The sequence below is a fragment of the Henckelia pumila genome, chromosome 3, assembly GCF_033568475.1.
Source record: "Henckelia pumila isolate YLH828 chromosome 3, ASM3356847v2, whole genome shotgun sequence".
Classification (NCBI taxonomy): Eukaryota; Viridiplantae; Streptophyta; class Magnoliopsida; order Lamiales; family Gesneriaceae; genus Henckelia; species Henckelia pumila.
Genome location: NC_133122.1, coordinates 149,492,530 through 149,564,618, shown reverse-complemented (window position 1 = coordinate 149,564,618; position 72,089 = coordinate 149,492,530). Strand labels below are relative to the sequence as shown.

The following is a 72,089-nucleotide window of genomic DNA, read 5'->3' as shown; positions in this document are numbered from 1 at the left end:
GCACGCGCCCCTCATGCGACTGGACAAATATTTTGATATTTTTTTTGCACCAAATACCATATGAAATATTAAAAATGCATATTTGACCCCTGTGAAAATAGTTTTTAAATCTATTCAACTCATAATACACAATTTTTATTAAAATCTAATTATAAAATATTTAGCAAACACTTTTCGTTTTATTAATTTTATTTTTAATTTTTAATTTTTAATTTATTATGATTATATAATTATTTTCTAAAAAATATTATTATTTTATCTTTTTACCATTATTTTATTAAACTTTCTTCTTCTTTCCAACTTCTCCATTAAAAATACAGTCATAAACGAGATTTAAATACCTAAAAGTACCAAAATATTAAATCAAAATGATAATTTCATGCATATCACTTTTTAATTTAGGATTATAGATTTTTGAACCAAAATCTAAATTTTTTAAAATGCATTGTAGAATTTGCATTAAATAATAATACACAATATTTATTAAGCTAGATTAATTATAAAATATTTTTCAAACATTTTTAATTTAATTTAATTTATTTTTATTTTTATTTTAAATTTTAAATTAATTTATTTTTAAAAAAATTATTACTTTATCTCGTTATTATTATTTATCAAATCAGTTCGTGTTTTCAAATTCTCCATTAAACAAGATTCATAAATAAGGATTTAAATATCTAAAAATACCAAAATATTGAACCAAATGATAAGTTCATGAATGTTACTTTTTCGATTTAGAATTATATAAGAATGTTATTTTTTTTATTATTTATTACAAATTGTGCAATGCATATTCTAGAAAAATTTAAATTTTGGTTCAATAATATATAGTTCTACATCGAAAAAGCAATATGTTTGAACTTATCGGTTTAGTTCAATATTTGGTACTTGAAATTATTTAAATACTTGTTTATGAATGCATGTTTAATGAAAAGTTGGAAATACGAAGTGAGTTTAATAAGATAATGATAACAGGATAAAGTAATAATACTTTTTAGAAAATAATTAATTAATGACAATACATTTAAAATAAAAATTAAAAATTAATAAAATAAAAAATGTTTTCTAAATATTTATAATTGGATTTTATTAAAAATTGTGTATTATGGGTTGAATAGATTTAAAAATTATTTTCACAGGGGTCAAAAATGCATTTTTAATATTTCACAGGGGTATTTAGTGCAAAAAAAATATCAAAATCTTTGCCCAGTCGCATGAGGGGCGCGTGCGCAACAATCACTCATCTGAAGGGGCGAGTGTGCTAATTTTTCAAAAGGTCAGGGTTGAAGATGCTTATTAAAATTTCACATGGGATAAATGTGCATTTTCAATATTTCACAGGGGTGTTTGGTGCAAATAACTCTATTCAGTAGCTGCCACACGAATTGTGTGTAATGTTATATATAAATATTATGTTTGTGTGTATATAATATAAATTTATTTTTCTTAAGTATTTGATTTTAAAAAAAAATTTTGCAAGATGATAATTTTGTGGGGTTTTGTTTTTTTGTTTTTGAAAAAAAAAATTAAAAGTGAGCATACCAAAAAACCACTAAGATGCTCTTACTTTATATAAAATATAGATATATAAATATTTAAGTATGGAATTTGAAATTTATGACATTATTTCTCTAAATAACAAAAATACATATCAAGTTCATAGATTTAAAATCATCAATCCAAACACAATCTAATAGCTGATAACAATATACTTTAAATATTTTAAATCGTACAATTACTTAAATATCAGGTATTGATCTTTCTATTATAGCAGAGACAAATATTGTCATCTAACAAAATCCTTCTTCCAATAATTATACTATTTGCAATCCATGTAAGCTAGCGTGTAACTTTACTTTAAGGATCATGCTACATGTACAAATTGGATTACAAGTTGGTTTACAAATTGCATTTGTAATTACAAAATTATCCTCCATATATTTTTGAATGATTTTTTCCAAATAAAGTGTAGGAATAATTTTGTCAATTCAATTGTATTTTGTAACCCAACTTGTAATCTCATTTGTACATATAACATTTTCATTACTGTAATGCCGATTGAAACAACAAGCTTTAATCGCTTTTTTAAAAAAAAAGTTAGATTTTTTTTACAGCAAATATTATCTTAAGCATTGCATGTTGATATCTCTCCTACCTATACAATTTTTGCACCCAAATAAAAACTTCCTTTGAATTTGTTTTCTTCATCCTCACTTGAGTTTAATTTGAATGTCGATGATCTTTTTAGAGGCTCTTTTAGCGAAGAAATTAATCATGATTAATCTCAAAGGTTTCCCATCTCAAATCCATCGATTCAAACACAAATGCACAAAGCACAATCCTACCTAATATGAAATTACACCCAACTTGTTGATACTTGATATTCCTTTTCTTGAAAACAGACAAAAATACGAAAGGTGTGGTTAGTCTGATATTATAGTTTGTGGATCAGTCGTCACTACTTTTATATTTTCTTTTTATTTTTATTTATTTATTTATTTTTATCTTTGTGCGAGTTTAGAACTTGGAGGATGAATCATTAAAGATGTTTGGGGATATATTATACTCGCCTTGGGTCGGAGTCGGACATTGATTTTGGCTATGCTACACCGGGAGATCTAAACACGGCGCATATACAGCCATTTTGCAACCACTGTTAGATTTGACTCTGATTCTATTTATGCCCCCATTCCGTTTGCTTACATTACACCAAAATATATACAATGCAAACATTCCGAGGATTGACACTTCATTCAACACCAGCGCAGCAACTGCATCTCCGCGAGTTTCTGTTAAACCAAGAAACCAGTTTCATACCACAACTCCTATCCTCTGAGCAACCTGTCCCAAAGGAGTTAACAAGACTATAAATCGAATCATGTTATCAAAGTTTCTAAGACTTTGGCGCAAAAAAAAAGAGCAACAAGCACCACTTTCTTTAAAACATGTTCAAAAACGCTTGCCCAAGACTAGAAACAGAGACATTGGCTGAAAAAAGGATTAAGATATATACCTCTTCAAAGGAGTTAACATCACTTCCCCAAAGCCAAGCATCGCATCCAGCATCTCTAGCACCCCATATGTCGTTTCTACGATCATCACCGACATGCACAGCATCCTCGGGCTGTACACCGAGTAACTCGCAAGCTTTCAAAAATATCGTGGGGTTTGGCTTCTCAGCTGCTACCTGATTTGGATAGGAGTAGGAATTACGTTTATCATATATTAGGAGCTTTAATGTAAAAAAATGCAACCAAAAAACAAAAAAAGGTCACTTCCACTTACTTCAGCTGACACGGCCACAGCATCAAACCAGTGATCACATTTGAGAGCTTTCAATAAAGGCCTCAACCGGGTATCGAAATTAGATACTACAGCCACTTTTACTCCATGTTTTCGAAGAGAATGGAAAACTTTCTCGGCATTTGGATCACACAGGTGCCAAGCCTGTCAAAGAAACAATAACATCAAATTATCATCATGATTTTCCTAAAAGATAATAATATTCCGTTTTGTTTATAGGACAAATTAAGTTAATGAACTTAAAGCAGAAACAACATTTGCAGTTAACCGGGAAACCTTTTCAGTGGTATAATAATCATACAGCTCCTCGAAATACTGCGAATCTGAACAACCCGTTGAATAACTGACTATGTACTGCCAAAATGGTCTCCCATCATCAACATATCTGCAAGCACAAGTAAATGTCTTCAATCTTCATACACTACCAAATCAAAGCAAGCATGCTCATTAAGGGCATCCATCGATGTTATGGTGCACAGAAAGAAATTGGAATCAATGGGCTAAGAAATATTTAAAACTAGCATAAGTAATCTAAACTAAAACCATGCAACAAAAGATAGCAAGATCGTGTGCAAGCCTCACAACATTAAGCGTGGAAATAGAAGCTTGAATGAATAGGAGAACAAAAGACACAGGAAATGAACCGAATGGTGAAAAAGATTCAGTTTGTTCTCAGATATTTAGTTTACACACAGGTGTTAGAAATAAGATTTGGACCTAACTCCCCTCAAAAGCTAGTTCAAGAGGTGAGGGTTGCCCTTGTCTATATTAAGGGCTCCCAGGAATTATATCCTTCCGATGTGGGACAATATTTCAATACACCTCCCACACGCCCAGGAATGAACATCCGTAAACCAGATCATAGCCAGGGAGAGGATAACTGTTCTCGGTTTTCAAATCTTGAAATTCAAGTACAATTTTTCTAAAGTAAAGGTTTATCCCTAACTCTCCACCTAGACCTAACCCAATTCTTGAATCCACCCCGAATTATGATAATAACAAAGCTGCAATATTTAGTTCAAACAAGACAACAGAATTAATCAACACCCTTCTAGGCTGGCCGATGTGTCGCTTACGATAAGGGGAAATTGCAAAATATTGAAACTTCATTACAATTAATGGAGAAGAGAATAGGACCTGAGGCGAGATTTACCCCAAGGCTGACCATAAGCACGCCTATATCTGTTCAGTATCTCAACTTCTGAGTACTCCACTCCATACCTTTCACCAATCTCCCTATAAATCTGGATCGCAACAAGAAATTTCAGTAAAATATGGAACTTAAATCCAAATATGAAATGGAGGCAGCCAAAAGTCCACTCAAAATACCCATCAGAAACTATTTGTAGCATGAATTAGTAGATACGAAGGATTGAACAAAAAATTCGCCCAAAACATCAAAAGCAAATCATGTGCATATATTCGTACAACAGTGCTAAAAGGAATCAAGGAAAGCGGAAGTAGCTTCTTGCCATATAAAGTTGACATTAAAAAAAAATGAAAATCATTTATTGAGTAAAAAAAATTTACCCTTCAACCCCAACAACAATCATGATTCATCACACAATATAGTTGATTTGCTAAAGCATCTCATGCATGTCTCGAACTAAATGAATTATAAATCACATCCCCACCAAAAAAAAAAAAAAAAAAAGAGCACACATGCCACATAAAATTGCGACAAATTAATGAAAAAAAAAGGGAGAAAGAGAGAAAGAAACCTGGGCCATGGGTTGAGCAGGAACAACAAGAGTGCCCACAGCATCAACAAACAAAGCCTTATGCGTCAACCCATTGTAGAGATTCCTCCTATAATCCTCGTACTCCTTAACCAAACCCAGAATCCTCGACCCATTCAACACCTCCGCCGGAGGCGGCAGCGGCCGCAGATCCACCGCAACAGCGGCGGAGGTCGAGAAAGACGACGATCGGGCCTCCCATGGCAGCTGAAAACGCCGCGTTCTAGGGATACTGAAGAGTTTGCTGATCTTGGTTCTTGCTGATGAAGCCATTTTTCCTGGTAATGGAATCGAAGGTGATCCTACATTGAGCTGTGTACCACTCCAAGGAATGGGCTGTATGTATGTATGTATGTATGTATAGCCGAGAATTTTGTTAAAGCAGGGACAGTGAAGGGGATAAATACAAAGATGTTCGTTGACAGGTTAAATTACTTTTTTGCCCCTGATTGATTATCTTTTTATTGCATCGAATCAATTTCACGTAAAAATTGGAGTCAATTTAGAAGGCTGTTATGTAATGTGCGCATTTTTTTTTTACACAATTACTTTCTTTTTGGTTGTTTAATTAATTCAATAAAATATAAAAAAAACAAAACAAAACAAAATTATAATTTGAAATATACATTAATTCAAATATTTGGATTGGCAGATTTGAACTTACCGTGCATTTCAATTAAGTTATTTGAAATCTATTTAGTTAAAATCTATTTTTATTATTTAAATAACTTAAACAAAGAAATTCAAATTCATCTCTCTATTTGTATACCTTTTGTTTGTCAGTCATGGAATTCATCTTTTTGAAATATTAGAGACATTTGAAATTCATTGTGGTTTGTATAATTATAATTTATTATAACTTATTGTGTAAGTAAGTACGAGATGAATTTGAGTTTTTTTTGTGTAAATTGTTTAACAAATAAAATTAATTTGAAATCATGAATTTCAAATTACTCCATCCAAATTCGAAATACAATCATGAGGATTTCAATTCCATAAAAACAAATCCAACGATCTATTTGGGTTATCTACTTGACAATGGATTTCGGATCTCAATTAATTATTTTTTATAAGTAGTTGTAGTTGATTGAAAATTGTAATATGCACTATTAAGTTAATTTGACCATGCATGCATATAGAACAGAGCCCACCAAAAAATAGTGGCTGCGGGTTCACACGTTAAAAAAAAATTAAATATTGATTTTCTAAACTATGTTTCAAATTATTGGTCTATAGACTATATAACCTCTGACTCATGTAAAATGGGGTTCCCTTCGGGGTCAACCCTTTTAAAAAAAAAAATAAACTCTTCTTTTCTTTTCCTTTAAAAAAAAAAAAAAAAATAGTGCTGAGAGAAGTTTTTTAATTTTAATTTTTTATTCTTATCGAAAACGAAAGAGTTGGCACAAATTTGTGATGATGAGGATGGCCAATCAGTATCACGCATTTTGTTCGGTCATTCGTGGCATTTTTTTTGGGTTATGTTAGAGGAGCACTTGTGGCTATTCAAACAATTCAAGGGTCACGGCTGTAACGATTTTTTACTCTAGATTAAAATATATTTATTGAAAAATATTATTTATTTTTTTAAAAAAAAATGTGTATATGTTTGATGAAATCGTAATAAAAATGTCAGGAATTTCTCTTTTTACTATAGAATTTTATCTTATGTTCATATATTCTGCTTTCTTACAATTTTTTTTTTAGAAATTGGTGATACATATTTCAAAATTTATATCCCTTGCTGGTATTGTATAATTCGTATATTTTGGCAGAGTTAAATGATAATTAGTTTTATTAGAAGATAATACAACATATTATTTATGATGCAGTGACACAAACTTTTAACTTTGATTTTGATCTAAGGTGATAACGAAAAAACCCCATCGCAATATAATTAAAAAATAATGATTCCAACACTAATACGACGAGATTAATTTAATATAAATTTATAGATGTCTTTTCTTTGATGAATGTAAAATAAGTCATTATTATTTTAAGGGAGTTCCCAGATCATTGTGATGGTGTTGTTTTTGTAATGAAACTCTTGTTTTCTCAACACAAATTTCATATATAATGCCATCTAATATCATAGTGACATTTTGGCACACATCATAATTCATATGCATACGACAGTTTAAATTTTGTGTAACTAATAATATTATTTAACGAACATTTGAATAAAAAAATTACACAAAATTCACATCTAGAGTAAAATTTATTCCAAATGCGTGTTTGACAAAAAAAAAAAAAAAAAAGCGAAGATAAATTCGAACAAATCTGTAATTGATTCGTCTTTCTAGTGGTCCAAATTGGTCCAATAACTTAGATGTACAAAAGAAGACCACAAGTTTTGTAGAGGGACAAAGTCAAATTAATATATGGAGGAAAGGCTGCCCAAATTTGTGGCATATGTTTTTAGGGGCCCCTTTTTTTAATTACAACCTCGAATTCCCCTTCAACGAATCAAATACACGCATATGTGCAGAAACTTCAAGATAAGCAGGGGTCCCATTTCTTGAAATTCAAATTTTTGCATCCTCAAATAACTCAATTATTGACATTTCACCTATCAAAACGTTACGCTTTGTGTTTTGTTTTGATATTTTTGTACAATAATTCTAAGATTGGGTACTTGTTGATTGCTATGTCTTAAATAGTGGTGGATTTTTGGTATACCGTATTAAAAATATTGGTATGAAAAAAATTCATACCGATACCAATATCGAAATTCCAAAATTTTGGTATGAAAAAAACCCACATTAATATAGATACCGAAAAAAATTCGATATACTAAAAAAATGTATATATATCGAAAAAACTTCGGTACGATATTCCGAAAATTCGGTATTTTGGTTCGGTATCTCAGCCCTAGTCTTAAATAGTTATTTTTTTTTACATAGATTTAAAAAATTATTGGAATAACAAAGTTTAGAAATGAATTTCATATTTTTATCATTATATACTTCATTCAGAAACAGTTGCACATTTTTTAAAGATTGGTTAGCAAGAATATACTAGTAAAAGCAAGAAAAGTGAAACTTAGAAACTGAAGTATATATTTGGGACAATAGACAAAAATAAAAGAATAACTATATAATTAGGATGGAGGTAAAAATTTTATGAAACTTTTTATATTGAAATATTAACTTGTTATAAAGAAGATGGGAAAGACAAATGCTAAAAACCAATATTTTTCAATGTCTTAAAAGAGAAAATATCGAATCACATGTCTTAAGAATGTATCTAATTAATAGATGTAGGGTCCACTAAAAAATCAATGAACCACACTGTATTAACTTCTAGTTTAAGTGAATTCTTAAGACATAATTGGTATGAGAGAATGACGTATGAATGAAATGATCATTCTCATATCATTCTTTATACATATGATTGGTTTGGTATGGTAATGAGAATCACTACAAAAAAAACACCTCTTTTAAAAGCGATTTTTTAAGAGCGGCTCCAAAATCGTTCTTGAAAATTGCATAGTAGGATCGGTTTTGATCAAACTGTTTGTGTTGTCTGGCCCTTTAAGAGCGTTTTTGAAACCGGTACTATGGATTACGTGTAGCATCGGTTTGTACAAAGTGCTCCTATCAACCGTTTTTATTGATATAATATTTAGGAGCACTCTTGATACTGGTCTACTGAATAATTATAGCAACAATTATTTGTAAACGTTGCTATAATTCGCTCCTATTCTGCTAGGCTTTAGGAACAGTTTTGAACCCGCTTCTAATGAGTACTTTTAACAACGATTATTCAGTTGTTGTTGTATACCATTTTTATTGCTTTATTTTGTAGGATCGATTTTTAGATCATTCTTCTAAAATACTTTTAGGTGCGGTTTATACAAATCATTTTTGTAAATTTCTAAAAGTTCAGGCAATAAAATTTATTTGGACTAAATCGTTTCTAAAAGTCCATGTGAATAGTCATTTCATCTATTTTGGATGAGAATGGTTAGGGGTGAGAAAAAATATCGAATTTATCGTACCGAAAAAATACAAAATTTATCGAATTTTTGGTATATCGAAGATTTCGTTACGGTAACTGTATGGAACATTAAATTTTGGTATATACCGGTATACCAAAATACCGAAATAATATAAAAATATTTTAAAATATATAATATTTATAATCAATATATTTTTAAAATTTTTAAAAATATAAGGTTTTTTTCGGTATAAAATTGTATATACCAATACCGTATCGAAATTTCGATATACCGTAAAATTTCGGTATGATCGGTATGCTATTTATATGTACCGAATATTTTAGTATACCGAGAATTTAGGTACGGTATCGATATAATATTTTCTTATACCATAATTTCGGTACAGTATACAATTTTCGATACGATACGGTACGGTATACTACCCCGAGGAATGACCATAAAGAATGGTTATTCCCACCTCTCATGTTTATATGCGGATCTCTTCTATTTTTAGATTATTTAAACCAATATTAACCTATATAATTATGATCATTATTATAATATATCGCTAAAAATATTATTTCAGCAATATTAGGGTTTTTTAATTAATTAATTAATTTTTAAAAATATATAACTATAATTAATATTTTGAATATATTTATATAGTTATTTAGTTTTCAAACTATGATAAATATATTTTTTTGTCTATTTATATATAATTTTTAGATTTTTAAATTTTAAAATATTATTAATTATATTATATTATATAAACGATTTTTCCGGTTCGACCGTCCGATTAAAATGGTCTGACCGATTAGATCGTTTTTTAAAGTAAATCAGTTCGATCACCGATTCAATTATGAAAATATTGACTATAATTATTACATATTTATATTATTTTAATAAATATAGAAATTAATAATAGTTGAAATTATTTTGATAATGATGAAATTGTGACTAGCATCATTGATAATAACTATTGTATCAATAATAATACTAATTGTTGTAAAAAAGTAAAAATTTATGGTAAAAAGTAAAAACTTCAAAACTCAAAATATATCAAACTCTACACTTTATAATATTTTTCTCTCAACTCAATTGTATTTTTATCACAAATGAAGACCTATTTATAGATCCACATTTGAGATTAGTCCAAAAATAAATACATCATCATCTACATCATCACACACTAATTTTCCATATTTTACAACTCAATATTCAACATTCAACATTCAATATTCAACATAATATTAATAATAATAATATTTTTCAACACTCCCCCTTGTGATGATGATCGTGATATAATGACTGTCTTCATTACGTGTTTTATACTGCCTCGTTAAAAACCTTACTAGGAAAAACCCAGTGGGATAAAAACCATAGTAAGAGAAAAAGAGTGCAGCCACGTAAACTCCCCCTCATGTTAACATGAGTGATTCTTCACATATTCCGCAGATTGCGCATCCCAATGTTGTATATATGCTTTCTGAATATCGTCGTGGGAAGTGTCTTTGTGAAGAGATCTGATGAGTTCTCACTTGATTGAATATAACAGATATCAATATCTTTATTCTTCTCAAGTTCTTGAGTGTAGGCAAAAAACTTTGGGGGTATATGTTTTGTTCTGTCACTTTTGATGTATCCTTCTTTCATTTGAGCAATACATGCAGTATTGTCTTCATACAACGTCACAGGCTTCTTGTCTATTGATAATCCACAAGAAGTTTGGATATGTTGTGTCATTGATTTTAGCCAAACACATTCACGGCTTGCTTCATGTAGCGCAATAATCTCAGCGTGATTTGATGAAGTTGTTACGAGTGTTTGTTTCTGTGAACGCCAAGAAATTGCGGTGCCTCCACGAGTAAATACATATCCGGTTTGAGAACGTGCCTTATGTGGATCAGATAAATATCCAGCATCAGCATAACCAATGATACTTTGATTGGTGTCTTTTGAGTACAAAAGTCCCAAATCTGTTGTTCCTCGTAGATAACGAAATATATGTTTAATTCTGTTCCAGTGCCTCTTTATTGGATATGAACTGAATCTTGCCAATAAATTTACAGCAAAAGATATATCAGGTATAGTGCAATTTGCAAGATACATAAGGGCACCAATGGCACTTAGATATGGTACTTCTGGACCAAGAATAACTTCATCATCTCCACATGAACGGAATGGATCCTTTTCTATGTTTAATGATCTTACAACCATTGGAGTACTTAATGGATTTGATTTATCTATATTAAAACGTTTAAGGATCTTTTATGTATAATTTTCCTGGTGAATAAAAATTCCACATTCTTTTTGTTCGATTTGCAAACCCAGACAATACTTGGTTTTTCCAAGATTCTTCATTTCGAATTCTTCCTTCAAGTACATCATAACTTCTTGAATTTTTTTATTCGTTCCAATGATGTTTAAATCATCAACATATACAGCAATAATTACACATCCGGATGTTGTTTTCTCGATGAAACCATAAGGGCATATTGGATCATTTACATATCCCTTTTTCATCAAGTGCTCACTTAGCCGATTATACCACATTCGGCCGGATTGCTTTAACCCATATAGTGATCTTTGCAATTTTACAGAATAAAATTCTCTGGGTTTTGAACTTTGTGCTTCAGACATCTTAAATTCTTCAGGAATTTTCATGTATATATCACTATCAAGTGATCCGTATAAGTAAGCTGTAACAACATCCATAAGACACATTTCCAAATTTTCAGAGACTGCCAAACTAATCAAATATCGAAACGTAATTGCATCCATAACAGGAGAATACATTTCTTCATAATCAATTCCAGGCCTTTGAGAAAAACCTTGTGCAACAAGTCTAGCTTTATATCTGACTATTTCATTTTTCTCATTTCACTTTCGAATAAAAATCCATTTGTATCCAACAGGTTTTACACCTTCAGGTGTGAGGATTATAGGTCCAGAAACATTGCGTTTATTTAGCGAATCCAATTCAACCTGGATGACATCTTTCCATTTTTCCCAATCATGACGAGTTTTACATTCACCAAAGGATTTTGGTTCATGATCCTCGTTTTCATTTATGATGTCACATGCCACATTATAAGAAAATATCTCATCAATATCTTCTATATCTTTTCGGTTCCATATTTTTCCAGTATTAATATAATTGATAGAGATTTCACGATTCTCGTCAGTTTGTGGTTCTGACAGAACATTTTCATCATCTGGTGTTTCTTCTGGAACACCATTTTCTATTTTATGATCATCGTGTTTCTCTATGCCTTTTCTTTTCCGAGGATTTTTATTCTTGGAACCGACTGGCCTTCCACGCTTCAAGCGTTTTATGACATCATGAGTGTCTTCAATTTGTTTCTTTGGAATTTCAATTCGAGCAGGGGCATTTACAGCGTGTATATATGATTTTTTTACTCCTTTTGTGTCTGCAAATGCATCTGGCATTTGATTTGCAATTCTTTGCAAGTGTACAATTTGTTGTACATCTTTCTCACATTGTTTGGTCCTTGGATCCAAATGTAACAATGATGGTACATACCATGTGATTTCTTTTTCGATGTGTTTCTTTTCTCCCCCTAACATTGGGAAGATTTCTTCATTAAAATGACAATCAGCAAAACGTGCTGTAAACACATCGCCTGTTTGAGGCTCAAGATATCGAATGATTGATGGGCTATCATAACCGATATAAATACCGATTTTTCTTTGAGGACCCATTTTTTATCGTTGAGGTGGTGCAATAGGCACATACACCGTACATCCAAAAATTCTCAAATGAGAAATATTTGGTTCTTTACCAAATGCAAGCTGCAATGGGGAGAATTTATGATATGCACTTGGTCTGATGCGAATTAATGCTGCAGCATGTAAAATTGCATGTCCCCATATAGAAATAGGGAGTTTTGTTCTCATAATCATTGGTCTAGCAATCAGTTGTAGACGTTTAATCAATGATTTAGCTAATCCATTCTGTGTATGAACATGAGCAACATGATGTTCAATAGTAATTTCCATTGACATACAATAGTCATTGAAAGTTTGGGAAGTAAATTCTCCAGCATTATCAAGTCTTATTTTCTTGATTGTATAATCGGAAAATTGATTCCGCAATTTTATTATTTGAGCCATTAGTCTTGCAAATGCCACATTTCGAGTTGACAATATGCATACATGTGACCATCTGCTGGAGACATCAATCAATACCATAAAATATCGAAATGGTCCACATGATGGATAAATTGGCCCACAAATATCACCCTGAATACGTTCAAGAAATATGGGTGATTCTGTTTGGATTTTAGCTGGCGATGGTCTTATAATAAGTTTTTCAAGAGAACATGCTTTACATTGAAACTTATTATTCTGAAAGATCTTCTGGTCTTTCAATGGATGACCATGCGTATTTTCAATAATTCTTCGCATCATTATTGAACCAGGATGTCCCAATCGATCATGCCAATTGGTTAATATTGAAGAACTATTAACCAGCATATTTGATTTGATTGGCCTTATATGTGTATAATGCAATCCAGTAGGGAGCATTGATAATTTTTCAACCACATATTTCTTTCCTGATTTATATGTGGTAAGACACATATATTTCTGATTTTCATCAGTTATCGTCTCAGTATCATATCCATGAGAATATATGTCATTAAAACTCAACAAATTTTTTTTCGATTGTGGTGAATATAAAACATCATTTATCAGAAATTTTGTACCATTTGGTAACAAAAATTGTGCTTTACCACAACCTTCAATCAAGTCTACAGGACCTGATATGGTATTCACCATTTCTTTTGTTGGTTTTATTTCCAAGAAATATCTTTTATCTCGCAGAATAGTGTGCGTTGTATGTACCACTATCTGGTATGCAAATTTTCATGATATTATTTCCATGTTTGCTCATAGCATTTTCATATCAAACTTCACAAAAATATAATAAAGAAAAATCAAGGATAATATATATATGCAAAATATATCATGTTTCATAAGAATGCATGAAAAATATAGCATGTTACATTCTAGTCCCACCAATATATTAATCAATGCTCTCGAAATCATTTGAAAAAATCGGCAGCATTGAAATAAGTTGAACCACTTAAATGGTTACTGATTTCAACAAAATTGGTCTCTTTTTCTTTTCCCTTTATCGATACTTTAAAGAGCTTACATAAGTGCTCAGGGGTACATGACCAATTTCTTGGAGTGCCACATTTATAATAAGCACTCTCATATCTTTTTGAATGATTTTTATTTTCACTCATATTTTCATGCTGCCCTTTTGGGTGGTTCGTGACGTTCTTTTGAGATTAGTTATTGAAGTAACTATCTCGATTATTTTCATATCCACGGCCGTAACCACGACCGCGATCATTTTTACATCCACGTTCATGACCACATCCACTTCCTCGACCACGACCAAAATCTTGTTTATGCCTTTGATTTTGGTTTTCATTACGACATTTGCTTCAGAAAATGTCGTTGATCCAGTGGGTCGGGATTGATGATTTCTTATTAACAATTCGTTGTTCTTTTCTAGTGATATCGAGAGCAACTAATTTAAGTTTTGCCAAATTTGACATGATGGTACTAGAAAAACAACAATGCATTTTATTAGTTAATTTCCATTAATATGACAATACAAAATAATGGATAAACGACGAGTACAAGTATGTTTAAAAATAGATAAAATGTGTGCGGTGGAAAATCGTTGGTGAGTACAAGACTCGTGAACATGATGATCATAGCCGTTATGAAAAATAGCCTTATAAATGCCATCATCTTCATCTTCGAAAAATCGAGAAAATATTTTGAGAGAAAGAATAAATTTTGGTGTGATTGAAAATGAGTTTGAGTGAACATATTTATAGGCAAAAAACTAGCCGTTTTGTGACCGTTGGGGGTAAGGAAAAAATTGAGTATGTGTTGAATAAAATTTGTGATAATGATGCAATGCATATAATGATAATCATAATTAAATAATTATGTATATCATATCACATTATTATAAGATTGGTGTCGTAAACAACCTTTTATATAATATTGTGAAATTATACCAATATAGTTAGTATAAAGTCAGGTATAGTATATCATATCACATTATTATAAGATCGGTGTCGTAGACAACCTTTTATATAATAACATGAGATTATACGAATATGGTTAGTATATAAATACACAATAATTTATATCATATCACGTTATTATAAGGTCAGTGCCATAGACAACCTTTTATATAATAACATGAAATTATATATTGATACAGTTAATATATATACATAATAAATATATATCACGTTATTGTTTAAAAACCTTAGAGGCTTTTATACTTGTCGTATCCCTTACCGGGAGTGTAGGATGTCGTCTTAACATCCTCCCAGGATTTATAACAAGTTTTGAAAAAAACTATTTTTTTCATAACATGATATTATATATTAATATATACACAATAAAAATATATAAACAGTAAAATAAAAATTCTTACTTGTTGAATATTTTTGACTTCTTCTTGTATTTTGGAGCGTCGGAAAATATAGAGAACCTTCGAGCGATCGTGCTGATAACGTGTTGTGAAAAAGTAAAAATTTGTGGTAAAAAGTAAAAACTCCAAAACTCAAAATATATCAAACTCTACACTTTATAATATTTTTTTCTCAACTCAATTGTATTTTTATCACAAATGAAGACCTATTTATAGATCCACATTTGAGATTAGTCCAAAAATAAATACATCATCATCTACATCATCACACACTAATTTTTCACATTTTACAACTCAATATTCAACATTCAACATTCAATATTCAACATAATATTAATAATAATAATATTTTTCAACACTAATAATATTATTATTATTATTAAAAATATTGTTATAATTGTTATTATTATAATAAAACAATAATTATGATAAAATATAAATTTAGATTAGTTTAAACTATATAATAATAATTTTATAATTAGTACATTATCATCATCATTAATAATAATAATAATTATTATTAATAAGTATATAAATAACTATTATTTTGATATATGTAGTTAAAATATAATTATATTATTAAAAATAATTTACATTCAATTTATTTTTCATTTTTATTGATACCAATAGTTGGAATGAAATACATATATCAATCATTTCATTCACAATCTTATTTAATTCCAAAGTTTATTTCATTCCTATCTTATTCTTTTTCAACTTAACAATTCTGGTCTTAGAGTCCGTCATGAAAATCCTAGCCATAAATCTGCCCTTGATCAATCTAGTGCAAAAAGCTTATAAATGAGAGGTTATAATAAATAAAAACATAAATTGATGCATAGTAATGGTTACGTTCCAACTTCCAACAGTATTTTTCACCCTCCTTGAATGTAAATTAAATCCCCAATAAAGCCATTTTTTCCAATATTGAAAAATACATTTAAATATCAACAAACTTTCTCACCACTCAAATTTATATTATATTATATTATATTTAATACATTTTTTTATATCCTAAAAAGAAAACATTTATTTGTTTGTTTATTTTTTTTTAAACATCACTAAAAAACTTCATATTGATCTGTAGAAGCCCTCAACGTCTTTTCTTTAACAACAAAAGCCCTTGTCACCGATCCTATCCACAAGTTCCCACGTTCTTCCTCAACTTCACTTACAAATTTCCATTTGCTTCCCATCGTTCCATCAAGTACCTCCATCACATTCCCATTTTCATCCAACCTAATTCCCATTCCCGGGCTCCTTATAAACCGAGCCAGGCGCACGTGTAATTTTGTCAAATCCACGGAAAAATCGACTAGGAGGTTTCCAATCCAAGGATTTGATATAACAAAATCCAAGAATTTAGTTCTTCGTGAATTGATTCCGACCCAAAATCCGCCTTTCTTGTTCCTTTTGATGTTATCCGGGAATCCGGAGAACTGAGTCAAGACTTCAAGAATACCGGATTTTTGCGTTTTTAGCCAAAGCTTGAATAATTTACAAGTAGTCGTCTCTACGAAGAGTAGGAAATCTCCGTTTTTGCTCAATGCAACTCCATTTGGAAACATGAGATTGCTCAAAAGGACGGTCGTTTCCTTGGTTTTGGGATCAAATTTCATCAATCTCCCCGACTTGTCACCACTTAAAAGCACGGGAATATGGTCCCTATAGATGTGGTGTGCGGAAAATTAAGTTTACATTAATACATATTTTAAAAAGTAATAAAAATAATTATATGGAATGAATCCTACACTATTTCATGCTACAAATACACAAAACTCTTGTACTACGATCTTATGAATCAATTTTGTGTGACAGATCTTTTATTCGATCCGATTTATAAAAGTATTACTTTTCAATATAAATATGGGTCGGAACTCGCATCTCTCTTATAGTTACTCAAAAATATATATAAATATGAGATAAAATAATTGAAGATTAAAATTGGATCTCATCGAATTATATTTGTATAGATTAAATATTTATGATATTTTGTTCCCATCTTACCTTCGTGGAAAACGTGTGCTGCTGTCTGTAAAATACACAAGCCCATTACTCTGATCAATGTCCAATGAATTTGTGAACCCAAAATCTACTCCATCCACTTGTTTTGCAATTGGGGTGCCAAGCCCACCATTTGGGCCCACTTCAATTAGGCCCATATAAGCATCGGCTATGTAGAGATGGCCTGTTTGTTCGTTGAACCGAAGGCCCAATGGCCTCCCACAAATATGCTCCATCAGCGAGTGATCCTTTGGCCCTTCGCATCCATATCTATTAATTATTGTGGACATTTTATAAACTAGGTTTAATCTAAATAAAATAAAATAAAACAATTAAATTATGCATAGGGGTTGAAAAGATCATATATTAGAATTTATGAGGCAAAATTGGTGTATTGTTTAGTTATCGTCAGACAACAAGATGCACATATCATATGTTAACTCGTCCGATTTTTAACATGGGGATAATAATATACGCATATCATATATTAACTCGTCGGATTTTTAATATAGGGATGATTAATCAATAGATTATAATAAATAATATTATTAGAAATATAGTATATAGTTCTACAAACAGTGGCCGATAGTTATAAAATTTTAGATATAAATTACTATGTATGTAAAATTAAATGAAATTTAAGTTTATTTTTTAAAAATAATTTCCAAGCTGTGATCTTGTCCGATCTTGTCCTGATTATCATATTGTAAATTGTTGAAAGAACTTTAGAATGTGGCCCTAACCTCATTCACAAGAATAGACGTGAGATGGGCCAAATTGGGAGGGTAATGAAAAGGAGTTCCTAAAAATATCTTTCTGTTTTTTGTTTTGCCAAAAAATTAAAATAATATATATATATTATGTTGTAACTTTTAACACATTTTAATAATGGATTTTTGCCATTCGACTTCCAACAAGAAACCAAATGCTAAATCTTAATTAGTGACATATATATCACAACTAGAACTTTGAAAATCCCAATCACCTCATAATTGTTAAGAGAATTAATAAAGTTCCTATCCTTTATTAATGCAACAATTCCCATACATACATATATATTATAAATGATAGCAGGTCTCCTATGAGTCGGCTATGACACGGTCATATCTGTGAGCCGAATCAACTTAGCTCATTTTCACAATGAAAAATAATAGTTTTGACATAAAAGTAATATTTTTTCATTGGTGAGATGGAACATTTTCACAAAATTGACTATAAGATTGTCTTGTTTTTTATTATTATTATTATTATAATTATTATTATAATAGTTATTATTATATGCCTATCTAATTTCGTTTTCATGCAGCTAGCTTTTTCAATAAGAAAGATCTGTTTTTCTGATATGCTAGCTGATTTCTCTGCACCAAATAGTTTCGAAGTTAACTCATAATGCTTGTACAAATTTTGAATTTATCATATATACTGGTGATTGCATCTTTATTTCTTTCACCATATTATAATTTATAACACATGAAATCCTTACAAAAAAAACTGAATTCGATATATAAATGGATTCGATCGAGCTAGAATGCCCACTTCTCCTAGCTCCTTAACGTTGTTAATTTGTTTTTTCTATCACAAGACATACAATGGACTGCTGCTCTCCACTATCTATGTTTTGTTTTTCACGCTCATACCATTTTCTAACTATAATTATGAAAATGTATCAAACATGTAGATTAATTCTATATATATGCCTCTTGTCTTGACTCATCCGAAAGCACATTGCATACGCCAATGAATCAATCAACTTGCACGTATATATATATATATATATATATATACTAAATCTTCAAGAAATGCAAAACTCATGACCATACAACACGTACAACACGTATGGGACATTAACATATCATGATCACATAATAATATTACATTAATTACTCATACCTGTCGGGAGAAGTCACCGCGAAATCCACCCATCGGCTTTCGTTTGCTTGCCACCGGATGATCCTCCCGTCCGACACGCCGGTGTAGGGGCCGCTGCCGTCGGCGTCGAACGCGAAGCTCTCCGGCCCGACGGCTCCGCCGGGTAGCCCTATCAGCTCGTAATCCGGAACAAATCCATCAATATTATATCCCGGCGACACAGTATTCTTGATCAGTGAACTTTTGCTCCAAATCTTAACATTGTCGAATGTCACTAAAAGGGTTGCTACGAAAACAATCCCCGTTGCAATTGAATGGAGCTTTAAGCTGGTCATTGGACGTTTGGTTAAATAACTTGGTGGGATTCTGGCCATGGTATCATATATATATATATATATTGACTTGAATCTTGAAATATTGTGAGCTAAAGCCTAATAAGTTGGCAAGGCTAGCTAAAGTATGGGGGCTCTTTAAAACGTACGTCGTGTCCCTAGGTTGGCCTAACATCTCTCTTGAAAATGTGGCGCACACAATTAATTTGTACGTAATTATGTAGGGTTACGAGTGAGTAAGCCTCAACATCCAAGAGCAGCTGATTTATTATATTAAATTAAATATATATTGTTAAAATATCTCAATTTAATGGATATCATATTGAAATCCACACATTTGAGAAAAGTACATCTTTTTTTTAAAAAAAAAAAGTTCTGCTATTAGTAAAATATTATTGGAAATGCCTACTGTACGTCACCGGAAATTGCTGATGTAGGCCGGCCATAGCTGAGATGTCCGATGTGATATTAGTATTAACGTGAAAAAATACTAAAAAGAGGAAATTAGAAAGTGTAAATTAAATGACAAGATCATGTCGATAAATCGAAAATGAAAAATGTGTAAGTTATTGGATCAATAATTTAATTTATCCCATTAGATTAATTCCTTGACTTGTCATTTGCTCGAATTTTTATATTCTTGGGAAAGTGAGGGGCCGGAGGAAGGATGATTGCAATTCGGACACATAGCGTCACTTGGATGGAATTGGTAAGAGATATTTTTGAAGAGATATTCTCTGTATGTGGCTTGTTTTCTAACTGGGAAAAGAACAATGCGCTCGCATACAAATTACAAAATGTCCAAACAAATAAATATGAGTGGTGTAATTTTATGGTATGGGCCAAGTTATTTCGAAAAATAAATTAAATTGCCTGAAATTGTTGTAGCCCTATAATTGTCTTGAGAATAGAGGTGCTGAAATTTTGAGGCTACCATATATTGTTTAAATTATAGGCGTCTCATACATTAAAGATTTCTTATAATTTCGATTTAAAAATGTTTCCTCCTAACGTAGTTTCCTCAAATCAGCAATAAGTGAGTTTCAAAATATTTTATTCACAATAAATAAATAATATAAAAACTCAATAGTGAAGCGTGTGGCCACCTTTTTAAATAGAAATTGTAGCACATCAAATGTGCGGTTTTACCAAAAGTTACGACTTACAACTGATAATAACGATACAACTCAATAGTGAAGCATGTCCCCACCTTTTTAAATAGAAATTGTAGCACCGAATGTTACAGTTTTACCAAAAATTACATCTTACAACTAACAGTAACGATATAACTCAAATAATTTAAATTGTATAACAGTCCAAAGATCTTCAACTCAGAATTGCATTCCTTGCAATCCATGAGAATCGAACCCGTGACACTGACTCTAATACCACTTTGTGACCAAGTGTTTACCGCTTTACGAAGAACTATAGCCGATGAGATTGATGCAACTCAAATCTTTAAGCATACGCCCCAATGGAAATTTCAACCTACATATTCATGTCAATTACACACATTTCATTTGATCCAACTGAACCAAATCCATGAACGTGAGTACATCTCTTTCACAAGGTATAGATCCCAATGTATGGCATAAGCACAGAACCGATCCATAACTTACCATTCTTCTCCTCTACTTCACTGATAAACTTCAATGTCTCCCCTTTAGTGTCTTCTAAAATGCACAGAACGTCTCCTTCGTTACTTAACTTTACTGCAACAGCGTGAGGCTTGCCTCCAACTAACAAGTAGTGTAATTGCTTGAACGTGAGGGGGAGTTTCAGAAGCGTATTTCCGAACCACGAATAAGAAATTGCCCATTTAGAAAGAAGTCCAGTTTTTGAGTGGAGAGCAACCCAAAACTCACCCATCGAGTTTCTTCTTACATTGTCTGGAAAACCTGGGAGTTCCGCAAAAGTTTCATGTTTTCCGGCATCAGGGCCATGAAGCCAGAATCTCAGTATTCTGCATGTTGTTGTTTCAGCTACTAAGAGGAAAGAACGGTCTTTACTCAGGGCCACGCCATTGGCAAAAGCAAGGCCTCGAAGTAAAACTGTGACTTCTTTGCTTGATATATTGTACTTCATCAGCTTGCCGGTCTTGTCTTGGGTCAAGATTGATGGTATGAATTGCCTTACATGAAACACAAAAGGCTTGTTAAATTCCTTCGAATACCATGAGTTAGGGCAGATCCAATAAAATTGGGCCTGCTGGAACCATCCTGAAGGCGATCCCTATCTATATGCATCGAAAACCAAGTGGAAAAAAAAGAAAAAATTCGCATGAACCATATGAACTCCCCCTTTTCTGCCCTCATTAGAAAACAGACTAATAGGACGACATGGCATTTATTCCTATTAATTTTCAAAACAACACTTGTACGATTTTGGATCGAGAAAGACTACCCTAGTCATTATCCAATGTCAATCCATATCACTACTTCAGGCCGTCTAATCATAATCTCGTGTTACAAAAGAAAAGGGTCATTTCTTAAACATATTATAAGCAAATAATTTAGAGTTTTATAACCAAATACCTTCTGTAGAATACCGTGCTAGTATCTGTAAAGTAAATCACATCTTGATCCTCATCAATATCCATGTCATTGGTGAAGCGTAAAGGCTGGCCCTCTACTTCTGTTACTAGCGGCGAAGCCATTCCTCCATTTGGCCCAACCACTTGGAGTCCCAAGTAAGCATCTGCAATATAAAGATCTCCAGTTTTTGCATGAAACCGCAGTCCCAATGGTCTGCCACAGATGTTCTCCATTGCTGGATTGAATGGTTGAGAACATTTCTCCCTTCAGTACAGGCAAAGAGATCTGCTTTTCAGATGAAATTTACTAATAGAAATACAGAAATACATTTCAGCATAAAATACTTGTGTCGCTCCGGATAATAAAAACCCAAATTCGGAATTGCCATCGTCTAAACAATCTTCTACATGTTACCAATGCAATAATAAACAGTATGAGGGTTTCAATATTCTGGAACAGAGACCCTAATCAACTGAGTTTTGATCAGTAAAACACAGAGGATCAATCATGATATTTAGAAAACCGCACTATGACATCTCCATATTATTCAAACATAAGCTTCACAAAAAAGTTCAACCCAAAAGACAAATATAATAGTTTCTAACATTTGAGAAGTTGACATCAACGACATAATATATATGCCTTCCTTACACTTTTGTATTTGACAGATGCACTTAATAGCCTGTAATGTGAGCATGTTCCACACTATTGACATTTGACACTAAGAAGACAAGGCTAGCCTCAACATTCAAGATCGGATTGATGCAACCTAAACATTGTGGTTCTGATAAAAAAGCCATGAAGGATGAATCTTGTTTTTCAGGGTCAGCACATCAATGTGTCTCCATATTGTTCGAATTTAGGGTTCACGTGAGAGTTTGATCTGAACAACTACTCTACTAGATTTAAGAACTTGCAAAGTTTGAGTAGTATAATAGAATTATTTATGGAGCCAATGTGCATGTTTAATATTATCTGCCTTACCAGGAGCCAATACCCATGGCCACCGTGAGTTTGCCACCTATTTCTATACTAAGCACATACTTCAAGCAACCACATTCCTAAACATATTCGATATACGTGAATCTTTCTAAAATAGTTTTGACTGCTGCACCAACTCTTAGTAAAAGCATCAGTAGCGAGATAGCTCAACTCAGGAGATTAATTTAATATTTATGATGTCACAAAACATCCAAACCTTAAGTATCAATTCAATCATTGATCATGGAACAATGACGGACTCATAACATATCTAAACCAAGCGGCACTTTTTCCACCTAGAGAAACATCAAAGATCGAGAAAGGCCAATTAGTCCTACATTCTACAACCAAATGCAAAAACAATGCTCCCACTAGCCCAAGGATAGGCAAAAACCTGGTTCTTGTCAGCTCAAATGAGACTGAAATTATGGTAAAAAATAGCTAATGCACTTACTATATCTCAAATGGCAATGCAGAAATGCAAGTTAGAATCTTTCTTCTTACATAAATTCCAAAAGTAGTAATGAAACAGGATAACAAGCGCCAAATTGTAGCCCAATTCATAATGGAATGAAATAAAGTCGAGGTTGAGTAAGTTTTCTCCAACGCCAAAAGTTTGAAGCATATATAGGATCTACGCGGATTTCGGTGGCCGTTATGGGATGAGCACTAGCTATCTTATGCAATAACCGAAGAATAGTTAAGGCGTTTACAAGTGCCACAATCATACAGTACTAACAACTGAGACTAGAATGGAGCATAAGATAAAATTCAATCGGGTTTCACTTTCTCTCTAACCAAATTTCCTCCGCCAATCGTCCGACTTTAGGTCGTGCATTTTTGCTCACAAACGTAGAAACGAAAGCTATCTACACAAAAACCCAGTTAAAAAAACACGCATAAACACATAGTAGAGGTGGCGGGGAGTGTTTTAATTACCTTTTAGATGAGGTAGTAGCGAATTCAACCCAATCTCCGCCGTCCCACCTGAGAATTCGGCCATCGGCAACGCCAGTGTAAGGGCCTCCGCCGCTGGAATCAAAGACCAAGCTCTCCGGCCCCACTGCTCCGGCGAAGTGGATCCTATCCGCCTGGCTGAGGACGTCGTGCGACCCCCGAATTGGCAGCGGCGTGAACAAGCCGGTGTTGGCGAAGGTAATCGCCACCGCGAGCAGTGGCAACGCTACAGCAATTAGGATGAGCTTCGAGTTCATGGGTTTTGGTTAATTGAAATTATACTGATCGAATTTCCCACAAATTTGAATGAAACGGGTCCTAGAAATGCCCGACAGGGGACTGTGCTTTTGTATACTTTCGATGAAATAGGCGCCGATAATAACAAGTACAGTACTAATCATGTTTTGTAACATTAGCTTCAAACTCTGTATACATATTTTGGGTAACAATATTAGTTTCCGCTCCGAATATAGACGATTCGATCGACCATTTCAAGATCATAGATCCGTAATAGCATCCTCCTCCTCATCTTGATTATGGTAGGTTATTTGCTAAAATTCGAACCCAAGAAGAGTTTAATTTCAAAACCATCCTTTTATCGCACATTATCCTTGATGAATGGTTTTGAGATTAAATTATGTGTCACCGGTACACATTTTTCAGATATATTGATTACACCAGGTAACTTGCTAAAAAACGAACCAAATAAATCCTCTAAAACATGAATACATGAATGAATGGTTTAATATTACCAGTTATAGTTGTTGATTAAACATGTTTTAGACTTCATGACTCCAAATGAATCCGAACTTTTGAATACTACCCAATTTCAACCGAAATTTTCGTCTAACATTTAGGATATCGACAATGTTAAGACATATCTCATATCGATTGGATAGAATTTTTGAAAATTTAATATATGATCTTGGACAATTCTCTTTTTAAGCTAACTTTTGAGTTGAGTTAGGTCAAGACAGAAAATTAAAACAAAGAATAAAACAAGAGGAGCCAAAAGATTTTATGGGTGACCAAAAGATTTGGATGGGTTGTATATTTTCAGCAATGTCCATCCAAGGAGTATTGGATGAATAATATGTGACCATGTGTTCATTAAATGATTTCACATTCATTAAATAAAAGTATCATTTAAATCGTGTTTTAACGTGTTTCACGACATCTCAACCACTGATTTAACTTATGTATAATCAAATATTTTATGCACACTTAGAACAATATTAATTAAAAACACCATCTCTTAATCTCGTCCAAAAAAAAGACCACCTCCGTTACGGAATAATCTAGTTGGCCAACAATGTCTGAATTCTATTTTTTTAATTAGTAATTAATTATATTTTTAGTGCGTTGTTAGCCCCTCATTTTATCTGCTATGTATGTATTATTTGGTAGAAATCATCCCACACTATATATATTATCAATACAAGTTTAAACGTGAGTTAAAATTTAGATATGTTGGGAACTTGGGAAGCAACGATGGTTATTAACGGTATAGTGGTCGAAACATAATACTTGTGTTGTTTTTATGGTTTAAAATTAATTTATTAGTTGCAATATTATCATCAATTATAATTTTACAGTTTTGAAGTGTTCCAATTATGTACAAAAATGAAAAATTAGTCCCTAAACTCTAATTACCACACCCAGATAAACAAAAGATGAAATAAATTTATTTTTATGAATGAGATAATTGCCAACGAAGGAGACCAATATATACCTTCATAGTTACATAGATTAAAAACAAAACAAAACAAAGTAAAGTTATTTTGACTGAGAGTCTGGAAGTATGTGCTTATTAAGGGTTATTTATCATATAAGTCAAAGGCTCATTAACTTATGCGGGGTTAAATCGAGGGATGTGTACGAGCGACAATATTATTATTATTATTATTATTATTAGTAGTAGTAGTAGTAGTAGTAGTAGTATTAATATTATTATTTTGATTATGGATATGTAACTGTTACATATCTTTTGGTGTGTTGTATGTGCGGAGAGTCTGGGTAAACTCTTGGATCCATATGATAACCTGCAAATTACGCTAGTCAAGTAAATCGCACTGAAAAGAGCTTATGCAACAGACTCGTCATAAGAAATGTGGTTATGAAGGATCGAGCTCATGATCATAGACCAACCGTTCACCTACTCCACTTCTTCAGATGTCTCGAGGGTACGTGTTAGGTGTTAATTATGGGGCAATTTGCTCAAAAATCCCCAAATGCAAACATATTTTGCTTTGGGGTCCTTTGTAACACCCGGTATTTTTAATTACATAAATCCGCCTGCATAATTAGGATAATTAATTATTTAAATTTATGATTTATGGGTTAAATAATTATGTGAATTATTTATGCATGATTTAATTTATTTTTAAGCATTTAACCCATAATTAGTGATTTTTATGATTTTTTTTAGTATTTTTATTGTTTAATCGCGTAGACGGGACCGTGGACGGACGAGATGACAACTTTCCACCCAAATTATTTTATGAGCCTTTTTGGAGCCTTAAAATATTATTTTGAGTTTTATTATCTCAAAATTTTAAGTATTTAATTTTATTTAATTTTAGGGGTCATTTTTATCCAAAATTAGTCAAAATATTGACTTTTTAGTATTTTTAAAATTTCCCTACTCTAATATTTCGGGATTTAATTTTCCCATCAGATTACTTTTGTTATTAAGGATTTTTTTAAATAAGTGTTTTATGGTATAATATAATCCTAATTAAGTTATTATCCTAATTAAATTCTAATTAACCTAAAAAGCTAAACCTAAACTATCAAACCCTACGCCTCTCCTCCTCCATCAGCCGACACCCACCCCAACCATTCATCATCTTCTCCAATCGGTCTTCAGCCCTAAAACACCATAGGAGGTCGGTTTTCAAGGTTCCAAGCAAGCCGAAGTCGTCCCGTCGTCCCGGAGTCCTTCCTACGCGTGTCAAATCCATACTTACGGTGAAAGGCATGATTTTCTTCTTGTTTTTAACATCATATCAGTATATATTATGTAGGTTAAGGTAGGCATGGAAATTCTTTTAGAAACTTTTCAGAAAATCGTTTGAAGTTTGTTGTTGGTGCATTGCCTTCGAATTTCATAGCATGTTCACGTCTTCTTCCTATCCATGCATGGTTCGGCTGATGGCTAGGTCTCCGGGAGTGTGGGAACGTGGTCTGGGCTCGAGTGGCTCGAGTGGTTCGAGCCAAACGAGCCCAGGTGGTCACCTTGTTCAGCAAAGGGTTCGGCCGAGTAGCAGTTAGGGTTTTGGGTTTGAGGGGCTTCGGTTCGATGTAGGGTAAGCATGGGGTTGGGACCTTGGTATGGTTCGAACCGGCAGGACCCTGGGGAGGTCCTGCCGGCGGGGCTCCGGCCACGGCGGCCGGAGCTGGGCTGCAGCAGGCCGGGAAGGCCTGCTGCACAAGCCCTTCGGCGGCCGAGAAAGGTAAGCTAGGCTAGGGTTTCGGGTTAGGGTTTCTAGTGGGTTCCGGGTCGGGTCTTGGGTCCGGGTCGGGTCTAAAATAATATGGGTTAAGTTAAGTGGGTCCGGGTCCGGGTTATTTTAATTGGGCTCGGGTATTTTTATTTTTAAGTTTTTAAGTTAATTAGGAATTAAATGGGCTAATTAAATTCTCAAAAATTTAATTAGTATCATTTAATTTATTTAGGGTCCATTAAATTATTTTGGGTTATTTTATTTATTTTTGGGCTTTTAATAATTTTTATTTAAATTTCTAAGTTGGCCAGAAATTTTTATGGGCTTGGGAGCCCATGAAAGTTATTGGGCCTGTTATTGGGCTATTGTGCCCATTGGGCCAGGGACAGTGTTATTGGGCCTAAATTAGTCTTATTGGGCTTGATTTGATTTATGGGCCAAGTCTTAAGTTAATGGGCTTGAGTGTAGGGCCATCAGTCCAGAACCATCCATGAGAAAATTGCATGTGTCCTGATTATATATTTAATTATTTTTATGCATTTAAGTTATTTTAATATTTATATGTTAGTAAGAAAATTAAATTAAATATATGAAGGACACACAATTTATTTAAGTACATGCATTCATGAAATCAATTTTTACGCTATGATTTAATTTCTATGGTTGAGCAAATAAAATATTTTAGGTGGAAATTGAAGTAGTGTGGCCATTTATGTATGGGCAGTTTCTGCCATTTATGTATGGGCAGTTTTCTGCCATTTATGTATGGGTGGTTCGCCACCAGCCTCGTACGATGGTTTCTTAGACTGATCAGTCGCACTATGGGTCACACTTACGGATAGGACCACTCGATGTTCAGAAAATAAATGCTCAACAACTTATGTATGTATGATATTATGTATGTTATGTATGTTTATTTATGTAATTTACGTTATGTAATTTTTAAGCATGCTCATTCATGTATATGTATGTATTAGTATTAAATTGATTTAAATTATTTTAAACCCTTGTTAGTATGCATGTTGGGCCTCTAGGCTCACTACACTGATATGGTGCAGGTGAGTACGTAGAGGAGCAGGTTACTCCTACCGGTGGTGAGGATGTATGAGCAGTGCTGCAGTAGCCCCGTGACCGTGACAGCCTCTGAGTCACCGTACATGATGTCATATGATACATTTGGAATATTTTTAAGGGTTGATGTTTTTGGATATTTTATTAAATATTTTTAGTGCATGCACATTTTTATTTATTTTATTTATGCAGTATATTTTTAATTCTAGGGTTGACTCAGATGTTTAATTATTTCAAAGAATGCATTTTATTTAAGTATTTAAATTGTTTATTTATTTAGTCGTGTATTTATTTTAATTATTTTATTCTGTGCATATATGTATGGGCATATATGTACATATTTTATTTAGTAGTATAAAAAAAAAAAAAATTTCCGCATATTTATTTATTAGAGAGTTAGGGTCGTTTCAGTTGGTATCAGAGCGCGGTCCTTGGAGGGGTCACTACTGCTATGCAAGCTCAGAAATCCACGCTACCGGTCTGTAAGTTTTAATGTTTATAGTATGATTTAATTTCTAGAATTTAAAGTTAGCCTTAATTTTAAACACTTAGTTATGCATGGCGATTTACGTAAATAAATATGTGGTGGTGCAGAATGCCTCCCAGACAAGTGAACCGACGTGGGAGACCTCCACCTCCACCGCCACCTCAGCAGCACCCCATGACAGCACTGGAGCAGGCCAGTGCCACGATGATGGCGGGTATTACTGCCTTGCTGGAGCAGCAGGCTGCCCGTCCCAGACTGTCCCACGAGGAGGACGTCGCAGAGAGGTTCCAGAAGAAGGGGCCTAAGGAGTTTTTGGGGACCACCGATCCGTTGGTGGCTGAGGGATGGATTCGCTCTCTTGAGTCCATCTTCGACTATATGGGGATCACAGACGCCGACAGGGTGAGCTGTGCTACATACATGATGCGAGGCGATGCAGCCCTATGGTGGGAGGGTGCAGTTCGAGGAGTCCATCTACCTACACTGACGTGGGCTGAGTTCAGGCGTATCTTCTACGCCAAGTATTTCACTGAGGACGTGCGCAGTCGCATGATCCGAGAGTTCATGAGTCTCCGTCAGGGGGACAGAGCTGTGGTTGAGTATGTGAGCCAGTATGAGAGGAGCTGTCATTTTGTGCCCATGATTGCTGATAGTCCGCAGGAGAAGCTGCGACAGTTTGTTGAGGGCCTGAGGGCTGAGATTAGACATGACGTACGTATGGCAGACTTCTTTACCTATGAGTCTGCAGTCAGCAGGGCCTTGCGTTCCGAGGAGGGACGGAGGGAGATACAGAGAGAGCAGCAAGGTAAGAGGCAGTTTGTGCAGACAGGGTATCAGCGACCATCTTCGCAGCCACCTGCGAAGAAGCAGTCTACAGGGCCATCTAAGGGCCCGAATCAGCAGAGGCCTCAGGGGAAGCCACAGCAGCAGACTAGGGGCGGGGCCCCTACTCCAGGGAGATATCCAGTGTGTCCGAAGTGCCAGAAGATGCATTCCGGGCAGTGTCTATTGGGAGCAGGAGTCTGCTATCGCTGAAAGGAGCCAGGGCATCAGATTGCCAACTGCCCGCAGAGGCAGAATGTCAGTGGGCGAGTATATGTGATGCAGGCAGAGGAGGCAGACCCAGATACCTCCTTGATCACCGGTATACCTAACCCCTAGAACTTTTTCAATACTTTGCTTTTGTTTAATTGCAATCATATCTGAATGCATGTTTCATGAGTTTAATTATCAGCATGCTAGACTAGGAATTTTGTTTCTTTGTGATTAGAATTAAGGATTTTAGTGTTTTAACCTTGGGAGCATAGTGGTGTGAATTGTTGGGAATCTTCTGCGTGCAGGGAGAATTCTAGTTGGAAGCAACTCCACGTTTGCGTTGCTAGATTCAGGAGCCACGCATTCGTTTATCTCCCGAGATTTTATCAGACGGATAGGCATTTCACCGGAGGTTGTAGACAGTGGTTACGATGTTACCATGCCATCCGGACAGATTATCACTACCACTAGTGTCATCAGGGATCTGGCATTGGAGTTGCAGGGACACTCCATTCGAGCAGATCTAGTGGTTCTTCCATTGACTGGGTTTGACTTGATTTTGGGTATGGACTGGCTATCAGTTAATGGAGCTTCGATTGATTTCCGACGTAGGACAGTATCAGTGAAGCCAGCAGGAGGTGAGATGTTTACTTTCTTTGCATCTCAGTCTAGCAGTATTCCTCAGATGATATCACTTGTCCGTGCGAGGAAACTGTTGCGCAGTGGATGTCAGGGTTTTCTGGCTAGTGTGGTCACTACCTCAGATGTTTCTAGCAGATCGTTATCAGATATAGAGGTGGTACGTGACTATCCAGATGTTTTTCCTGACGATGTTGCAGGAGTTCCACCAGTGAGGGAGGTGGAGTTCAGTATTGAGTTGTTGCCGGATACTGTGCCTATCTCTAAGGCACCGTATCGACTTGCTCCTACAGAGATGAGAGAGTTGAAGGAGCAGATTCAGGAGCTGTTGGAGAAGGGCTTTGTTCGTCCTAGCTTTTCTCCATGGGGAGCTCCAGTGTTGTTTGTGAAGAAGAAGGACGGCAGCATGAGATTGTGCATTGACTACCGAGAGCTCAACAGAGTCACAGTGAAGAATAAGTATCCACTACCGAGGATAGAGGATTTATTCGATCAGTTGCAGGGAGCTTCGGTATTCTCCAAGATCGATCTGCGATCTGGTTACCATCAGCTGAGAGTCAGAGATTCAGACGTGTCTAAGACTGCCTTTAGGACACGGTATGGGCACTATGAGTTTTTGGTGATGCCCTTTGGGTTGACCAATGCTCCAGCAGTTTTTATGGATCTCATGCATCGTGTTTTCCAGCCGTATCTAGATCAGTTTGTCATTGTATTCATTGATGACATATTGATCTACTCGAGGAGCATTGAGGAGCATACACAGCACTTGCATACAGCCTTGCAGACTTTGAGAGAGCATCGACTGTTTGCAAAGTTCAGTAAGTGTGAGTTTTGGTTGGAGCAGGTGGCGTTTCTAGGCCACATTATTTCTAGAGATAGGATTGCAGTGGATCAGTCCAAGGTGCAGGCAGTGAGGGATTGGGGGATTCCAAAGAATGCTTCGGAGATTCGTAGCTTCTTGGGTTTAGCAGGATACTATAGGAAGTTCATCAAGGGTTTTTCCTCTATTGCAGTACCCTTGACTTCCTTAACCAAGAAGAACGCGAAGTATAGTTGGAGTCCAGATTGTCAGAGGAGCTTTGATCAGCTGAAGGATGCACTTACTTCAGCACCTGTGTTAGCTATGACAGTGCCACATGAGGAGTTAGTGGTGTACACCGACGCGTCCAAACTTGGGTTGGGCGCAGTACTTATGCAGTGTGGCAGAGTTATCGCATATGCGTCGCGACAGTTGAAGATTCATGAGCAGAACTATCCGACGCATGATTTGGAGCTTGCAGCAGTGGTATTCGCGTTGAAAATCTGGAGGCACTATCTTTACGGCGAGAAGTGCAAGATTTTCACCGACCACAAGAGCCTCAAGTACTTCTTCACCCAGAAGGAGTTGAACATGAGGCAGCGCAGATGGCTTGAGCTTGTTAAGGATTATGATTGTGACATTAGCTACCATCCGGGTAAGGCTAATGTAGTGGCAGATGCTTTGAGTCGAAAGTCGTCAGTGGTATCATGTTTGACTGTACAGTTACCACTACAGACCGAGATTCAGAGATTTGGTTTGGAGTGCTATCCGAGTGGCCATGCACCGAGTTTGTCAGTGTTGACGGTGCAGCCAGTGTTGAGAGATCGGATTAGAGAGGGACAGTCCACTGATGAGGAGCTACAGCGATGGAGACAGAGAGATGAGGCCAGAGGTAATCTCTTGTATACACTGGAGGATGGCATCGTTCAGTACCGTGGGAGGATGTGGGTACCGAACGTTGGTCAGTTGAGAGCCGAGATTCTAGCAGAGGCTCATGCATCTCCGTACTCCATTCACCCCGGAAGTACGAAGATGTACCGAGACTTACAGTTATTGTATTGGTGGCCCGGGATGAAGAGTGACATCGGGAGAGTGGTGTCAGAGTGCTTGACTTGTCAGCAGGTCAAAGCAGAGCATCAGCGTCCAGCAGGACTTCTTAGACCTCTCCCTATTCCGGAATGAAAGTGGGAGAATATTACGATGGACTTTGTGGTTGGCTTACCGAGGAGTACCAGAGGGTGTACAGCGATTTGGGTGATTGTGGATAGACTCACCAAGTCAGCTCATTTCTTGCCGGTAAGAACTACTTACACTTTGACACAGTATGCAGAGCTTTACGTCAGAGAGATTGTTAGACTGCATGGCATACCAGTGTCTATCGTGTCAGACAGGGATCCGAGGTTCACCTCAGCGTTTTGAAAGAGTCTGCACACAGCTTTGGGGACTAGACTTTTGTTCAGTACAACATTTCATCCCCAGACAGATGATCAGTCTGAGAGAGTGATCCAGGTTTTCGAGGATCTTCTGAGAGCTTGTGTCATCGATTTTCGAGGATCTTGGGAGACTAGACTGCCATTAATGGAGTTTACCTATAACAACAGCTTTCAGTCATCTATAGGTATGGCTCCATATGCAGCACTGTATGGGAGGAGATGCAGATCTCCTGTGCATTGGGATGAGGTTGGTGAGCGGATTTTGTTGGGTCCAGAGATTGTGCAGCAGAGAGCTGACATCGTGACGCAGATTCGAGAGAGGATGAGGACTGCGCAGAGTCGGCAGAAGAGTTATGCGGATGCCAGACGGCGCGATTTGGAGTTCGCGGTAGGTGATCACGTATTCTTGAAGGTGTCACCTATGAAGGGAGTAGCGCGTTTTGGGCGGAGAGGCAAGCTTAATCCGAGATACATAGGGCCATTCGAGATCTTGGAGCGAGTTGGCACGTTGGCCTATCGTTTAGCTCTACCTCCAGGGCTAGCGGCAGTGCACAACGTTTTCCATGTATCCATGCTTCGGAGATATGTCTCCAATCCGTCGCATGTATTGGATTTTGAGCCCTTACAGTTGCCACCAGATCTTGTTTACGAGGAGAGACCAGTGCGGATCTTGGCTAGAGAGGAGCGGAGGCTTAGGACGCGGGTCATACCGATGGTCAGAGTCCAGTGGCTGAATCACTCGGAGGAGGAAGCTACTTGGGAGACCGAGGAGGATATGAGGACTCGCTATCCGAAGTTGTTCGGGTAAGTACTTTAATTTCGAGGACGAAATTCAATTTAAGGGGGGGAGAATTGTAACACCCGGTATTTTTAATTACATAAATCCGCCTGCATAATTAGGATAATTAATTATTTAAATTTATGATTTATGGGTTAAATAATTATGTGAATTATTTATGCATGATTTAATTTATTTTTAAGCATTTAACCCATAATTAGTGATTTTTATGATTTTTTTTAGTATTTTTATTGTTTAATCGCGTAGACGGGACCGTGGACGGACGAGATGACAACTTTCCACCCAAATTATTTTATGAGCCTTTTTGGAGCCTTAAAATATTATTTTGAGTTTTATTATCTCAAAATTTTAAGTATTTAATTTTATTTAATTTTAGGGGTCATTTTTATCCAAAATTAGTCAAAATATTGACTTTTTAGTATTTTTAAAATTTCCCTACTCTAATATTTCGGGATTTAATTTTCCCATCAGATTACTTTTGTTATTAAGGATTTTTTTAAATAAGTGTTTTATGGTATAATATAATCCTAATTAAGTTATTATCCTAATTAAATTCTAATTAACCTAAAAAGCTAAACCTAAACTATCAAACCCTACGCCTCTCCTCCTCCATCAGCCGACACCCACCCCAACCATTCATCATCTTCTCCAATCGGTCTTCAGCCCTAAAACACCATAGGAGGTCGGTTTTCAAGGTTCCAAGCAAGCCGAAGTCGTCCCGTCGTCCCGGAGTCCTTCCTACGCGTGTCAAATCCATACTTACGGTGAAAGGCATGATTTTCTTCTTGTTTTTAACATCATATCAGTATATATTATGTAGGTTAAGGTAGGCATGGAAATTCTTTTAGAAACTTTTCAGAAAATCGTTTGAAGTTTGTTGTTGGTGCATTGCCTTCGAATTTCATAGCATGTTCACGTCTTCTTCCTATCCATGCATGGTTCGGCTGATGGCTAGGTCTCCGGGAGTGTGGGAACGTGGTCTGGGCTCGAGTGGCTCGAGTGGTTCGAGCCAAACGAGCCCAGGTGGTCACCTTGTTCAGCAAAGGGTTCGGCCGAGTAGCAGTTAGGGTTTTGGGTTTGAGGGGCTTCGGTTCGATGTAGGGTAAGCATGGGGTTGGGACCTTGGTATGGTTCGAACCGGCAGGACCCTGGGGAGGTCCTGCCGGCGGGGCTCCGGCCACGGCGGCCGGAGCTCGGGAAGGCCTGCTGCACAAGCCCTTCGGCGGCCGAGAAAGGTAAGCTAGGCTAGGGTTTCGGGTTAGGGTTTCTAGTGGGTTCCGGGTCGGGTCTTGGGTCCGGGTCGGGTCTAAAATAATATGGGTTAAGTTAAGTGGGTCCGGTCCGGGTTATTTTAATTGGGCTCGGGTATTTTTATTTTTAAGTTTTTAAGTTAATTAGGAATTAAATGGGCTAATTAAATTCTCAAAAATTTAATTAGTATCATTTAATTTATTTAGGGTCCATTAAATTATTTTGGGTTATTTTATTTATTTTTGGGCTTTTAATAATTTTTATTTAAATTTCTAAGTTGGCCAGAAATTTTTATGGGCTTGGGAGCCCATGAAAGTTATTGGGCCTGTTATTGGGCTATTGTGCCCATTGGGCCAGGGACAGTGTTATTGGGCCTAAATTAGTCTTATTGGGCTTGATTTGATTTATGGGCCAAGTCTTAAGTTAATGGGCTTGAGTGTAGGGCCATCAGTCCAGAACCATCCATGAGAAAATTGCATGTGTCCTGATTATATATTTAATTATTTTTATGCATTTAAGTTATTTTAATATTTATATGTTAGTAAGAAAATTAAATTAAATATATATGAAGGACACACAATTTATTTAAGTACATGCATTCATGAAATCAATTTTTACGCTATGATTTAATTTCTATGGTTGAGCAAATAAAATATTTTAGGTGGAAATTGAAGTAGTGTGGCCATTTATGTATGAGCAGTTTCTGCCATTTATGTATGGGCAGTTTTCTGCCATTTATGTATGGGTGGTTCGCCACCAGCCTCGTACGATGGTTTCTTAGACTGATCAGTCGCACTATGGGTCACACTTACGGATAGGACCACTCGATGTTCAGAAAATAAATGCTCAACAACTTATGTATGTATGATATTATGTATGTTATGTATGTTTATTTATGTAATTTACGTTATGTAATTTTTAAGCATGCTCATTCATGTATATGTATGTATTAGTATTAAATTGATTTAAATTATTTTAAACCCTTGTTAGTATGCATGTTGGGCCTCTAGGCTCACTACACTGATATGGTGCAGGTGAGTACGTAGAGGAGCAGGTTACTCCTACCGGTGGTGAGGATGTATGAGCAGTGCTGCAGTAGCCCCGTGACCGTGACAGCCTCTGAGTCACCGTACATGATGTCATATGATACATTTGGAATATTTTTAAGGGTTGATGTTTTTGGATATTTTATTAAATATTTTTAGTGCATGCACATTTTTATTTATTTTATTTATGCAGTATATTTTTAATTCTAGGGTTGACTCAGATGTTTAATTATTTCAAAGAATGCATTTTATTTAAGTATTTAAATTGTTTATTTATTTAGTCGTGTATTTATTTTAATTATTTTATTCTGTGCATATATGTATGGGCATATATGTACATATTTTATTTAGTAGTATAAAAAAAAAAAAAATTTCCGCATATTTATTTATTAGAGAGTTAGGGTCGTTTCATCCTTAGTCATAAAATGTGATACAAAACAATACAATATGTGGTACAAAATCATACAAGATGTTATACAAATTAACAAAAATTGTGGTACAAAAAAGTGGCTAGAAAGTGCAGAGCAAAACATGTTTGTATTGGAAATTTTTGAGCAATTTGCATTAATTATGATGTATTCATGCAGTACGCATAAAGCTCATAATAACTTTTATGAATAAAATTAAAACTAGTACATCCATCTTGGCACCCGTCGGATGAGTTTAAACTTCATGTCTTTTGGTCGATTTTTTACAATTAGATCTGAAATATATAAAGACCAAATTACTTGGCATATATATATAAAGGTGATATGGAATACGTTTAAGGGTGTATTCGTGCAGAGATTTACTGAATTTTTATAAATGACAGGTGGAGTTGATAGATTTCTACAGACTTTTATAGAATCTCACAAACTTTTAATGACTTTCACAGAATCTTGCAGATTTGTTTTTCATGACTTTTATTGACATTTGTAAACTTTTTTGTAGACCATATGAGTTTTATAATTCATGATTTTTATTTTTATTTATTTATTCGAATTATTAATCAATTGTCAATAACTTATGTTTATATTTCTTTAAAATAATTATTTTTCTTTAAAATATTTTTATCTATCATATAAATAATTTTTACTTATCAATTTAATTTACAAAAATCAATAAGTAGTATTAAATTTATTGTAGTTAAGAAATTAATATAACTCTATAAAATTTGATTATATTTAATTTTATATAGTATCACTATTTATATATTTATATAATATATATATATTCGTGTTAATAAATTTTTAAAACTACGTCAATATATCAAGTCAATATATATCACTCATATATATTTTATTATATATATATATATATGTGTGTGTGTGTAATTTTGATCCCCTGTGGGTTTTAGTGGTACAAAAAAATAAAAAAAAACCACTAAAACCCGGCGAATTTTAGTGGTCGCTCACAAATTTTCTGCACCCTAGAGTGCAGAGGATCATTTCTGTATATATATATATATATATATATATATATAATTTTGATATTGTGAGCACCTATTATGTGCACTTATGTGTGCACCTGCTGATGTGTCATTCACCTATTGGATGTAGAGGATGCCACGTCAGCGGTGCACACATAAGTGCACATCATGGGTGCTCACAATATCAAATTTATATATATATATATATATATATATTAAAGTGAATAAAATGTAAATTTTGAGTTATAATAAAAAATTAAGCTACATATTAAAAAAATATACAAAATAATTAAAACATGAAATTTTTTATAATAAATAATGTATTAATCATAAAAAAAATAATTATTGTTATTTTTAATTTATGACCAATAAAATATTATTAGTCTTTGTCATGTAGTATAATAATTTTTTATTTAAAAATTTAATCAATATGATTTTAAATCTCGTGAGATTTTGTAATTAATAAAATTCAAAAAATTATGAATGATAAAAAAAATTATTTTATTTTAGGGGGATGTATTGGTTCTTAGAAATCGAAAAAAAAATATTTTTGTATATATATTATTTTTAATATAACTAGTATTTATATGAGGCTAGTATTTTAATGGAAATGAAAAAAAAAATGTGTGTGAAAATGTCCATCTAAATTTTTAGGTTGAATCAAAGACAATTATTGACATTTTATTGTTGTAATTTAGGCTTTAATTATTATACTTAATAGAATTTCATGGAGTTTTTAAAAGTCTATTGACATTTTGAATACCTCTAAACTTTTGTATAGTTTTTAAAAGTCAAGTTTGAATACGACATAACTTTTTAAAATTCTACAAATGCTCATTTTGAATACCACTAAACTTTGATGGAGTATATAAAAGTTTAGATTGAATACCTCTTGACTTTGTAACTCCACAAAAATCATTAAAAATCTAAAATCAATGTACCTCAGTAAATAACAAAAAACAAGAAATTGACAACTCAACCCCATTCGCCCATGTTCTTCTATGCAAAAGCTGCCCCCACACAACAATATACAATACAACGCCCCCGCCGGCAATATCCATCATTTGACAACTCAAGCTATTAATTAAACCCCAAAAGATCATCCCATATTTAGGGACCATTCCTAGCTAATGTTTCTTTTGAATTCTCTTTTTCCAAAATATCATATTCCCGATATTAATTGGTTACATTGATAATATTATATGATTCAAAATATAATGGTAATAACATTATATTAATTAAATTTGTCTAAAAGATGATATATATATATATCATTGAAGATTAATCAAGTTTAAAATATCTACGTTGTTTCCCATAGAAATGAAATTTATTATGGAAATTAAGGATGTTAAATAGAAGAAAGACTAGTCCGGGAGAGAAGTTTGTTACAATTGTTTTTGAACCGATATCGTATCAAATTTATATAAGATTTTATTGTCAAATAAATTATAAGCTATTGATAAGTGTATTTTGGTATAAAAATTAATGACATAGTTATCATAAAAATATCTCACTAGCTTCATGCTTCTAAACAGTTGATTTTAATTCCTTCGTAGTTTGGCTGAAAATAAGCCATGCGTTTTATATATATACTAGTCATTGGAGCACACGCGTTGCATGTGTAAACTTTATATTTTTTAATTAAAAATGCATACTATTTTAAAATATCAAGGGTATTTATGTCTATACACATTTATAACCAAAAGTAGTTTTTCTAAAGGGTGAAGACATTATTAAAATAAGATAAGATATATGTATATATATAAATTAAGGTTTAATTACTTCCTTCAATAAATAGATAGAAATATACACTTGCATTATATTTTATTAAATATATTTGTTAATACAAAATATGCAATAATTAAGTTCATAATAACAATAATATAAAAAATTAAAATCAAAGCTAGACCAGATCTCATGCACGAGGCATGCATATATATAAATAAACACATGGATCTCTGTGGAGGAAAGTTCATTGCATATAATTTGTAAATATTGTTTGTTGCAGAGATAGTATCATAATTAGTATTTTTTGAACAATATATTAAGAATTCTATTTAACTAGAAAAAATAATTAGTTGTCATATGCATACATGCGTATTGTTTGTGAGTGGATTTTGCTTATATATAAATATAAATATTAGGTCTTATGTGGGATGGTATCACAGATTTATATTCGTGATATGGATCGAATCGATTTATATATACATGCAGTGAAAAATAACAAATTAACATAAAATACAATATTTTTTCATAGTTTGAATTGAATCGAAGACACATATCATAAAATTAACTCGTAAAACGTCTCTTTAAGAGTTTCGGTGAAAAAATATAAAATACTACAAACCATTTTTTTAATTTCCTTTTTTCTTCTAAATACAATTTGAATATGAATTTCACAAAGTAATTATTCTCATTCGTTCTATATAGTTGAATATTTTAGCTAGGTAGATCACCGTATCATTATCGGTCAACAAATTTTAGAATCAAATTCTATAGATTTTGAATGGGTACCTCAATCAATCAAAATCGTCCAATGAATCTTTCTTTCTTTTCTTCTTTCTAATTTTATTTTCTATATATTTAATATATTACTTTCATACCAAAAATACATTACCTTAAAACTTCAAAACAGCTTTTCTTTAAAAAAAAAAAAAAAAGGAAAAAAAAAGGAACTTTAAGGCCTAAAAATAAATAATTTCTTACTCAGGAAAAATGTCGCTTTTTAACGTTCTGACTTTTTCTAGGATATCATTCATAACGCACGACTTTACTTACTTTATTCGCTATGGTTTGAAAATTGCAGAAACCACCTACCATCAATGTTATAAAATAAAAAAATAAAAAAGCCACTTTTTTTAAATCAATAATTAAATAACTATCTATAAAAAATGTTAGGATTATATTTTGGACGGTATAAATTTTTATCTACATTTTAATATACCAATAATTTGCTAGGTGTCACGTACTGAAAACATTTTGTTTAAGATAAGTAAATACGTGACCAAAACTAGACAGGAGACAAGAACTAGATAAGACTTGAAAATTATTCCAATTCATTTTTTTAATTTTGAAAGGGCAGTTCCTTTTTTTAAAGTTGTGCTTTATTGATGAATAATTTGAGATGAGATATTTCAAATTTTTCTACTTTGATTAATATAAAATTTCAAGTTGTATTTGGACGAAAAGATTTGAAAACTATGGATTTAAATGTATCTTTAGATAAATCACACAAATTTTTTTTTACACTAATCAAAATAAATTTCAAATCATTAGAATAGTGAAGTCATTTGAAATTCATTGCCATTAATATAATTAATAATTGTAGTAAATAAATTACACAAAAGAAATTTATATGAATCAAAATGAATTCCAAATCATTAAAATACTGAAATCATTTGAAATTCACTGTGATTAACATAGTTATAGTAAATAAGTAAAGGATGTATTTGAGTTTCGTTTAATTTATTTAATAATGAAAATAAATTTGAAATTATAAATTTCGAATGAATCAATCAAAACATGTATACATGATTGTGTTTGGAATGATAAATTTCGATTCTATGGATTTCAAATATATTCGTTTACCATATTCAAATGTATTTTTGTTATTTAAAGAAGTAAGTTTATAATTTATAAACTTCAAATCCACCATTTACATCGTTATATAAGATTTCATATTTAATTAGGGTATATTTCAAATGCACTCAATAACGGTGTAATTTGAAATTTATTCAACTTGATAGTATTAATGTGTAAATAAGTAAGCGAACTTCAAATCCATCCCCCAAGTTTGCAGTTAGATGGAAGAATTTCAGATTCATAAATTTCAAATGTATTTTTGTTGTTTAAAAAAGTAAAATCATAAACTTTAAGTTTAATAGTTACATATTTATATAATCTTGCATGTGAATTAAGATGAATTTCAATTTATTTTTGAAATCCTTTTTCCGAATCAAATTCATAGTCAATGCCTAACCTAGATCATGTTATTACATACCATCTAAAGTTTTTCTTTTCTTTTTTTTTTTTTAGGAAAAAAAAAATCTATAAACAAATGTACAATATCATATTTCTCATTTGAAATCCCAAAATGATACTCTTCAAACTATACTTTCCTTCCACAATATATATTGTAAACATAACAACACATACCTCGAGAGGGTATCATAAATGCGACCCCATGTCATTTAACATGGTAATAATTGGGTAGCATAAATTCAATCCCAAGTTGGAGAAAATCTTTGGAACAAATCTGGTCAGATCTTGCTTTGTGGGTTGTGGATTTTGGTGGGCCTTAATTTCATTCTCCATTCATAGATTAGCTAGCCCCCTCTAATTCGCTTCATCTCTCTCCCAAAGCCCCCACTTGAGTCTCATCTCAAACGCTTTCTTTCTTTCTTTCTTTCTTTCTTTCTTTCTTCAATTTAATTCTTCTTATTTGAGTAGCAATGGGCATGGCTGCTGCTGCTGCATCAGAGTACTCGTCTCGTTTTCATGTTTTGGCCGTTGATGATAGCTTGATCGACAGAAAATTGATCGAGAAATTGCTCAAAACATCTTCTTATCAAGGTACTTACGTGTACATGTTAATTTGACCCCATATGATCTGTTTTCTTGAATTTCAATGTTTAAGGATTTTGATCTACAATTGGGCAATTCTAAACACAACACTTTTGTCAATCCCCCGATATCAGTTTGGAGTACTGAGGGGACAAGTACGATCGTCCAAATCTGTATATACAACTCTCAAAAACTTAATCGAGTCGAATGTATTTGACAGTCAGTACAGTTGATTCTGGCTGCAAAGCTTTGGAGTTTCTTGGTTGGTCTGAAGAAGAAAGAAGCAATCCAACTGAAACTTATGTTTCTCCCAACATTCATCAGGTTCATTTCTCTTTTAATTTTTTTTTAATTATATAAAATATTTTAATTTGAGTCACATGAACCTTATTCTTTGTTTGATGTTTCTTGAAGGAAGTGGGAGTAAACCTTGTCATTACGGACTATTGCATGCCTGGAATGACAGGATACGATTTACTCAAGAAAATGAAGGTATATATTTTTTTTTCACGTCCTTTCTGTAATTTCCTTTACAATATCATACACATCCCTTATATATAATCCTATCTTTTGTGATAAATATATTTTATAGCCAATTAAAGGTTCGTTAAAATTAGACGTCGAATTCATCGTTGGATCAAATCTTGGAATGTCAGATGGAATACGTATCAATATCATTGACAAATAAATATAAAATATTCCTTTTAATTAAACGTGTACACAAGAGGTTATAGGCTTACAGCCTATTGCATACATTAAGTGGAATATAATATTCCCATTTCCCAACACAATCGAGCCCATTTCCTGGAAAATATTGCCCTGTCTACATATGTTCCAACCCCATATACTATATATATTATATTGTATGACAATATATAAATTTAATTTCTCAAATAGTTTCATTTGACTTTTAAAATAAGAATCTTTGGCAAAATTAATCCTGGCCCCATCCAAGAACAAGATTTCGGCAGCGCATTTGCGGATCCCGCATTTCCAATATCCTATTCTTGTATGCTATTTTTCTTTTCCTTTTTCTCCTTTTCCTTTTTCTTTTCTTTTCTTTTCTTTTTCTTTTTCTTTTTCAAGTCATACGAATCATTAAGTCAAGTCTTATAACTTTTTAGATCAGGTCTCAAGTGAGATGACATGGATCGATTCATATATATATAAATAAAGAACAATATTTTTTCTTGAGTTATTGACTCGAATATCTGTCTCACAAAATTATCTTGTTTTATGGAACCTTTTTTGTGAACTTTTCTTTCATTTATATAGGTTTATATATTTTTATATACGACATGGAAAAAGTATATAATCTTTCCGCCTGCGCTATTTTAAAATTTTAATTTCATTTTTAAATCTAATTTCGTTAAATTTTTCATTATATGACAAAAAATGGGATTTGATTTGATTTAATTTGGCAGGAGTCTTCATATTTGAGAAACATACCAGTAGTCATCATGTCTTCTGAGCATGTCCCCTCGAGAATCAACAGGTAATTTTAACATAGTTAAAATTTTCATTATATGTTTTTTAATGTAAGAATTAAGTGTTCATATATACTTAACGGTTAATCGCGATTAACAGATGCTTAGAAGAAGGAGCAGAAGAATTCTTCCTCAAGCCTGTGAGGTTGTCGGATGTAAACAAACTTAAACCCCATTTGATGAGAACCAAATCCAAGAATATCATGAGAAATCAAGAAACGAAAGAGTCGAAGGAGGAGGAAGAATCTGGAATACATGCACAGAAACAGCGAAAAGTTCGATTAAATAAGAGCAATATCACGAGGAAATTATCTAGTGAAGGTGAAGGGCTTTTGCTAGACAGATTAAAGCAAAAATACAGTGGTTTCACTGTCATAATTACTTTGTTATTATCTCTAGTGTTTTCTCTGTGTTTCTTGATCTTTGGTTAAGGTTTTAATTTCCATTGACAATGGAAGATATGTGTACATAGAATTAGATTAGGAGGATCAATATATAAAGGGTTCTTTTTCCCTAGCTATCATGTGCAATGGTATATACTTTCGTCTAAAGTGGCAAAGACAAAAGTTTCAGATAAAAGCAAATTAACAAATTAATACTCTAAATTTTAGAGACATAATCATATCTCTGTACCATAGGATATATAGATATGTATCATTCTTAAAAAATATATGAGTTAGTGATACTTACACTCCAAAATAGATTAAACGCTTTTCGTTTTCATTTTCTCCATCTTTAATAAATTTCATAAAATATAAGGACAATAGGGACATAGGTGACTCAACTGACCACATTGAGCCCAAAAAAAAGGTTATATAAGCCCACATGGGAATAAGCGAGTTGATAAGGTTTGAGGTGACATGAAAACAAAATTTTCAGCGTTGCGAGTTCGATCCTCGTGTGGGCCATATTTTTTGCTGAAATATTGTGGGGTATGCTCTGAGAGTTGATCATGTTGCTCCCTCCATCAAGTCTCTGTCGCTCATACACATCCCTCGATTTAACCCCCGCATGAACCAATAGGTTTCTGACTCATGTGGGATGAGTCCCCTTCGAGGTAACCCTTTTCAAAAAAAGGTTATATAAGCTCAATGTGGATAACAGTCCACGCTGAACAATGTTTTTTATATATATTTTTTTCACATAGCAATAACTCCTTTATCAATATACTCTCTTATAATTGAAATTGTATTATACAAAACGTGTACTATTTGTTCACCATTTGTTTTCAAAATTCTTATTTAGTCAATCTCGTTCTAATGTTTTTTCCCTCACATATCTACAATGGAACCGGAGAGTATAGTTGCTTGGAATTTGAAGCTGTTGGGAAATTCGGTCCAAAATTTAAATTCCAGCGTACATATTTAAGGTATGTAGATAAGGAAATGTACTTTGAATAAAGAAATTGAATTAAATATGTAGAAAATATTTTTTATTATTTGGACAAAATTTAACTAATTGGATTACGTACCAAGATCTACATGATGATTTTCAAAAATTTATATGCAGCATGACTGACTATACTAATTTTTTTTTTAAAAAGCTTAATGAAATTCTGTTAAACCTCAAAGCACAAGACAACCAAACACCAGTGCACAAAAAACACAATATTCACGCACTCAAAAATTGAAACAAAGAACTAGAAAGAAAACAATAAGAACACAGAAGAATTACTTGGTTCGGATTACCAAATCCTACATCCAAGGTTCTGGGATTTCACCCATATGAATTCACTAGAAATCGATCAATATCACGTTCAATACAATCCCCAAGAAATGACAATCACAAGCTAATCAGAAACTTGTGATTACCATAAACAAGAACAAGTAGACAAAAATAAATCTTCGAAGTTTCAGCTCAATTTAGAAGCCCTTCGATCTTGTATCTTCAATCCAGAAGAATGCCTTTGTAAGTTCTTTGAGGATATGAACGAGTCAAGAAGAAAATCAGAAGTACACTCAGAGTTTTCGAAGTTCCATACTTATTCCCAGATCCAGCTATTTTAAAGATTAATCCGAGCTAATTAACTTCCTTAACTAACTGTGAACTAATCTCATCCCTTGGATCAAAGTTTGACTCCATTTGACTGATCTCAGCCGTTGATAGTAACTTAATGCCAAGTCAGTATTAGTCTTCACAAATCTCTACCTTGACTGATTCGGTTGCTATCCAGTGAATTCAATGAGATCCCATTATAATCTGTACTAGATTACTCCACCATCTTGAGCATGCTCAATGCTTTATTGAGTTTCCTCATAGGTATCACCTTTGTCAACATATCTGCTGGATTTGTCATAGTATCAATCTTCTGAACTTTTATCAAACCTCTAGATATGATGTCTCTCACAAAATGCAACCTTACATCTATATGTTTTGTCCTTTCGTGAAAACAAAATTCTTGGACAAGTGTATTGCACTGTATGAATCACAAAATACTGTGATATCCTTCTGTTCAAATCCCAGTTCAGAAACAAATCCAGAGATCCAAAGTCCTTCCTTTATTGCTTCAGTTAGCCTAATATACTCTGCTTCAATGGTGGATAATGCAACCATACTTTGCAAGTTTGATTTCCAGCTCACCACATTTCCTCCAACAGTAAACACATATCTTGAAATCGATCTTCTCTTATCTAAATCAGCTGCGTAGTCAGAGTCATAATAACCAGTGATCTCACATGTGTTTGAAGTGGATTTGGAGTACTTTAGCTTTAGCTTGGAAGTTCCGTTTAAGTATCTCAACAACCATTGTACTGCCTTCCAATGCTCTTTGCTTGGTTTGCTCATGAACCTGTTTACAAGACCCAAACCATAGGTAATATCTGGTCGAGTTGAAATCATCATGTACATGATACTTCCTACTGTATTTGAGTATGGAATGTTCTTCATATGAATAGCCTCTAACTCTTCTTGATCCTCCATCTACTGCTTTCAATTTAAAATGAGCACCAATGAGTGTGCTAACTGATTTAGCTTCTTCCATTTTGAAGATATTTAAAACTTTATTTATGTACTTCTCTTGTGACAAAGCCAAAGTTCTCAGCTTTATATCCCTTCTTATCTCAACCCCTAATATTTGTTTGGCTGTACCAAGATCTTTCATATCAAATTCAAAGTTTAGTTGATGCTTTAAATTCTGAATTTCCATAAGATCTTTACAAGCAATGAGCATGTCATCAACTTAGATCAACAAGTAGATGAAAGACTGGTTTGGCAACTTTCTGTAATACACACAGCTGTCAAACTTTGATCTACAATATTTTTTCTGTAGCATGAAGTCATCAAAACGTTTGTACCATTGCCTCGGTGACTGCTTTAGACCATAGAGTGATTTTTTCAGCAAACACACTTTACTAGTCTGAGTATCAGTCTCAAATCCCTTTGGTTGAGTCATCAGAATCTTTTCTTCAAGGTTTTCGTGTAAGAAAGCTATTTTGACATCTAATTGTTCAAGTTCTAAGTTTTGTATTGCCGTGATTGACAATAGAATTCGAATAGAAGAGTGTTTCACTACTGGAAAAAATACTTCATGGTAATCAATTCCTTCTGTCTGAGAGAATCCCTTAGCCACTAATCTTGCCTTGTACCTAGGTCCTTCCACTCCTGGAATACCAGATTTCTTCTTAAATATCCATTTACAGCCAATCACCCTTTTATCTTTAGGTTTATCAATCAATACTCATGTGTTGTTCTTGATTAATGACTGAAATTCTTCTTTCATAGCTTTCAACCATTTAGCACTGCCCTTGCTTCTCATTGCCTCTTCATAATTTGATAGTTCTTCTAGATCCATCAATTCTTCCACATTTAGTGCAAAGGCTGTAAATTCAGATGATGCAAATCTAGATGGTAATCTGATCTCCCTTCTGACCCTATCTCTTGCGAGAATATAATCCTCTAGATATTGGTCATTACTAAGATAATCACTTTGTTCATCTCTGTTTGCATCCAATATATCAGAAGCTTGATGAGATATCTGAGTTCCATCATGTTTAATTTCACTGAAATATTTGGGTAAATTAAGAGCAGCTCCACCTTCTTCCTTATTCTCATTGCTGCAATTCAGAGGCTATTCCTTGTCACTCAAATTCTTCTCAGCTTGTTTAAAGCTGGCGATTTCTAACACATGTTTGTTAGTTTTGTAAAATTCAGATTCATTAAAAACCATATCTCTACTGATAACACATTTAGGTTCATCTAAAATCCAGACCTTGTACCATTTTATTCTAGTTGGATAACCAAGGAAAATTCCCTTCTTTGCTCTAGGTTTTAACTTACCTTGGTTAGCATGAATTTATACAACACAATCAAAAGTTCTTAGATGTTTATAATTTGGTTTTAAGTTAGACCACTTAAATTCTGGAACCATGAACTCAATAGCAGAAGAAGGTGATAGATTGATCAGGTAACAGGCAGTAGAAGCTGCCTCTGCCCAAAACTTAGGTGGTAGTACACTCTCACTGAGCATGCATCTAACTTTATTCATTATAGTCCTATTCATGTGTTCTGCAACTCCATTTTGTTGTGGTGTGTATGTGCAAGTCCTATGTCTAGCAATGCCATTCTTAGCACAATAATTATCAAACTCACGGTTGCAAAACTCCAATCCATTATATGTTCTTAATGTCTTAATTTTCTTTCCAGATTTGTTCTCAACTATGGTTTTCCAATCTACAAACTTATCAAAAGCTTGATCCTTAGTTTTCAAAAAATATATCCAAATCTTTCTAGAATAATCATCAATCAAAGAAAGAAAATATTGGCATTTTTATAGGGATTGAGTTACCTGAGAAGATCCCCAGAGGTCTGCATGTATATACTCCAGTGGTGACATTGTCTTGTGAGTTGCAGTACTAAAACTTAACCTATGAGTCTTGCCAAGAACATAATTTTCACAGAAATCCAACTCTCTGATTTGTTTGGAGTCGCGCAGACCTTGTTTACATAGCTCTTGAAGACCCTTTTGGCTCATATGGCCAAGTCTCTGATGCCATAACATTGTATCTTTCCCTTTTGATATAAACACATTGATCTTTGAAGATAAGGTGTTTTCTTGTAGTACATAGAGACCTTGTTTCAGGATTGCCTTCATAACAACTAGTGAGCCTTTTACCACTTTAAGAATGCCTCCTTGAGCTTTGTAGCTTAGTCCCTTCGGATCCAAAGTACCTAATGAGATCAAGTTCCTTTTTAGATCAAGAATATACCTGACATCATATAAGATCTTCACTGATCCATCCCACATCTTAAGCTTAACTGATCCAGCACCCTCAATTTTACATGATTCATTATTTTCCAGTAGCACATAACCAGTTTGTGTTTCTTGAAAATTTGTAAACCAGTCCCTTCTTGGAGACATGTGGTAAGTGCATCCTGAATCTAGAATTCACTCTTCTTTTGGGTCATCATTGGAAATGGTTAGGACCTCTGCTTCCTCATACCCTTCCAACACATTTGCTGCATCAGTGACAGAGGCTGGTTCTGGGCCTTGATTGATTTTCCTTAAAGGACAGAACCTTCGGATATGACCTTCCTTCTTGCAAGACCAACATGTTCTCTTTGGTTTTGACTTAGACCTGGATCTTGACTTCCATCTGTTAGTAGAATTCTTCCTTTCAACAGACCTTCCCCTCACATTTAGACCTTCACCAGAAGGCTTTTGAAGTTTACCATTGGCTTTCAAATCCAATTCCTTAGAATATGCAGCCCCTGTTACTTCTTAAAGTGTGATTGTTTTCCTGTCGTACTTCAATGTATCCCTTAGTTGATCATAGGCTCTTGGTAAGGAATTCAGTAAGAATATTGCTTGATCTTCTTCATCGATCTATACATCCATGTTCTCAAGATATGACAGTAACTTGGTGAACTCATCAAGATTCTCATCAATTGACTTATTCTCATCCATCTTGTAGCTATAGAATTTCTGCTTTAGGTATATCCTGTTAGGTAAAGCTTTTGTCATATACAGTTGTTCCAATTTTAGCCACATATCAGCAGCTATTTTTTTCCCTAACAACCTTTTCTCAAAATCTGATCGCTTAAGCTTAGAACAATAGTGTTTCTTGCTTTCTTCAATACTTCAGTCTTGTTTTCAATGGTTCTTGGAAGTTTGGATTCACCTTGTAATGCATCATCTAATCCAAGATTTCCAAGATGAGCAATCATCTTCTCTCGCCACAGATTAAAATCGTTCTTTCCATCAAACTTCTCCACCTCAAATCTCGAAGTAGACATTGCTAGAGAATGCCCCTGGCCAGTAGACATCTCAAAGTATCCTCTAAGAGAGTCGAGACAGAGATCACTAGTGAATAAGAAGAATTGATGCAGCAAGATCGAACCCTTGAGCCCAAGATTTTAAATCTCAGGCTCTCATACCACTTGTTAAACCTCAGAGCACAAGACGCCCGAACACCAGTGCACAGAAAACACAATATTCATGCACTCAAGAATTGAAACAAAGAACTAGAAAGAAAACAATAAGAACACAGAAGAATTACTTGGTTCGGATTACCAAATCCTACATCCTAGGTTCTGGGATTTTACCCATATGAATTCACTAGAAATCGATCAATATCACGTTCAATACAATTCCCAAGAAATGACAATCACAAGCTAATCAAAAACTTGTGATTAACATAAACAAGAACAAGCTGACAAAAATAAATCTTCGAAGTTCTAGCTCAATTTAGAAGCCCTTCGATCTTGTATCTTCAATCCAGAAGAATGCCTTTGTAAGTTCTTTGAGGATATGAACGAGTCAAGAAGAAAATCAGATGTTCACTCAGAGTTTTCGAAGTCCCATACTTATTCCCAGATCCAGCTCCTTTTAAAGATTAATCTGAGCTAATTAACTGCCTTAACTAACTGTGAACTAATCTCATCCCTTGGATCAAAGTTTGACTCCATTTGACTGATCTCAGTCGTTGATAGTAACTTAATGCCAAGTCAATATTAGTCTTTACAAATTCATACTTTATTCTGTGTGTAATATAGATACAATAACAAAAAATCTCATCATATCGTCGAAATCTACTCAATACATGATACATTTTTAAAAATTTCTATACAACTCCTCAATACATGATAAATTTTTAAAAATTTCTATCCAACTCCTCACTCCACTACTATATTATTCTATTTTTATTTGATAAACTAATGTTTTATTTTTCTTCCTCCGATCCCAATAGTACTACTTAAAGTTGTAATTGGATGACACATTTTTATTATTTAATTAATAATTATTTCTTTGGAATGCCAATTTATTTTGTTAAAAACCGAATGTATAGGAGCAAAAGTTGGACCACGTATAATTATACTATTATAGAACTATATATTATCTTCAAGGCAAATTTTAAAATGCTACAAAAGTGTTGGATTCAGAGTACTGTGCAAAATAAGACTGTTCAGTTTGCGTTCTGGGTGATGTTGCAACACGACTTGAGACAAGACAGGAACAAAAAAACCATAAGTTAAAGCTAGAGTCAGACTATATGTCCATAAGACAAATTTGCCCCACACACGGTGCTAATGAAATATGACAATCGTCTTCCAAGATACAACGAATTCGTTTTGTAATAGGAGGACTCCAAATTACAAAACCCGACGAACTTTGAAGATGCTTTTTGAATTTTTTGAAAAATTTTGAACAAATCTGAGATGCAGTAATATGTATGGACGAAAATCAGTGTTTTTTTCGAGTTTCAATGTCTAACATTTTTTCATTCAAACATATGAGATATATTTATAGAGATTGAAAGTCTTAAATGAAAAGGTGCAACACATCAATTGAAACTTTTCATCAAGAGATGTCAAGCAAGCATAAATACCCCTCACATATAACCATTCGGCTGCATGGGTTTTTTCCAATTTGAATTGCCAACCGAATTCAAATTTGAATATTGAATTCAATTTCAATTTCAAATTAACAAATCCAATTGGTTTGTTTCAAGGGGTTTCGGTGGCCTTTTTACCACTTGTTGCATTCTTCATTTTTCTTTTCTTTTAATAATATATATTATATAATATTTTTTTATTCAATCTTTTCACTCGATAAAATCCGAACAATTATTTGTGAACACTTTATTAATTTCTCATTCACCCTAATGGATAATCGAGAAATAATTTTATCACAAATATTTTATCAATTCTAAATGGGTACACAACCTAATTTTTCCAACAAAAAGTAATTTCAATTTTTATTTTTTATTTTTTATTCACAAAAACTCATATAAAACGGTCTCACGGGTCAATTTCATGATATTGATCTCTTATTTGAATCACTCATGAACAATTATTATTTTTTAAATATAAAAATCATTAATTTTTGCACAAAATATCCGGTAAGACGATCTCAAGAGTAAATTTTATGAGAATTATCTCTTAATTGGGTCACCAATAAAAAAATACTACCTTCGATGTTAAAAATATTATTATTTATTATAAATATGAGTATATTTGACCCGTCTTAAGAGACCTATTCCTTTTATTATTATTATTATTATTATTATTATTATTATTATTATTATTATTATTATTATTATTATTATTATTATTATTATTATTATTATATGAACATATTTGACATGTCTCACGGATAAAAATACGTAACAATCTCACAAAAAACTTGCTCTTTTATGTTTATGTTACCAAGTCCTATTTTACTAGTGTCATTGATAACCACATTTTGTGTGTATTATTTTGTGTAATTTTATATCTAGTTTGCATTCATTCCTATTGTTTTATGTGTGTTTTTAGGTAATTTATTGTTTATATGTTATTTCACTCTCTGGGTTAATTTTTTAGGAAAATGGATTTTTGAAGAATGAATTACGGAGCAGCAATGCTCAAAAATTTATTTTTAATTATAGAGAGATCAAAATCCAATCTTCATCGTTCAAATTAAAGTTCAAGATCTTTTGAAGCTGCTGTCAAAATTTTGGCTCGATCCGACGATTAGAACTCGATATATGATTTTTTCAAGAATGTTGCGCGTTGGAAAGGACACATGAACGAACCCCGTACAAGGGTCCGGATAAGGGTCCGTTCATATTTGTAAAATTTTGGCAACGGAAATTTAATACACGGACCTATGAACGGACCCATGTCCAGGGTCTGTGAATGTCGTAGAATCAAAAAAATTAGAATTTTCGAAAACTAAAAGTCTTATTTTGTCAGGCTTTATTTCGTGGGCTTTTCAAGCCATATAAATAGAAGATTAACAGACATGAGAAAGGGTTCAAATCGCACGTAGAGATCGTGAGGCGGCTAGGGCAGAGATTGAAGATTTGAAGAACACTACATTCTAGTTTTTTATTATTTATTTTATTTTTGAATTATTGTTTTCAATTATTGAGTAGTTTTTCTTCAACCAAGACGACGAGATTGGGTCGAACAATTTCATGTTGAACATGTGGATTTTGATTTGGGAATTTTTGATTTTCATCTAGATTATTGATTTTTGAATTTAAACTTGTCTTGTGAATAATCTGATCAATTGTTTGCTTGTTTGTTAATTGATTCCAAGTCAACAGAGGAGGAATGAATTTTGATCGCTCCATTAATCAACTCAAGGTTAAATTGACTAGAAATAGTATTCGGTTTCATTGTGCGATTTTAGGTGAAAATTAAATTCTCATAATTCCTAATGCATTTGAATTTGATTTGAATTATGAAAGATTGATCCGTCAATATTTGAATAGGTTTAATTGTTCTAGAAATAGACTGTTAAATAAATTAGGAGAATTCGTCGTGATTTAGATTAAATCTGGATCCTAGATTTGCCACTTGTTTTCATAATTTGTTTAATACTTTCATGTGTCTTGGTTTTCTTATTTTAATTAAATTTATTCTTTAAGCTATTTTAATTCTTATTTCTTTTAGTAATTAATTTTTTTTAAATTTTTGCACTCCTTTCTATTATTTTATTTATATTAAATAAAATAATCAAATCTTGAGAATTGACAACAGTCCCTGTGGGATCGATACTTGGACTGATATCTATTCATTTACTATAACTTGACCTAGTGCACTTGCTAGTAAATACCGAATTAAGCGGTCAAGTTTTTGACGCCGTTACCGGGGACTGTTTAGTTAATATTAGAATATATTATTTGCTTGAGACTAGACATTTTATTGCTATTTATTTATTAATTTTGATTAATTTTAATTTTATTATTTTTTACTTGTGAGGTGCTTGGAGATGGATTATCGACAGGTGTTCATAAGGTTTGATCAGCAATACTCGAAGCCATTTTATGTTGCTTGGGGGAGATTCAATGACTTGACAAACAGATTTCGATACCATGATTTGTCAAACTACATGCTAACTCAGATTTTCTATGGTGGATTGGATGAGAAAACAAGAATTTGGGTAGATTATGGAGCTTTGGCCACTGACAGTCACTCGTTCAACAAAGATTACATCAGTGCGATGTACTTGTTAAATGATATGACAGATTTCGACTATCATTGGCATTGTGATCCTTCACAGCAGGGTTGAAATCACCAATATCCTCCAAAACCTCACTACCCAAAATGTTCAAATCAACATCTTGAGCATAACGTGGAGAGTGGAGCATACTCTAATGAATTTTTGAATAAGTTGCAGAACATTGTTAATAAACAGTCATAGATCAACCAGAAATTTACCGAAACTCACATAAATTCTTTGAGTTTCTTGGATGAACAAATGAAGCTTATGATGCAATCCATTCCTGATATCAACCAAGAGAATGAAGCGATCTGTGTTGATCAATTTGTATGGGAATGTGATCCTGCAACCGTAATTGAGCCAAATCAAGAGGAAATTTTATTAGATGAATTTGAATGCGAAGATGAGCCAAAAGTGACAGTGGAGGAGGAAGAAATATACAAGGCGAAGGATTTGACCTCGTCAATGATCTTCAAATGTGCACCACTTGAAGATCCATTTTTTCCATTGACGCCAACTCCAAAATATCATATCTTCCATGAGCTTCAGCCTAGATTCGGAGTCTCCTTCCAAAATAATCATTTTTTGAAGAGTATTGTTGGACCGACGAGCTTACCGTGCCAATATCATGCCAAGCTTGAGGGCGTAGAAAATCAAAACACATACGTAGAGTCGTATGATTCTTACTATGGGCGGCATCCGCTCTTTGATGGTTGCTACTATATAGTCGGGCTATAGATTATAAATTTAGTGCTGATTGGGAGACAACTCAGTGTTCTCTTTTCATTATTTTTTTATTGTTATTTTTATTTTTATTATCTTTTGCTAATCCACCGCCTTACCCGTCGCTTTCTATTTTCAATAGGTTGCCCCGATAAGAGAAGTTTCTTTGGAATTTTGCAGATGGAGGAAGAGGACGAATCATAGACCAGGGGAGTGTTATTTTTATTTTGTTTCTTGTGTTTTGTTCGTCTTGCATGTGTTTGTTCATTTCTACATTTTATTTATTGTTGAGGGCAATGCTTTGGATAAGTATGAGAGGATAATCTAGTTTTTATGTTTTTATTTGTGTTGTGTTTGTGTTGCATCTGTCATATTTTAGTTTGTTTGCATATAGTTCGTTTTAGTAATTGTTTGCATGTGTGTTGAGTAGGATGATAATTGGGAGCCAATGATAATATGAAGTTAGAAAAATGAATTTTTTTTAAAAATGTTTGCCCTTGACTTGACATGAGAAACTGTAGGTTGACCCGTGAATCCTTTTACGCACTTATGTTAGACCAGTGAAGTGTAGCGATACAATTGATTTTGTGTATGTTTGATCATTGCACGACACTAGGTGTTTAGTAATATTAATTGTATCTTTTGAATTCTAATGATCCTCTGACAATTCACTTATGATCTTGGAAGCACCAAATAATTTTTAAAAACGATAAAATTGATATCGATTTTTTTTTTAAAATTCAACTCCATCCGGGTCATTGACGAGGAATTGAAATCCTAATTACCTTTTCTTAGGCTAAGTATGCGGAATAAATGGGGTTGCACATCTATAAAAATTAAAAATTTAATTGTTGGAAAAAAATAATAACAGCTCCATCCGGGTTTCGGGCAAGGGATTGAAATCCTAATCGCCTAGTCTGAAACTAAGTTTGCGGATTCAATGGGGTTAATGCTTCATCCGGGCTATAGACGAAGAGATTGAAATTCAAATCCTATCACAAATATAACTAAGTTTGCGGGTAATTATTGGGGATTTAAAATTTTCGGGTGCAAAATTCGGCGGTGCGTAATAATTTATCTCAAGGAATGTGTGTTTTGTTAGAGGTAATTGGGAGGAATGGAAGCATGCGAGTGACCTTTGTACTGATGTGTTAATAGGTCGCTAAGCAATCTTCAAACGGATTCTGTCTAAGTTGCATAGAACTGGAATGACATCGCAGACACACATGTTCACGTTAAACTAAGGGTGTATTGTGAAGAGTTGAGGGTGTTTTAAGTTTGGCATAATACTTATCTGAGGCAAATTCCCATGAATTTTTCTTACTTTTTTGTTTTGTTGTGTGATTATTGCATTGTTTGTCTTGCTCGAGGGCGAGCAAGAGTTAAGTATGTGGGAATTGATAACCACATTTTGTGTGCATTATTTTGTGTAATTTTATGTCTAGTTTGCATTCAGTCATATTGTTTTATGTGTGTTTTTAGGTGATTTATTGTTTATATGTCATTTCACTCTCCGGGTTAATTTTGTAGGAAAATGGATTTTTGAAAAATGAATTACAGAGCAGCAATGGTCAAAAATTTATTTAATGATAAAGAGATCCAAATCCGATCTCCATCGTTCAAATTAAAGTTCAAGATGTTTTAAAGTCTCTGTCCAAATTCGGCTTGATCCGACGGCTAGAACTCGAGATATGATTTTTTCAAGAATGTTGCACATTGGAAAGGACACATTCACGGACCCCAGACATGGGTTCGGATAAAATTTTGGCAACGAAAATTTAATACATGGACCTATGCACGGACCCATGTCCAGGGTCCGTGCATGTCGCAGAATCAGAAAAATAGAATTTTCGGAAACTAAAAGTATTATTTTGCCGGGATTTATTTCGTGGGCTTTTCAAGCCATATAAATAGAAGATTAACATACATGAGAAGGGTTCGAATCGCACACAGAGATCGTGAGACGGCTAGGGCGGAGGTTGAAGATTTGAAAAACACTCCATTCTAGTTTCTTCTAATTTTTTATTTTATTTTTGAATTATTATTTTCAATTATTGAATAGTTTTTCTTCGACCAAGACGGCGAGATTGGGCCGAATAATTTCATGTTGAACATGTGGATTTTGATTTGGGATTTTTTGATTTTCATCTAGATTATTGATTTTTGGATTTAAATTTGTCTTGTGAATAATCTGATCAATTTTTTGCTTGTTTATTAATTGATTCCAAGTCAACAGAGGAGGAATAAATTTCTATCACTTCATTAATCAACACAAGGTTAAATTGACTAGAAATAGTATTCGATTTCATTGTGCGGTTTTAGGTGAAAACTGAATTCTTATAATTCCTAATGCATTTGAATTTGATTTAAATTATGAAAGATTGATCCGTCAATATTTGAATAAGTTTATCTGTTTTAGAAATAGACTGTTATAAATTAGGAGAATTCGTCGTGATTTAAGATTAAATCTGAATCCTTGATTTGCCACTTGTTTGCATAATTTGTTTGGTACCTTCGTGTATCTTGGTTGTCTTATTTTAATTAAATTTATTATTTATGCTATTTTTTATTATCGTTTTTAGTAATTAAATTTTTATTTAATTCTTCGCACTCTTTTCTATTATTTTGTCTAGATTAAGTAAAATAATCAAATCTTGAGAATTGACAATAGTTCCTGTGAGATCGATACTTGGACTCTCTGTCTATTTACTATAACTTGACCTAGTGTACTTGCTAGTAAATACCGAATTAAGCAGTCAGTCATCAATGATTATTATAGACAATGAGGTGTAGTTGGGCCTGGAAGAGAACTCGGGCCTTCAACTTTTATCCTGACGGGCCAAGGTCTTGCCATTCAGTAACGGCCTTAAGAGCCCACCCATTTGTTATGTTTAGGATAGATCCGATTTTTCCTGTCAATTGTGCTATGTAAACCATATCTGGGACGGCCAATGCTCTTATTTTTATTTTTTTTAAAAAAAATAAAATAAATCATGAAAATTACTATCATTCAACTTACGTTATATCAACTTCATAATTCACTGTTTTCCCTATAATTCATTGTTTTCTCCTATTATACTAGGATGAAATTTTAGTCTTGGAATCTATTAACATGTTATATGTAGTGACTAGCTCTCGGATCATCTACATAACAATAATAACATACAATCAAATCTTAAAGTAAAAATACGAATTAAAACAGTGGAAAGTAATCTTACAACAGATCAACCGGTCCTAAAACCCAAGGTGAAATATAGTTTATACAACCCCATCGAAGACAGTATTGAAATACTATCAACCTGAGACTGGAAACAAACCCTACCCAAAGAACAACTGCAACCTCAACGACCGCTCTTTTCGAGTCTGTCCAACCTAAGTTATGTTTCGTGGAATGGGGTGTCCAAGACAAAACCGAAGACGTGAGTGATAACAACGTTCAGAACGAAAGTATGAGTATACACATGCTATGAATGTTAATACAAATATACGAAAGTATAAGTATACACATGCTATGAATGTTACATACCATGGTAAAACTCTGCTCAGTCAAGTGGCGCCATTGTATGTAACACTCTGTGCCGTCGCATCATGAGGTGGCTCACACACCAGAAAGAATCTGTGGATATCGGTGACTTGATCACGTACTAACGGGTCCAACCATATACTCAATAATACGGGGCTGGGCGACCCCACTACGGGTTATATCAAAGTACAAGTTCAACACAATAATGTATGCATCATAATAATCATGACATAATATATGTACATAAACATGACATATAACATATAAACATAGAACATGCATACTCAAACAGGATATCTCGGATAGTATGTTAGTACCTCTAATCAACCAACCTAGCAACTCTGGCTCACAAGTCTAAATCTATAAGCAAGTAATTATCATATCACTAATTGCATACTAAAAAACTTAATTATACTGATAATTGCTCTCAAAATCTAATTAGAGTCTAGACTTATACATGTGTCTGTCGTCAACCCACTATTGGCGATGACCTCAAACTCCAGACACAGCTTCGCTATGATCCCGGTAGCGCTTCGTTATTGTCCGACCTCAAGACGACGCTTAGAAGCCCTTACATATAGATTGGAATGAGAGAGGAAACTTGGAAATGAGAATTTGAAAATGCATGCCTCGGCCTATATTTATAGGCGGAGTTCAGAATTTTCGAACTGGGGATCGAACATTTCGATCGGCGTTTGGAGCTTCTGATCTTTTAATCGGAGCTTCCGATCTCTGCTCACCGAACGTGTATCCTGTGATTAGACAACTCAAGCTGCCGACGGAGTTCGGAGCTTCTGAACTTGGGATCGGAGCTTCTGAACTCACCCTCGTCTAATAACCAATCAGAAAACCCATAACTATTTGTTGGAAGGAGATCAAACCTTCCGATCTGTAGTTCAAAACGTCCAAACTGCTCGGTACATATGATCTTCACCATCCACTTCCGAACCAATTCGGAGCTTCTGATCTACTCTCTGGAGCTTCCGAACTGTCCAGACACTTGGGGCCCTCTGGATCATTTTTTATCGTCCTGAATCTTATTTTCAACTCATTAAACCCAATTGAGGATTTTTTAATCATATTTTGACTAATTAAACTTTTTTAGACAATTGATTAGCTTATTTAAAAATCAGGGTACTACATTATATCAACTTACGTTGAAATATAAAGATACGATCGATAATAGAATAACTCATTTACTTCATAGTTCCTATATCAGAACCTTAATTCTTATCTAGATTTTTTTCATTTCGAAATATGGAAAAAAAATCACAACTAAAAGTTAAATTTAATACTTGAAGCTATCGAGCCATTTAACTTAGGGAAAATCCCGAAATTAATATAGATAAATTCATAAAAGTTGGTATACCACACGTGACAAACTTTGACATCAACGTTGAACAAATTTTTACAAAATGTTCAATATTTATTGGTGATTTATTTATACATATAGTTTTAGAATAAGATTTCTGTGAAACGATTTTACAAATCTATATTTATAAGACAAATCGATCCGACTCTTATTTATATTAAAAAATAATATTTTTAACATAAAAAAATTATTTTTAATAAATCAATTTAAATATAAAATTCATTTCACAAAATTATTAATCTATAAAATTATCTCACAAGAGTTTTGCCATAATTTTAATTTTATTGAATATGAAAAAACAAACGTGACAATTAAAGAAAAAGTAGTGTGGAAGTTTGTGTTTTGACTAACCGCAGCCATATTTAATATATAGTTGGCATTTGTACTTTTTCCTTTATAGATAACGCCAGGGGAATTTTTTAAATGCCAGTGTATGCAATTGGATTTTATTTATTGTACGTTGCGGATTAAGCGTTGTACGTTTATTTGGCAACAACATATTCTTCGCTGGAATTATTACTGTGTGAAAAAAACATTAAAATACATCGAAACGCGACCCATTTGAGCAAAGCCCATCACTTCCTCTTCCCCGAAAAATATTCGCTTGCAACCGAAATTGCCGTGTGAGGAAAAAAGCGAGAAAACCCAACAATTTTCAGGTGAATTGAATTTGCCAATTTGTAAATATTTGTGCTTTCACGTGTTTGTGAGGGTTTAATCTTCGTTTTTTCCATCCACTTTCTTCTGTGATTGTGTGATTTGCATGCGTGATTCTTTTTCTGTTTTTCATGATCTTTTTCCCCTGGAGATTAATTTTTTGCGTTTATCGTTTACGGGATCATATCCGAGTTTAAAGGGATTCTGTGATCTTGATTTTGAATTTTTATGGTGGCGGTGTTGAAATTTTACGAAGTTTTTTTTGTGATGATTTTTTTCTCAGCTGGTTTTAGTTTTGAAGGGTGAACCCTTATTTGTAGAATGCATTCTTATTTTAACTTGTGAATGATGTTCATATTGGCTATCTGATTCAGGTAAGGGGGTCGATATTGGGAAATGAGTCTTTTTCTTGGTTTGTTGGATTAAATTTTCTTGAAAGCTTTTATTACGAAGAGAGAAAAAGGGTGGAAACAACTAAGAAATAACTTTGAAATATATCCAGATAAATTTGTGAGCGTGCGCTATGAATTATTAGAACTAGATGATCTTTACTTTGTAGGAATTTGGTAAGACCACATTCTTGAATAACCAGGATTTCCAACCGTACATGTTGATATTTTGTACTTCTAAGCACGAATGTGTTTGTCTTCTTCCTTTTGGTAAAAACCAGTTTTTTTCTAAAAAGATATAGCTTATGGAGGAGTAGGATCGGGTGACTAAAGCGAAAAAACACACACGATGCCAACTTAACATAATTTAAAGGGTTTGCAAACCAAGAGTTTTATGCCATGATACTCTTGATTGATACTATGTTATTTATCATTTGTCCTACCAAGGCACAAGCTCGAGCTCCTGAGACCTTCTGCTCATGCATTGTATATTGGTAGAATTGCCTCTTCTTACTGTATTATTATCCATAGGTTTGCTGTACTTAATCTCCTAATATATTGAACAATGGTTCCAGGCAGTGTAGATTTCACATCAAGATTGATAAACAAAGTCGAAGTTATCGTGTTCTGTGGCTGAGCTGTTGTGGCATGATATATTGGCCTCCTAATTGTATTGTCTCAGTGAACTTGCAAAATGTCTAATGGAGATGTTAGAAGAGTCTCAGTACAAGATATACAGCTTGTAAGGTTCTATTTCATTGCTATAATTTTATTGTGTTTGTGATTTTGCTCTGTATTTTGGTAAACTGTTCTCATTTTTCGTGGAAGAGATGGATGATATGTTCAGGAATGTGCTTTGAGTTATTATGTTAATGATAAACATGAGTGTGGCCGTGTGGGTGTACAATAGCTGAATAGCATGTGGGTGAGCTGTGAGCAGTACGTCAATTGTTACTAAAAAAGTTTATGGTTGTAACTCTAGAAGTGGATATTTTTCCTTTATTTCACCTTAAATTCCTATACAAATCTTTGTGCTACCCTATCAACTGTATTGTAATTTATATAATTTGTTTGGTATTCAGTCCTAATACAAGATAAGTTCTCGAATCATAGCAATGTGGGAATATTTGATATAGGATAGATCCCTATGACTGATAAAGAAAAGTGGAGCAAAAAAACCACCTTGAAAGCTGAAAGGACAAGCATATCATGGTTGCACTTTAAAAAATTTTCTTTATGATATGGGAGGTTTTTAAACAATGCTAGAGATTCGAAACTTCTTAAGTTGAGAATATTTGAGTGTTGGTAGACAGAATAATTCATTCTCTCTGATAAGCAACTGAAGTCAGTGCACGGACAATCTGAAACATATATTCTGAAATGGAAGGTAGATGAGTTGCTTGTGCAGAGAATTTTGGTTTGTTTTATCATGACAATGATTATATGCAAGGTAAATGAGAGAGAATTTTAGTAGTTACTCAGACATTGTGATGTGTACTGTGTAGGCATATTCGATATGGAATGGATTTTTTGTCTTGGGCTTCATAAAATTGTTTTGTAAAGTTGAGTTGTCGACTTTTTTTACCTGTTTTGGTGTGTGATGAATGGTTTTGTCTAGTCAGGTTTGAGCACCGAATCTAAAGCTATATTAATTGGTACTTCAATGTGTAACCATTTCTGCAAACCTCATGTTCTCTCTATGGTAACAGGTTCAAAATCTCATAGAAAGGTGCCTTCAGCTTTACATGAGTCAGGGTGAAGTTATGAGTACCCTTTTACAGCAGGCGAAAATTGAGCCCGGTTTCACTGAACTTGGTATTTCATTTCCTTTCTTCTTGTTAACTTTTTCATCCTCCGGTTTATGCTTGTTTTTAGGTAGTTGATTTAAGCATCGTGCTTGAGAATCATTTTTGCTGCGTCTAGTTGTTGGTAAATATTCTTATCGTAACGTTATTATTCACATTAAGGAGACTGTGGAGTTGCAGAGAAATTTTGAAAAAAATGGCCCTCTTCTGAATATGTTCAAATTTGTGACCTTCTGTCTGAATATTTTTAAATTTTAACTGTCACAGACCTGCATGTTACAATAATTCATTCTCTGCAATTCTTTTCATTTGTCTTCATCTTCTACGAATCTGCACATTCTCGTCACTGCTACAGCCTTTTACATTGTTGTTAACTCGACACTTTACAAGCACTCACAAAGTTAAAAGACATTCACTGTTCTCAAGGTCATACAAAGGAATTAAAGTCCTGTACTCCTGGGAAAGGAATCAATCTCTCTTTCATTTAAGACATAGTTAGAGCATCAGGATTAGCGCATATATGATGGGGACGTGGTCCAAAGTTCCTTTATCCCTTAACCCAATCATAATGGTCTAAAGCTATCTGGATTCCCCAGCTCTGTGATATTTCTGTTCTTCAAATTGCAAAGTTTTGGTTGACATCTGATGGGCTTGTAGCACTTAGTATTGATAAGTGTATTTTGTTTCAATAGGCCGCTAGCCCATCAACATGTTCTACTGAGACAAGAAAAATCTCAAAGTAAGGACTCAAGGCTTTCACAATAGGGTCTCAGACATGAAAAGACAAGCTCAACCTTCAAATATACTCCTTATAGCATTTCTTATGTCTTAAAAGCAGGAAAGAATATTTGAGTTATGGGGGCCTTAAGTTGTTTCTATTCTTTCAGTTACGCGGTCTTAACTTAATTCTAGTAAATAGATCACAACCCACAACTTTATTCTATCTAAGATAGCTTCTCTGGTGATTGAAATACCATTTATTTCGAAAAATTATTTGAGTATGTTATAGGGGATTTTTATGTCTTTATTCTTCATACCCTTCCATAATTGGATGTTTAGTTTGCTAACTCATTGTATTATCATCTGGGCCATGTTCCAGTGTGGCAGAAACTTGAAGCAGAAAATCAGGATTTTTTCAAGGCATATCATCTGAGGCTGATAATTAAGGACCAGATCTTACGATTCAATCAGCTGCTGGAAAGACAAGTTGAACTAATGCACGAAATATGTTCATCCGGAGCAACTCGTATTCCTCCGTCAAATGGAACTAATGTTCAATCAAGTAAGTCTGATTTTAATCAAAAATTTTGTGTATGATGCACGGATAGTTTAAAACATGGCAAAGTATCATGTCGGCTGCTACAGATACTTGGGAGAGGTGTGTATCTAAATGCTTCAATTGGAGTTTTTGGAATTAAAATAGAAAAATCTGGATCATGTATTTGACTTGGCTGATGGGCATGTGTTGATTGCATTGGTTATTTTAATTTTTTAATTTTTTGAGAATTTGAAGTTTTTTTAATTTAAAATTATTAAAATTAGAAAAAAAAAACTAGAATTGAGGGAAAAAAACAAGTTTGTATTGAATTTGAATCTGTTGACGGTAATATCTCTCTTGACAATTTTGATTTGAAGTCATTTTTGAAATAGTTAGTTAACATAGTGACTATAAATTACTATACATATGGACAGTGAAATTGTTAGATTGTTGAATTTTATGTGTTGTTTACTTTTATGTTTGGAGTGTAAAATTGAATCATAATTTTTATTTTTGGATTTGGATATGCACAAATTACAATGCTTGGAACTATCATATTATGTGTTGGTTTTAAATTTTTAATTTTTATAATGTACTCAAATTATATTCGAAGTATTATTGCGGGTTTGCTTGATATTTGTTTATTCTTATGTTCTGTCTACACGCATATACATGCATATAACACACACACACATGCGCGAATGAGTCTGATGCCTGGAGCTAAGGTGCTTTACATGAATGAAATACTTTTTCGCTGATAGTATACCTTTATATTGGAATTTCAATATTGCTTTGACGAGTAATTATATTTATCAGCAATCATATAACTGCTCTGACTTGAGAAGTAAAATTTGTTTTGCATGATACAATATTTAAGCATATCAAGCCCCACAACCTACTGGACTATCTATAAAGCCAGAAAACAGGCTCCAAGCAATGAATGTTGTACCTAATGCTTACACTAATGGGGCACTGACCATGCAACCATGCATGCCAGTTGCTGTCAATATGATGGGTGATACTGGAAGGATTGATATGCCATCAAACACGATGTCGGTTCAGGGCTCAAACACGGTAATGTTGCGAGGCATGAATGGGAGTATGATCAAATCAGAAGTCGGCTATGGAGGTGATTCCCCATTTATGTTTGGTTCGGAGAGCAATCTTCTTGAATCACGTACTGTGATAGGAGAAGGATCTGTTCCTCACTTTGATGGGGTAGAGCCCAGTTCACACACTCTGAATGAGAGTATATTAGACCCAGAGATGAATACTTTTGGATTCTTGGGGCAAATCCCCCGAAACTTCAGTTTATCAGACCTGACAGCTGATTTTTCAAACAGTACGGGTTAGTGTTCTGCATTGATGAACTCCAATTCGTCGAGTAGTTGATTTTCATGTGTTATGGCTTATATGTTTTACCAAATCTCTGCAGATATACTGGAGAACTATTCGAAATCTCCATTCCTGGGAACCGATGCAAATTTCATGGGCCCTCGTCTCAGGGATGACCAGCAAGGTAAGCTTATTTCCCACTTCTCTTTTTTTTTTTTACGCCCTAGGCATGGTTCCTGAGAAAAAAAAAAGAAGTAGAAAACGAAACAAATCAAATAGTTGTGTTTCGGTTTTCAGCAGACATGAGGAGGTTGGACACTATATCAGAGGCTTTAAGCTTTGAAGATTTTGGCAGTGAATGATTTTCAAGGTACTTTTCTGAACCATCACTTGTGTAAATAGTTCAACTTGTTGCCAAATGCCTATCTAGCGTACTTGTTTGTTAGCTTATTGTGCATATATGAAACGTTATTTTGCTCTCGCGATTTTGTCGTTGCAGGGGCGAATCCTTGGCTGACTTGAAGTTTTTGTAAATAGGTTTCAAGATTTACTAGAGAAGCTTAATGGTTTCAAACTAATTGAAGGTATCATTGGTTGGTGTGTTAAGTTCCTAGATTACGTTAGAAACTAGCGAAAGCTTGTACATGTGGTATCGCCGTCTTTTCTTTCATTAGGATCCTCCGACACCTGTGATTCTGGACATCTTCTACTGTACTCAGTGTTACACATGATATAGTTAGTTTGTGAGCATCTGCTTCATCCACAGTTGCACTTTCTGTTATACTAATTGAATGTACATCGCATCTGATCCCACTCAGTTTTTAAGCCATCAAGCATTTCATCAACTTGAATTATGAACCATGGAATATCCTCTCATTTACATAAAACTAAACCTGATTTTATACAATAATAGTGTTGGGAATTGATATGACCTGAATTCGCTCACTAATTTAGGCGTGTTAGTATTGGGTGTTTTAGAGGCACACTTGGCACTTCGCATCACTTGGAGAAGTTGAGGAGTTTTTCTTTATATAGAAATGGGGCAAGGATAGTTTGAAGTGCTTTGGTTATGTGGCAAATAGTTTAACTAGCATGTACATGGAATGACACTGTAGGGTCGATTAAATTGGCGCATTCCATGTTCCCGCAACCAGAACCAGTAGATCTTGATCGGAACATAGGAGTCTTTCTCTTCGTATAGAAATGCAACCATGATGGTTTGGAGTGAATTGAGAGTGTTGAACATATTCAATATATGCGTGGGAGCGCGTTAAGTTTTCGAGTGAATTAACGAGGAATCGTGTGGATGCCATAAGAATCATTAGATCAAGATTGAACGAGTATCCGCAAATAAGTACTACGAGGATCATTCAGTTGCGATTGGATGGATGAATTTCATTGACATCGAAGAGGAGACCCCAAGCATTTGGACCTTCTAGATTGCGATTGAACCAACTTGTAATAATCTATTTCTACTATAAAAGTATGAATGATGGACAAAGTTTTTCATTGTGAATTTATAATTTTGCCCTCAAATTGTATATGGATAAAAAAATATGTGTAGGCAATAATGGAAAAATGAGGTAAAAAACAAGGGCAAAAAGGGATTAGAATTTTAGTCATCTTTAATGAAAAATTTATTGCATCTTGAGTAATGGAAGTGTATTTATTATCATTTATATTCAATTATCATCTCAAAATTAATTTTTTTTACAGTCAATGTTTAATATATAATATAAAATTTCACAAATAATATTTGGCTACAATATTTTTATATTTTCAAATATTTTACTTTTAATATATTTGTTTGACACAAATTTTTTTTAAGTGTAAATATTGCAACAAAAAAATATTAGTTATTTTTATTGTCATAGTGAGAAATAGGGTTAATGATTTCAATAATAATAAAGAAGTTATAACATAATAGTTTATTAATTGATTGTTTTTTTTTTGAAATGATTATTAATTGATTGTAATAGAGAGAACTTTACAAATTCAATATGATGTTTTGAAAATAAATTAAAATAAATTATATTACAATAGTATAAAAGGTTAACTTTACAAATTTTTTTATAAAAAAAACTTTACAAATTCAATATAATATGACACTCTCTTCGATCAATACTTATTATTGTCTTATTTATTTCAATACATTTAATTATAACATTTTTATCAATATTTTTTATGTTAAATGACATGTTATTTTAAGTTGATATCAATCTTGTGCCTTATTTTTTACTATAATTTAATTTGGAAAATGAGTTAAAATATTTTTATATTGTCAAATATTTTTATTTTTCATATATTTGTTTGAAACAAATTTTATTTTTTACTATAATTTAATTTGGAGAAATGAGGTAAAATATTTTTATATTGTCAAATATTTTAATTTATCATATATTTGTTTGGCACAAATTTTTTCTAAATGTAAATATTGCAAAAAAAAAAAAAGTAATTTTTATTGTGATAGTGAGAAATAGGTTAATAATTTTAATAATAATAAAGTGATTATATCAAAATAGTTTTTTAATTTATTGTATTTATATTAAAATAGTATATATAGAACTTTACAGATTCAATATGATGCTTTTTTTGATCAATAGTTATCATTGTCTTATTTATATTAATACATTTAATTATAACATTTGTCTCAATATTTTTGACATTAAATGACATGTTATTTTAAGTGGATATCAATCTTGCATCTCTTTTTTTTACTATAATTTAATTTAAAGAGTTAAGTACAAAATTAATAGAAAAACATACATAAAAAATAAAAAATATATAAAAAATTTAAATAATATTCTACTTTTAATTATTAATTTTCATTCTAAATTTTACCATTTTAAATAATTTGTAAGTTTTCTTTAATTTTTTACCGTAAAAAAATAAATGTTTCAAGTACAATATTGATAACTTACAATCACTTTTAAGTTATACAGATTTCATTATTACTCATACATGATTATTAGTCTATAATATGATATTATTGATAGTATTCAGAGTAAATGAAAAATTTTAATGTAAAAATTCTTTAAATTTTTTCATACCTCTTTGTCATGTTATGTATATAATTAAATGGTTATTAATTACTGAAATTGATTATTATTAGGATTTAAGTAGAATAAAAATTTAATTATATTAATTATTTTTTTAATAATATCTTCTCACCATATTACACATAAATTCACTTTTAGAGAGAGAGTTGGTCTTTTCGTTTTATTAACTATTCAATCATATGTTATATTATATATAATAAAATCAATGACGTATATTAAAATGATATTGGAAAGTTAATAGAGTTAAATATATAATTGTTCTACTCATAAATATTTCACTTGGTTTAATTTATTATTTATTTTTTTAAATTGTTAGTTTGTTTACAAATATACTACATTAGTTTAATAAAATTTGTTAAAAATAATGATTTAATTATAAATTATTAGTAAGTTAATTAAGATGCTAACTTTAATTGTGTTAATTAACTAAGATTTTGATTATATCCTCATTCTAAAATTTATCATTTTTAAAAAGTTCTTTGTTAGATTTTTTTTACCAATTAAAAAATTTATGTATCAAATTTAATACTGATAACTAATAAACACTTTAAAATTATAAAAATTCATTATAATTTATGTCTCTCTATGGTTATAAGTCCATAACTTGAAATTATCATTTGTATTTAAATTGGATTTAAAAAGTTAGTGTAAAAATATTTGAGAAATTTGCTTTGTTGGTCCTCTATTTTTTAGATTTCAGTTTTAGTTCAATATTTTTTTATTTTTTTATTTTTTGTTGTTGTTGCAATTTTATCTTTTTTTCGATGTGGTGCTGATGTGACATCAATGCAGCGTTGTTGTAGAGCTAACATGTATAGTGTTACATATGCATTTTCGAGAAAAAATGACTGAAATTGCAAAAAATCGGAACATACAGGACTAAAACTGAATTATGAAAACATAGATGACTGAAAACGCAAAATAACAATCATACATGACCAAAATTACAGTTTTTGCAAAATAATTTTTCAAATATCTTTTTACCATGTAATGTATATAATTAGTGAGTCAATTAATTGAAAAAATTATATATTATGATTTAAGTGGGATAAAAAATCATTTAAATGAATAAATGATTTTCCATATCTGCTCTTCATATTACATATAAATTGATTGTAAGAAAACATTCGTCTTTTGATTTTATTATTTATTCACTCATATGTTGTATTATATATAATAAAACCATTGACGTAGATTAAAATACTATTGAAAAGTTAATATATAATATTAAACATCTAATATTATTACTTCTAAATGTTTCATTTGGTTTAATTTATTATTTAATTTTTATTATTTGTTTGTTTACAAATATACTGCAATAATTTAATAAAATTTGATTAAACGAGTTAATTATAAAATATGTTTAGTTGTATAAAGTTCTCTATAATAAAATATAATTTCATCGTATTATATTGTAGAGAACTCAATAATAATCAATATAACTTTCTATTAATTGTGAAATGCAAATATTCAATTATTAAATATGATATTTGATTGAATTGACTAAAAAAACTTATACGCACGTACTTTTTTTCTAATTAAGTCTAAAATGTGCATTCATTTACGAATGAGCAGTGGGACTCTCGCATTTATATAGTAGTTCATAAGTCATAACAACTTTTTTTAAAAAAATAATTTGATTTTATTATTTAAGTGAGTTTATACGTGTTGCTTGTGCAAATATTAATCAAATCCATTATTGGCATGACCTGTTTCAAATCATTTTCGAATCCCTACCGTTTTCATTGACTAATAACCATTTATTAAAGAAAAGAAAAAAGAGTAATACATGCTACATTAAGTGGCAAAAAATAATATGTAAACATTCTGGTAATATTCATAATTAATGAGTTGTAACTTCAATTTTTTTTTATAATCAACACGTGTATTAAATTTTCAATGCTAATGTACAAATTGTTACGCAAATAGTATGGAGGTTTCTTCTCCTTACAAGTACGTGTACTTCAAGTAACCAAAAGTTACCATTCACTAAATATAAACGAAACCAATTTTTTTTTTTTCATTGGTGTGCTATATATATTTTTAATTAGAAAATCATCCAAAACAAAATTTTTGAGTTGTCGTGTGATTTAAAAATTTTTCGATTAAAACTATTTTCAGCTATAGTTATTTTTAATATATAGCTTTTGCATATTAATTATCCCTTTCTTGATACATTATCTCTATGCCATAACCATTATTATATTTGAATATCTATGAAATAATCGATAATTTGTGCTAAAAAAGAAACCTCATCATTTATTTCTTCAAATCTTTTCGACACTGAATATAAATCTTCTTTCTTAATCTCTAATCTAGAAAGAAGTTAGATTATGCTCTATGTGATATAACATATGCGGAGGAGCATAGCCATCAGGTCAGTGGACCTAACATAGGGTTATGCTATGTTACACCCATAGAAAGCATATCATAAGGAAAAAAAAATATCGATTACAACTCAAATAATTCTGTCCTCGCCATAACTTGCACAAAAATTATATCATACCATTATTACATTTACTATATTTATTTCGAAGTCGAACATAATCAATAAATCATGAATTTGCAGACTTTTTCCCCGTATACTTTTGCTGATATTATTTGTTTGATTATTTCTACTTGCATACAGAATTAATATAATGTAGTTTCACAAAGACTCCAATACGACAGTCCCACTTGTTAATTTTGTGAGATGAGTTTGTTATTCAACCCCATTCAAAAAAAAATATTACTTTTCATTTAAAAAAAAATGACTTTTTCATTGTAAATATGGATTGAGTTGATCAGTCTCACGAATGTGGATCTATGAGATCGTCACATAAGAAACATATTCATAAAATTTATATTTTATGCGTTAGACTTTGGTAATCTAATTTTACACATTCTAAATTTATCATATTTTAAAAATATTTTAGGCTTGGTTTGAGCCGAAAATAATAATAATAATAATAATAATAATAATAATAATCTTTTCTATCTTTTTTATTTTATTAAAGTTGAGAGGTTGATATGTTGCTATGACCAATCCTTTTATTTTTACCATTTAATATATATTTAATTACTAAAATATCATTTATTTTTATCCAATGATAACTACTACTTTAATAAAATAACACTTCTATAAAATTAATTTATTCAAATACAATAAAACACTTTTTAAAATTATTCTCTATTTTTATTTTTTATTTTTTGTAAAAAACAGACTGTATAAGCGCGCAACGCGTGCACAAGAGTACTAGTAATAATAATAGCTTAACGACACCATGTAAGGTGTATGAATAAAACAAAAAGTTAAATAGAATGGACCAAACAAACAATCACACGTCCACTAATTGAACGATCACATGAATTTAAAACCAGTTAGCTATAACTCTCAATCACTATCAACCTGGAGGCTGGACCTTTAAAAAAAGTTGAAGCAGGTTTTCTTATTTTTAATTTAATTTAATTTATTTTTTTTTTCTCACAATTTTTTTATTTTTATGTTTTCATATTTCAATTTTAATCAATCTTTTATCCGATTTGACTTTAATATAATGTTATACCATATCAGTATTTCTAATGATAAAATTACTAAAATTGTCAATAATTGAAAGATATTTAAATAAAAATAGAATGAAATTTATCAATATACTATACCAAAATCGCGAAGAAGCATATATAGAAACCATAAATATAATTTTCAATTTTTATAATTTTAAGGGAGTGTTTGCAATCACTAAAAAAATGATTGCTAGATTTTGGCTAAAAAAATTATTTTTGTGTGTTTCTTAAAACCAAATTATGTGTTAGTTTATAATCAAATTAATTAAAATCCAAAAGCTAGCCATATGGTGATTATGATTATGCAAAAGTGATTCTATTAAAAAAATTCAATAATAAAATCATTCTAATCACTTATTTATCAACCACTACCCAACTTTGATTTT

At 32.8% G+C, this 72,089-nt stretch overlaps 5 protein-coding genes across 10 annotated transcripts; 2 read left to right on the top strand and 3 right to left on the bottom strand.

Moving 5' to 3' along the window:
* Window positions 1–2,525: 2,525 nt before the first annotated feature.
* LOC140892413 (uncharacterized) lies at window positions 2,526–5,393 on the bottom strand. Its single transcript, XM_073301288.1, has 6 exons — window positions 5,025–5,393; window positions 4,441–4,547; window positions 3,580–3,688; window positions 3,286–3,447; window positions 3,014–3,187; window positions 2,526–2,841 (listed from the first exon to the last, which is right to left on the bottom strand). The coding sequence occupies exons 1-6, from the start codon at window positions 5,313–5,315 to the stop codon at window positions 2,812–2,814; spliced, it is 873 nt and encodes a 290-aa protein (XP_073157389.1). The 5' UTR covers window positions 5,316–5,393; the 3' UTR covers window positions 2,526–2,811.
* Window positions 5,394–16,365: 10,972 nt separating this feature from the next.
* On the bottom strand, window positions 16,366–19,839 carry LOC140892422 (protein STRICTOSIDINE SYNTHASE-LIKE 2-like). Its single transcript, XM_073301299.1, has 3 exons — window positions 19,367–19,839; window positions 17,480–17,746; window positions 16,366–17,137 (listed from the first exon to the last, which is right to left on the bottom strand). The coding sequence occupies exons 1-3, from the start codon at window positions 19,717–19,719 to the stop codon at window positions 16,534–16,536; spliced, it is 1,224 nt and encodes a 407-aa protein (XP_073157400.1). The 5' UTR covers window positions 19,720–19,839; the 3' UTR covers window positions 16,366–16,533.
* Window positions 19,840–20,786: 947 nt separating this feature from the next.
* Window positions 20,787–24,781, bottom strand: LOC140890796 (protein STRICTOSIDINE SYNTHASE-LIKE 10-like). Its single transcript, XM_073298852.1, has 3 exons — window positions 24,132–24,781; window positions 22,212–22,475; window positions 20,787–21,808 (listed from the first exon to the last, which is right to left on the bottom strand). Exons 1-3 carry the CDS (start codon window positions 24,404–24,406, stop codon window positions 21,241–21,243), a joined length of 1,107 nt encoding a protein of 368 aa, XP_073154953.1. The 5' UTR covers window positions 24,407–24,781; the 3' UTR covers window positions 20,787–21,240.
* Window positions 24,782–41,824: 17,043 nt separating this feature from the next.
* On the top strand, window positions 41,825–52,469 carry LOC140888745 (two-component response regulator ORR3-like). 2 transcript variants are annotated; one of them, XM_073296446.1, is made up of 6 exons: window positions 41,825–42,135; window positions 42,347–42,450; window positions 42,541–42,618; window positions 43,551–43,621; window positions 43,714–43,934; window positions 52,413–52,469. In XM_073296446.1, exons 1-6 carry the CDS (start codon window positions 42,015–42,017, stop codon window positions 52,433–52,435), a joined length of 618 nt encoding a protein of 205 aa, XP_073152547.1. In that variant the 5' UTR covers window positions 41,825–42,014; the 3' UTR covers window positions 52,436–52,469. The 2 variants fall into 2 exon arrangements, with proteins under 2 accessions (XP_073152547.1, XP_073152546.1); XM_073296445.1 differs by lacking the exon at window positions 52,413–52,469 and having other exon boundaries at window positions 43,714–44,118.
* A 7,729-nt stretch (window positions 52,470–60,198) lies between these two features.
* Window positions 60,199–65,860, top strand: LOC140887613 (uncharacterized). 5 transcript variants are annotated; one of them, XM_073294987.1, is made up of 9 exons: window positions 60,236–60,316; window positions 61,151–61,197; window positions 61,279–61,445; window positions 62,413–62,518; window positions 63,608–63,790; window positions 64,644–65,114; window positions 65,202–65,285; window positions 65,399–65,471; window positions 65,601–65,860. In XM_073294987.1, exons 3-8 carry the CDS (start codon window positions 61,398–61,400, stop codon window positions 65,461–65,463), a joined length of 957 nt encoding a protein of 318 aa, XP_073151088.1. In that variant the 5' UTR covers window positions 60,236–60,316; window positions 61,151–61,197; window positions 61,279–61,397; the 3' UTR covers window positions 65,464–65,471; window positions 65,601–65,860. The 5 variants fall into 5 exon arrangements, with proteins under 5 accessions (XP_073151091.1, XP_073151090.1, XP_073151089.1 ...); XM_073294990.1 differs by lacking the exon at window positions 61,151–61,197 and having other exon boundaries at window positions 60,199–60,316; window positions 65,402–65,471; window positions 65,639–65,860; XM_073294989.1 differs by lacking the exon at window positions 61,151–61,197 and having other exon boundaries at window positions 60,199–60,316; window positions 65,402–65,471.
* The last annotated feature ends 6,229 nt before the right edge of the window (window positions 65,861–72,089 follow it).

What these genes read in the sequence shown, in the direction of transcription:
- LOC140892413 (XM_073301288.1), bottom strand. Translation starts at nt 5,315, where the DNA reads ATGGCTTCATCAGCAAGAACCAAGATCAGCAAACTCTTCAGTATCCCT. An exon ending in CTGTGGCCGTGTCAGCTGAA is followed by an intron (nt 3,188 to 3,285) that starts GTAAGTGGAAGT and finishes TATCCAAATCAG; the next exon opens with GTAGCAGCTGAGAAGCCAAA. An exon ending in ATGTTAACTCCTTTGAAGAG is followed by an intron (nt 2,842 to 3,013) that starts GTATATATCTTA and finishes CCTTTGGGACAG; the next exon opens with GTTGCTCAGAGGATAGGAGT.
- LOC140892422 (XM_073301299.1), bottom strand. Translation starts at nt 19,719, where the DNA reads ATGGCCAGAATCCCACCAAGTTATTTAACCAAACGTCCAATGACCAGC. An exon ending in GCGGTGACTTCTCCCGACAG is followed by an intron (nt 17,747 to 19,366) that starts GTATGAGTAATT and finishes AATAATTAATAG; the next exon opens with ATATGGATGCGAAGGGCCAA. An exon ending in AGCACACGTTTTCCACGAAG is followed by an intron (nt 17,138 to 17,479) that starts GTAAGATGGGAA and finishes CCACATCTATAG; the next exon opens with GGACCATATTCCCGTGCTTT.
- LOC140890796 (XM_073298852.1), bottom strand. Translation starts at nt 24,406, where the DNA reads ATGAACTCGAAGCTCATCCTAATTGCTGTAGCGTTGCCACTGCTCGCG. An exon ending in GCTACTACCTCATCTAAAAG is followed by an intron (nt 22,476 to 24,131) that starts GTAATTAAAACA and finishes CCTGTACTGAAG; the next exon opens with GGAGAAATGTTCTCAACCAT. An exon ending in AGCACGGTATTCTACAGAAG is followed by an intron (nt 21,809 to 22,211) that starts GTATTTGGTTAT and finishes GTTTCATGTAAG; the next exon opens with GCAATTCATACCATCAATCT.
- LOC140888745 (XM_073296445.1), top strand. Translation starts at nt 42,015, where the DNA reads ATGGGCATGGCTGCTGCTGCTGCATCAGAGTACTCGTCTCGTTTTCAT. An exon ending in CAAAACATCTTCTTATCAAG is followed by an intron (nt 42,136 to 42,346) that starts GTACTTACGTGT and finishes TGTATTTGACAG; the next exon opens with TCAGTACAGTTGATTCTGGC. An exon ending in ATTTACTCAAGAAAATGAAG is followed by an intron (nt 42,619 to 43,550) that starts GTATATATTTTT and finishes TTAATTTGGCAG; the next exon opens with GAGTCTTCATATTTGAGAAA.
- LOC140887613 (XM_073294988.1), top strand. Translation starts at nt 61,398, where the DNA reads ATGTCTAATGGAGATGTTAGAAGAGTCTCAGTACAAGATATACAGCTT. An exon ending in CAGTACAAGATATACAGCTT is followed by an intron (nt 61,446 to 62,412) that starts GTAAGGTTCTAT and finishes CTATGGTAACAG; the next exon opens with GTTCAAAATCTCATAGAAAG. An exon ending in TGATTTTTCAAACAGTACGG is followed by an intron (nt 65,115 to 65,201) that starts GTTAGTGTTCTG and finishes AAATCTCTGCAG; the next exon opens with ATATACTGGAGAACTATTCG.